Source organism: Metopolophium dirhodum, chromosome 1 (assembly GCF_019925205.1).
Source record: "Metopolophium dirhodum isolate CAU chromosome 1, ASM1992520v1, whole genome shotgun sequence".
In the NCBI taxonomy this organism is placed as follows: Eukaryota; Metazoa; Arthropoda; class Insecta; order Hemiptera; family Aphididae; genus Metopolophium; species Metopolophium dirhodum.
The window spans coordinates 37092301-37164389 of NC_083560.1; the positions used below are offsets into that span (position 1 = coordinate 37092301).

Here is a 72089-nt window from a genome sequence, read left to right on the forward strand (position 1 = left end):
TTGACAAAAATTGATTTTGTTTTATAAGTGTAACTAAAATAAATACCTAGGTATAGATACATGATTTGTTCCCCGAATGTTCCTCTATTAGCATTTTCTACACACCATAACATTTTTAAAACAATTTTACTCTTTTTCAGCTAGTTATGGGGATAATACATTTTAATTTTTTCAATTAGTATTGTTTTTAAAATTTATGTCAATAAAAAGTTCTTTGCTATGTCAAAGATTTGAAAATGTAATACGGGGATCCTATTATAGTTTCTATAATATCTGTTCACAAATATAAGAGATACATTGCCACCATTTTTCATAAGCATTTAAAGTTCACGTTTCGACACAATTCATTAACAATTTCCAAATTATCTTGTTGTTCAAAATGTATTATATGTTCAATTATATATTTAGCTTATGCTTATAGTAACGATTGATAAAAATTGATCATAGTAATATTAATTATCAAATTGAATTTAATATGTAAATTATTAGTTTACAGTTCGTCAAACACGTTCCCATTTACAATGAGGAAAGACAAACTTCTTTGAAAAATGAATAGGTATGCAATCACCAAATAGGTTCAGTGGCTGTTACACTCTAGAGTTATGTTTGTGAAAAAAATTATTTTGTCAATGACTTATTTTTTAATTTTTTAATAAAAAAGAAAAGTAGATACTTAAAATCATTATAAATTATACTACCATACTTTTCATATTTGTCGTATTGATAGTTTATATATGTTTTTAAATTTTAGAAATATGACTAATGTAGTAATTATTGTTATACTTGCAGCAGTTATTTGTACACACTAAATAAGAAATTATTACTATGTAAGAGTGCTAAAAAATAAAATTGGAAATAATGTGACTGTGTACGGTGTACTTAAATGTATTGGTGCTAAAATGTGGTATTATTTTAAAAATATGATATACCAAACGTTGATTTATTTTAGGTGTCTGCAAAAATGTGTACCTAAACGTGTTATTGTGTTCACAATCATTCTCCCAATTTCAATGTAAAAATATATTTTTGAACGTGTTTCAGCGTTTGTTTATACAAATAATCAATAGGAAAAAATTCCTCATAGGTGCTCTTTTTAATTGGTTTCACATAGACAATATTAATGATATAATGTTTATTCTTATTTTATTGCGTTTATAAAGTAATAGAACAGTTGCCTCTCCCCCACATTCCAAAATCTTATTTCATAGTTTTAAAGTTTTAATACAAAAACATTGTTGACACATTTACTAATTTTGTTAATAAAGTCTAATATGACCAAGCCACCTGGAAAATTCCCATTTCCTGGCCGGCCACTCCGTCCCTGCCAGAATGTCCTTACCATTTTTATGAAAATAAAAATAATGAGGATACAAGTGAATTTACATTGAGTATTTTTAATTTTGAATTACAAATCTAAAGTAGAATATTATGTTTATGCTATTAGGTATCTAAATTAATATTCATGTAATATGTAATAATAATATAATATTCTAATAAAATGTTTAATATTCAAAAAATTGTATATAGGTATTCGTATGTTAATTAAGTGATATTCATTATGATTCACATAGTAATATAGTATATTATTTATTCAATACTTTGGTTAGAATTTTTGGTTAGTTGAATATTAATTGATAATTAATACTAAAAATATAAATAATATATAATATTAATTGGTAAAAGATCGAGATTTGCAAATAATGAAAGCAAAAATTGAAGCTAAAAACAAAACTATTAAAAGTTTTAAAAACAAAATGAGTCTACTGGAGGATCTTAAGTCCTAGTATAAGACACTCGTTCTTTGAAAAACTATTTATATAAAATTTAGGTTGTCAAAAAACGACATATTTAAAAAAAATATATACATATATTATTTACTTTTTTTCCACTATAATTTTTTGAATTGCTTACTTTTTTAGTGATAACATACATTTTTAGTTCCATATTCTAAAGTAAAATGTTTTTTGGAGTACTTAGATATATTACAATCAAATTTTGTACGAGTAGTTTATGATTTATAATTAGAGCGTGTTTTTGTATGCACTTGCATAGTTATTCTGGAAACATTTTTCCCAAGGAATTATTTTTTTTTCTCATAGAAAACAAAATTAAGTATTACATTTTAATTGATTTGAAAATAATATATTTTTAATGAAATTCAAAATTATAAAGAATGGAAAAAGAATAGATTTGAATTTGTAAAATCGGTATCATATTTTTAAAAAAAATAATTGTATCTTATGTACTTTTTAGAAAAAAATATTTATAATAATTATTTTTTGACTAAATTTATTGACCTATTATATTATATATTATATTAAATTTGTGAAATCTGCGTATGGCATTATTAAAAAAATATTATTGTAATTTATGCATTATAAAAAATAATTATTAGTTAATAAACGTTATATTATATTCGTATATTTTTATGCTGTACATTTACGGCCCATCTCCGGGTACACTTTGAAAATATAGATTAATTTGTAGCCCAATCTCCGAGTAGTAAAATGTAAACAAATATTTTATAAGAAGCAGGTAGATAAAGTATGGTCCAATTACCGACCGCCATAGGTACCTACATGATACCTTTTTAACTTCAGATGGCTATTAAATCTTTAAACTATACACATGTCAATTAAAAATTCAACAAATATTAAATTTTTTTAAAATAAATTAGCCATTAAAGGTCTTAATATAATATTAAGCCTATCTTGGCTTCCAAATAAAATAGATAAATCTACAAAATTATGTTATCAAAAAGTAACAGAAATGTTAGTATAATTATAGTATATTTCTATAAATGTAAGAAATTGGATATTCAACCGTACATTATTAAAAAAAATTCATACAACGATTTTCTTATTTTGTTGTTATTTGAAAACTATCAATTGTAAATACTTGACATTTTCATCAAATGTTTATTTAACATTTTCTATACATGATAAAATTGTTAGTTAAAATCATCCATATTTCTTAAGTTTAAATTTATATTTTCAACAGGAACTAATAGTATGAAGTTTGAGTAGTTACTTCATAGAAAAAAATTGATAATTGATACAGAACAACAAATATGAGCTAGTTAACGGACTAGGTACGTGGCACATAAATATCACTGTGAAACAGACAATTAAAAAAGAAAACTATGCGTTACATAACTATGTTTAATACGACTTTAATACCTATATTTCTTAATGTGATATCAAAGTAACCCCATTTTATGAAAAAAATTATATCGTCATGGTACTCTTGTGAATTAAAATATAAGTGTATCAAAGTAGCCCCATGAAATCAAAGTAACCCAGGTTATGCCCATTCTACGGTAGTTAAAAGTTTATATAATTTTCAACTTTTATTACTAGTGCTACGTACGGTACCCCTCTACTCCGCTCCTCCACATGTTAGAATATACGAATATCTAATGCACTAGGGTAACACATAGATGGCTGAGATGATGTTAGCGTAGTGCACAAAACCCTGGGAGAGCATCATTATAATTTATTGTTAGCAACAGATTCAGCATCCGCCAACGGCCAGATGATAGAACCCGAACTGGTAAGAAAGCTGTGGGAACTCCGCGACGCGCAATAGATTCTATGAATTAGATCTTGGCACTGTGAATTTGCATCGAATTACAATTTGTTGATCATTTGACGCTTCTACCACCAACCTATCAACCTTCTCCTATAAGACGGGTGCACGCAACACTAGTTAATTTTTACAGACCTTATATAAGTTCAAATTAGAACAAAATTAGGTATATATTAAAACCAAGAATACCTAACTGTTATAGTAAAGTTATTTTGTTTTCAGTGAAAAATATTATTCGTGGGTATATGAAAATGTTAGAGTATATAATTATATTTTATACATACAATTACAATTTCAAATGTAATTGTTATACTACCTACTTTTGTACTAATGCTTAAAAGTAAAATAAATTACATTAACCAAAAAAATTTCATCAAATACGGACTCGTATACAATTATTTTAGATAATTTTATTTAAATTTAACGCCATCCATTACAATGACACACTGTACAGCAGAATGACTTTCACTTTACACAGTACTCGATTTTGAAATTATAAGATTTTTTTTTTCTATTATAAGTCAGTTTTACATTCTTTAAATCACTTTTTTCGATAATTTTTAAAAACTTAAAATTTTTTAGGATATATGTAGGTCGCATTATAAAGTAAAATTGTTTAGGTTCAAAATGCATTAAACAAGATTTTTTACTGCATTATATTCACAGCCATAATTATAATAATTTAAAAATCAAATTAATTTTTTTTTCATAGTTATATAATATGTACAGTGAAACATCCATATTATAAAGTCTCGTGGACTCATATTATGAGCAACAAAAAAAATTTTATCATGAAGAATTTCGTTAAATAGAAGTAAATACCTACATTTGGATCTCTAAAATATTAAGTTAAACAGGACATTTTGTTAGTTGGAGTTTCATTGTAGGGAAGTTTCCCTGTAGTTATACCATAAATATATAATTACAGTGGACACTTTTTTTTAACATATTTGTTTTAAATAGTTTCACTTTGAGGACTCCCTAGTGTCTACGAATATATCTTTGTATGTGGACAATAATTGAAATGTCCGATAGTCTATATTTTTACCTATAATAGTAGGTACGTGTCCAATATTTTTAATTATTATTTAAGATAATCACGAGCTTCGGGGTATTGGCATTTAAATTCAGAGCACTAAGCACCCTTAGAATGCCTGTGATTTACGTCGATGCGCGTAGTATAACATTTTGAAATTACAACTGGAGTCCTGGTGCTGTTATAGGGAATTTAACGATATATTTTGGTATAAGCGCATATTTGTGTAAAAATAAAAGAACGGTCATAACAGGTATCGGTGATAAATTTAAATTTTTTTGATGGCTGAAAATTAAACAACATTCAAACATGTAACATGTAAAATGAAAAAACATAAAATTTCTTATAATATTCAGATTACGTTTTTTGAAATTCCAAAAACTTTGTTGAACTATACGTCTATACCTTCGTCAATTTATTATTAAATACAATTATAGTAAACTTTGAAATACTACTTTTCCTACTGAAATTATGGGTTGTAAGCGTAAATTCAAAATCAATGATGATGGTGACTAATTATAATGACCACGTAAGAATATCGAAAAAAAATGCCGTAATTCATTGACCGCGATCAATTGGCTGACTGGATAAGCTTATCGCGTTATCTGTTGTCCTAGAAATATAAAAATAAATATCAAAAACATTTATTTTTTTATTTTTTGATGAATGTAGCCAAATTTATGAGAGTTATTAAATTACAATTTAGATTCTGAGCGGAGCGAGGAGCATAGTGGTTTTACTATGGTGTTTATTTTTTTTTTTTATATTCTGTATACATAATTTAAACCAGAAGGAGTGCTTTGATTTCAACATTATAGTACCTTATCTTTTAGCAAATTGGATTTGAAGATGGTACTCAGGGACGTCACGAGAAAAATCTGATAGGGGGGGGGGGGGGGATACAAAAATTGTTGACTCCAATTACCGTCTTTGCTGTCTCAAAAAAAAAATTGAAAACTGGAGCAATAATAACAAATGCAAATCTAAAATAATTTTTCCCTGTAAATCAAATACCTACATATTATGCATGTTTAGTCTAAAAACAAATGCAATATATATTTAGATATATGTATATTATTATTTATCAAAAAGGTTAGTATCTTAAGAATATGATTTTTATTAAGATGTTAGTAAAGGTAAAAAGTAAAAAAATAAAATTAAAAACTCGACCAGGGTACCAAGTTTTTATATTCTATAAAATATTATAAAAATAATAACAATGTTCTTTCAATAATTGTGGATTATACATTTATACGGCATACTTTAAGGGTTGCCTAATTTTCTATCATTGTTGTTGTCATGTCAATCTCATTCAGAATATCCTTGGATGAGTTCGAGTACCATAAGATTGTCTAATCGTTCATCAGTCATTGTTGTTCGTAAATGGTTTTTTACAAACTTAAGAATACTGAATACTCTTTCGTTGGGTCGCTGTAGAGACGGGTAATATATATGCTAAGCGACATAAAGCATTACGTCTATACCTTCGTAAATTTATTATTAAATACAATTATAGTAAACTTTGAAATACTACTTTTCCTACTGAAATTATGGATTGTAAGCGTAAATTCAAAATCAATGATGATGGTGACAAATTATAATGACCACGTAAGAATATCGAAAAAAAAATGCCGTATTTCATTGACCGCGATAAACTGGCTGACTAGATAAACTTATCGCGTTATCTGTTGTCCCTAGAGATATAAAAATATGTATCAAAAACATTTAATTTTCTTTTTGGTAAATGTAGCCAAACTTATGAGAATTATTGAATTACAATTTAGTTTCTGAGCGGAGCGAGGAGTATAGTGGTTTTACTATGGTGTTTATTTTTTTTTTTTATATTTGTATACATAATTTAAACCAGAAGGAGGTGCTTATTGATTTCAACATATAGTACCCTTATCTTTTAGAAAATTGGATTTGAAGATGGGTACTCAGGGACGGCACGAGAAAAATCTGATAGGGGGTGGGGGGGGGGGGGGGGGGGGGGGTGTCATACAAAAATTGCTGAATCCAATTACCGTCTTTGCCGACTCGAAAAAAAAATTTAAAACTGGGAGCAATAATAGGCAAGTTTATATAACAGTACATGAACAAAGCTGTTGTACCCAATAAATAAAATTTAAACCTTTATTTAAACTTAATAAGTTAATTTTTAGATTCTGAACGAAGCGATGAATTTATTGATTTTACAATGATGTGTGTTTTTTTTTTATTTTTATTTTTGTCTGTCATCACCTTTTAGGATAGTAAAAATGCTTGGATTTTCTTCAACAGTAACTTTTCTGATAGGAAAGTGAATCATCTTGGTACTTTGGGGGGGGGGGGGGATCAAAAGTAAAAATTTCCCAGTAGTTTAATTATCACCTAAGTAAAACTTCTGCCAACACCACATAAATTAAAGGAAACGCAACCTTTAATGAACCACTTGATGATTCATTTAAAGTAAGTACAGTATTGTTATTATGTTATTAAATTGTATATTTTCTCTTGAAGTAAGTTTAGTTATTATAATTATTAAATCATCTATGAAGTCATATAGATTTATTGTTGAACAAATTGCAAATATGAGATATCAGATACCTACCTGGTTCATACAAAGTACCTACATACTGTCGTATATTGCAGACAGTCGTCAAAATAATATTATTTAATATATATGTAATAAAGGTGGGAATATTTCAAATTGTAAATTATTGACATAGGTCAGGCCAGCGAAGCAATAATATGTGCTGAGGCGACAATAATATTTTCTATATAACACCACCGTACGCGCAGGCACGGCCCCCCGTTGTCGCTGAGTGATTCGGCGTGTAGCTACGACGTGTGTGTGAAACGCCGATCGTAGTACGGGCTAGGCGATCTGAATTTGCTAAGTGTTTTATTTATGTTTGTTTTAAATACAATAAAAGTGTTTCCGACCTGAAAACCCGAGTTAAACATTATTTTAGTCATTCTTACGTTCTTACCTTTTATAGGAACAGCGCCGGGATATACGTACTATGTGTCAATGAAGTTTTATTAAACTGAATAGTGCCAAGGTATATGTAATCTTTGAGTCATTTCAACTAGATAGGAACGAACTAAGAATTGACAAGCGCCTACCATCGTACCTCAACGAGTTAACAGTGCCATTCTAATTAACTTTAGAGAGTGTCATTAACTAGAGAATACGAGGGTAAGGCGATAGTTGGTTTACCGCGTATTGTCTAATACGGGTGATACCACAATACCATATACATTAATTTCTTAAGTAGTTGTTAAATTTTATCGTATTATGATGGTCGATCCGATTTTAGCAAAAATATTAAAATTGATTTGAAAACCAATTATTTTGACATTTTATTTACCTAGTTCTCAAAAATAAGTACTTACCCACCAAAAACATTGACTTCTTAAAAATTGTTGAATTTTATTGTATTATGTCGATATGAATTCTAGATCGATCTGCTTTTGGCAAAATATTAAAATTGATTTCTTTATAGATACAGATCAATTTGGCAGTAAAAAATTTTCTGTCGGTGGTTGGTAGGGTAATGCTCATATGTTGAAGACACTTAAAGCTTGCTCGTCACTGAAAATATATGGGCGGGAAAATTATGGAAAACATTGACGGGAAAAATAGGAATGCACAATATTAATTGTCCTATTCCCACGGTATTATATAAATAAGAATAATATCAATATCAATATAATTTTAGATTCTGAGCGAAGCGATAATTGTATGAATTTTACAATGATGTGTGTTTTTTTCATTTTCTTTTTTGTCCGTTCGTCACCTTTTAGGACAGTAAAATAGCTTGGATTTTCTTCAACATTAACTTTCTGATAGGAAAGTGAATCTAGTTGGTATTTTGGGGGGTTCAAAGTAAAAATGTCCTAGTAGTTTTCAAAAGCGACGTGAAAAACAAAAGAAAAATTAAGGAAAAACGGAAATTTTTACGCAAAATCTGTTTTTGAGAAAATCGATTTTGGTTTTTGGTGCAACTCTAAACTAAATGACCGTAAGTATATGACATTTTGACTGAATGTTTATATTATCATTTTCTATACACCATAACATTTTCCAAATATTTTGACTTATTTTGAACTGTTTACAGACATTTTCAGTTTCCATTTTTTTTAGTTTTTTTTCTATAAATATCAATAAAATTGGTTGGTTAAAAAAGCTTGAAATTTAATAGAATTTAATAGGTTATTGTTTCAAAGGCAGATTAAAAAAATTAAAAATCCTTAGTCACAGTTTTTATTTATATTTATAAGCATTTAAAGTTCAAATCTTGACAAAATACGAAAAAAATCACGAAAATTATCAAATTATTTTGAGTTGAGAATTTATAAAAATGTTTCTTTTTAAATCTAAGAAAAAATTTATCAAAAAAAATGTCTACAAGAAAGTCAAATTAAATTTCTATGAGCGTTTGAAATTCGTATTTTTACAACATTTGATATTCACTCGATTTCTCATATTGTAACAATATTCTTATTTTGTTGTAATTAAAAAACATATTATGACTCTAAATACTTGAAAATTTCACTGAATGTTTGTATTAGCATTTTCTATACACGATAAAATGTTGAAAATAATTTGACTCTTTTTGAGCTGTTGACGGACATTGTTAGTTTTTAATTATTTTAGTTTTTTTTCTATAAATATCAATAAAATTTTATTTGTTGGGTAAAAAAGCGTGAAAGGCTCCTGATATATCGTTGCAATAGCAGTTAAAAAATATTGAAAATACATACGCACAATTTTTTTTTATAAGCATTTAAAGTTCAAATTTTGACAAAATTTATCAAATTTAAAATGTAATTATTATTTTGTAGTTAAAAATGTATAAATTGTTCAACTTTTGTAGCTAAGGATTGAAAATTTAAGACAAGATTCCACGTAAATAAGGAAATATATAAATTACTTTATTCACAATTATATCATCAAATATACTCGGTAATATCATACCCACTGTGCAAAAAACCGTTACAGTTATGTAAAAGAACCATTCCCAAGGAACTATGGAATATTCCTTTGGAACTTCCATACGAGTTCCAAATACATTCCAGAAACGCCTTATGCCATGTTGTTTGAAACATTATATAAAACATTATGTAACTGTATTCAGATTTATGTTACCTGAATGGTTTTTTTGAAACACTACAGTAATATTTTTCTAAAAACTATTCCCGGGATGTTTGTATGTACTATCGATTAATAGTTTGAAATATTATGTTCCCGATATGTTTTTGTTGTAACTTTATAGGAACATTTGCTGCAGACCCCCCCCCCCCCCCTCATATGTATCCAATGAAACATATTAATATACATTTATAATTTTATACTTAAGTATAATTATAAATTATAATAATTGTAAATAAATAACACATTATGCCAATAAATTATCATCAATTTAGTAACCAATGGAAACACTTAAGTTTAGATAATTAACAATTACATAAAATATACACAGTTATTAGATTAGTTGAAATATAATTAAAAATAAAATAAAAAAATCCAATTTGTACCATAAATAAGTTTATTTTAAAATAAATTTCCATATAAAACCTAGATATAAAATATATATACAATTTATATAAGTACCTATGTGTATTACATATTATGGTACCATAAAATTCAACTACTTCATTATTGTTTTTATTAGTTGGGTAAATAATATTATTATATTGTATGTCCCTTAATACAAAATTAAAAATAATTGATTTTGAAATAAAATATAGGTATAGATTTTAAATTTAAACTTTAGTTTTACATTTTTACACTTATTTAATTTAAATAATACACAATATATTTTCATGTTGACATACAATTAAATATTTAAACATTATATATTATATATATTGTACAACTACTAACTATATCAAACATTGTGACATAATGAAATCACAACAGCTTGATTATTAACAAGCTGAGAAAAAAAACATTTATACTTTACAGTATTTAAAACAATATCATAAGGACTTGATATATGATTGGTATTAATTAAATAAATTCCAACATGTCTACTGGGCACGGGTTTTATAAATAAATCGCTAATGGTTAATATTTTTACTACAGTTAGTTTTATAGTATTATCAATTTTTGAATTTTGTTTATAAATATTTTTAATTATTGAAATATTACCATCATCTAAGATAATACACTGATCTTTTGGATTACTACAGCTAAGAACATAATTATTTGAACTTAAAGTAATTTGATTATAATAAATGGTTCCAAAATTTGAAATATTTTCATTTATCTTAAAAGATTTAATTAAATTATTCTCATCATAAGTCAAAACTGCCATCAGTTCTTCTCCTTCAGATGCAAATATTTTATTTTGAATTTCTGAAAGAGGGTATCTACAACACTTCATAGATTTTTTTAGTATCTGAAGATAGTTTTCATATTTAAATGAACTATAATTATCTAAAGATCCGTGCAAGTGTGCATAAAATGGTAAGTGGATTAAACTATGGACATTATAGTTAATAAATTGAGGACCATATTGCGAAGAATAGTTTTCAACGAATTGTCGTAAAAGCTTCAATGCTAAATTATTATTTTCATCACTTATTTGATCTGAGCATAATATTCGAATTGATACAACTAAAAGAAGAAAGTGTTCATAAAATTCTTTTTTTATATTTGATTTTAATACAATAACTCCTGTATAAAGAAGAATTTGTCGAAATTCTGTAGCTTTCCAATACTCCAGGTCATCAAGAGATCTTGGCAGGCGAGCAAATTCAGATGGTACTGACTTTCTTAAATTGAATAAAGATAGAGAAATATTAGATTTTTTTTCTTCTATAATTCTAACAGGTTTTTTCCCCCGTATCCAAAACTCAAGAAGACGTTTCATTACCCCTTGGCAAACACAATGCATATAATCGAGGACAACTGTACTCGTCACATCTATAGGAAGTTCGATTAAAGGACTTAACCCATCTTTGTGATACTCAGGATTAGATTTAGATCTAAATGAATCATTAGTACGTGGCGGAGCAGACATATCTAAAAAACATACTCTTCTTTCTATATAATCTCCTTCTACTTCACAAGAGTTGCACGAAAAATACCCATTATGGTTCTTAACATTTAATAAGAATGATTTTTTTGCTGGTGCATCAGCTACAAAATGATTAATTTCAAAGTTAATTTGTTTATTTTCAATTTTAATACCGCAAGTTAATAAGTTTTGTAACTCAATTATAAATGGTCTAAAATATTCATTTATGTTGCCAGGTTTGCTTTTATAACTATGGTAAATACCTACGGGAAAAATCTTTTTCACAAAAATAGGTAAATTAGTAAAGGATAATAAGATAGGCCAAAACTGAGTTTTTGAGCTCTTTGCTAAAGGTAGGCCATCAATATTAAAACTTAACTTAATTGTCATGTTATTAGGAATATATTGTATCTGTTTAACTAAATGAGGTTTAATTATATTTAATATACCTATATCTAAATATGAACCATTTTGAATTTCAATGATAGGATGATTAACTTTATATTCATGTAGAATAGTTCTTATATCTTTTGGAACCTTGAAACCAATACTACGCAGAATAGATAATATTTCATTTGCACTTCCATGAGATACATTAAAGTTTACAGCCCATTTACAAAGTCGTTTTATTAAGTCTTGATTTAAATCTTCTTTAGAAATAACTTTGTTTTCAAAAATTGGCTTAACTTTTTTTGAAATATCCTAAAAAACAATATATAAAAATGTATTAATAATATGTAAAAAAAAAATTAACTACATTAATACTAACATTATAAGATGCACGTGCTGCCATTACAGGTAACAGAGTTTCTTCTTGTAAGTGTTCAATAAATAATGGTTCCAAACTAATTTCTGCATTGGATGGTTTTACTTTTTTATGCTCATTGAAATGTTTTGTTACTTTAATTGGATCTACTGTTTGATTGAAAATCTAAAAGAAAATTGTACTTGTGAGATAAAATTGTTAACTTACCAACCAAAAAAAAATTTAAAAGGGTTACAATGGATTTAAGAATTTTACTATTATTATTACTAACTTCAAGTTCATTCTTAAGTCGCCTTTTAAATTGCCGATTAGATATGCATCCAATATTTTTCACTCTTCTACGAGGTGTTATCGACCCTAAAAAAAATTAACATCAGTATTTGTTTAAAACAAAAATAAAATGAATCATAAAAAATATTTAGTTAGGTAATGCAACAAATTATAATAAAACAACTCATTTTATTATGTATAAAAATAAAATATTAAATTCTGAACTACTTTGTTGGAAAAACTACAAAATGACAATTTAAAAGTTGGTAAAATTTAAAGTTAGTTTAAAACAATTATTATTGTAAATTTTCAGATTGTTTTTCTCTGTCAAATCTCGTTTTAGCAGTTCTAAACCAACACTGGACATCTAATTCAAAGTTTGAATCTGAATATTGGAGATACTGATTTTTGATTAAACCTATCAAAAAAAAATGTTTCAGTACACAATACTATAGCACCAAAATAACACAACACACTTTTCATTATAGCAATAATTTTTAAATCCTGAATTCTGAACTTAGTTGCATCCTTCTCAAAAGCTCTACCTGTCCATGAACATTCAATCGCAAATTTGTTAGTAAATAATTTGGAGAGAATTCTTCTTATATTACTTTTTGCATCAACACCACCAACAGAGCAAATCATCAATTGCTATCAAATATAAGTTGTGAATGCAATAAAAACAAATAAAAAAATATTGTAATGCAATTTTTTCTAATATCTACTTACAAATTTTTCATTGATATCACTATCTGAACTTAATTTGCTTTCACATTCCAAAACACTTATTTTGGAAGAAAACGGAAATTGATCTAAAAAATTTTTGTCTGGAATGTTTGACAAAACTGGTGTTATTTGAGAAGTGAGAGTTGCTACTTCAGTTCTTAAGCTACTAATTTGGTTCAGCATACGTTCATTCATTAAGCGATTAGTTATCATCTCATCCAGGATCTTTTTTAAAATACCTTGCTGGGTTTCTGATATATAATAAGAATTAAAATTATTTATTTATGACTGGATATCCTCCTATTTTATTTGATGAAAGTAATATTTAGCAGAGCAATTTTTCTTAAATTTTTTTGTATGGTGACCCACAAATTACAATATATATAAGTTAAAAACCACCCCGCCCCAAGTTGTAGTGTTTGATGATATTTAGTTAAAAATTAATAATAATTATTATTATTAGTTACTATTTTATTACTTATAGCTATAAAATATTATTGACTATTAGTTTACCTTCATGTGTTCTTGTACTTGTGCTGGGTTCATTTGAAGATGCTACAATTTGCGAGGTGCTAAAATCATTTGGATATGCTTCAAAATTAGGAACCTGTTTTACAAAAATAAACAATAACATTTTACAACAATAAGTAATAAGTAATAACTAATAAAGTAATAACATATTGTGTTAAATATATTGTCATAATTTATTAAAGTATACAAATTAATTACCTGTTCTAAGCTGGATGTTTCTCTAGAATAATGATCAGTTGTTAATGACATGTCTGAATATTTTGATTTAGCAACTGATATTTGTGGCTCTGTTATTGACATATCTGTATATATTGGAGAAGTAGATAATTGTGGTATATCATCCATAAAATTCATGTCTTGAGAACCAATCAATAAACTATTAGATATAACTGGAGCAATAACAAAACCAATATCTAGATACAAACATTTAAATTAAATATTAATCATTATCAAAGTGCTGTTACTGTATGGTTTTTTGAGAATTATTGTAAATAATAATATGTAACATTAAAAAAAAAAAAAATTCTATAATCCACTTTAGGTACCTTCGTCGTCTGTAGTATCAGTATCTGGAGTCCTGCATCTTTTTTTTGCCACTTGTTCTTCATTGTCAGATGTCACTACTTGTATATGCCACGCTTTACCAAAGTTTTCTAGTAGTTAAACATAGCACTAATTAGTTCATATTTTTAGTATGTTTACTCATCAAGATACTGTCAATTAAATATGGTTTTTTTTCTTACCGTAAGTTTTGTTACCTCCAAGAATTTTAATTTGATACTGTGACCATGTATCGTTTGGTTTTATAGCTTTTTTTAAATCATCGCTAGTCACAGTTCTTATTGGTGGCCATTTACAAAATTTGATTGTGCTAGTGGCTAACTTTTCATTTTCATTTACCACCAGCCAATTTATGGGAAGAACACTATAATCTTTAGTGCCTGTGAATTTTGCAACAACCCACTTCATTGACCAATTCTAGAATTCCATGATAATAAGATTAACTACATTAACTACACTAATAACCAATAAGTTACAAAGGTACGCGTATGGTTCACAGTGTTTCAGTTTACGCAATCACTTTAACTACTATTGCGCGTTTCTCTCGTCAGTATGGTATGTATGAACTTTACAATGTAAACCAAAAACACGAGCTAAGAGCGGCACCAAAGGCGCGTTTTTCGATTTACATTATTTAGGTTAGCACGTCCCGACGGATTAAAACTATACGCACCATCATGCCGTCGTCGCGTACGAACTTAAATATTGTAAATCAAAAAACTCGCATTATATGCACGCCTAACTTAGACGTTAGTCCTAGGTGTATAAGTATTATTCACCAGTGGCGTGCCTGCCAACCATGCAAAGACATTGTTATAACTTATAAATAATAATGTAATATGAAATAGACCTTACCTTTTTATTCACATTCGCCATAGCCGGAGTATTCGGAACGTATATTGTTTATTTAATTAACTAATCACGATTCAAAACACTTAAAACAAAACAAATCGACGCCGTCGTTTACAGTATCCTCACCGGTCAAGTCTCGCCACAATTTAACGTAAATAATAAATATAACACAAATATTAAGTACTTATGTACTTATGAGAACACTAAAAGAGTAAAGACAGACAGAGCAGATAAATGACAATGAGAAGTAGAGAAATGACGCATTGACGCTGCCGCCCGCAACTCGAAAGTCACCGATGACCGATAACCAGTATTTTACGTATAACCGATTACAATATTGTGTATCCCAATACTTATTTTTAGATATAACGATACAAAATTACCCATTATTATCATCGTATCGACAAGAGCTAGTGTATTTCTGTAAAGTTCCCGTAACGTATTTGGAACATTACACATTTACAAAGCAATGTTTTTATAAAACCATAAATGTAGGTCTGTAGGGAACGTTTCAATGTAATGTTTACATTGGAACTTAAAATGTACATAACTCATATTTTTGTGGAACATTACAGTAACATTCAGGGAATGTACCATTTTTATGTTAATATTGGAACTTAAAATGTATATTCCTGGAATGTTTGTAACAGTTTCTTGCACGGTGGGTAGGCTGACTGACCGTTTTCGTTCAGAATCGTTTTTCTTATACAATTATATTATATCATTGAATTTAAATTTAACACCATCCATTATAGTAAACCACTTGTAACCTACGGTACAGCAGAGCGATATCCACTTACTCATCTTTTTTTGTTTCAAATATAAATTTAAAAAACTATTTTGTCAAATGTTTTATGTCAAACTTACTTGAATTATTGGTGATGAATGAAAAATTAAATTAATAAACTGATAATTTGATTGAATTTCTCAAATAGGTAGACAATAACCTTAATTTCTTGGAATATCAATTATTAGAATACAACAAAATAATAAATTGAAACATTTTTTTAAATTAAAAAATAAACTACAAAAATGACTAGTTACTTATTATTTTTAACGTGTCAGATTAGATTATTTTACACATTTAACTTAACTAGTTAAGTTACAAAATTAATATGAATTAAAACTTACTAGTTAGTGCCCAGATTTGTCCAATTTATTACAAAGACATTTATTTATTTATAATTTACATAGCTACCTACTTTAGGTTTTATAATATGATGGTAATGATTATTATTTATTATATAATTTCATAATCATAAGCGTGTTTCAGGAAAAAATTATGGGTACATAAATTATTATATTTCACAGATTTTTTTCTATATTATTTAATAATAGCAATACAAATATTATTATTATTTTTATTAAGTAACAAGAAATTATTTTGTGGTAGATATATACTTTAATATTATTATTATGTTCTTTATTGGGTACATTTTAGCTGACATAAATATCGATTACATGATGGAAAGTATTATGCAAACGTATAGTAAAAGGGGAAAATCATTGTTGTTATTAGGAATTGGTTCTGGGGAAGGATATACATTTTTATAATCGTAAGCTATGCCCCCATCACCTATATAGCTTGTTCGTTACATTACATAGATTATAATATTATATTAATTTATTATTATAAATTAAATGAGGTAAATGGTTTATAAATATTTTTTTTAAAAAGGGCTCTGGGGAGATATACCACCATTCCCTCATCGCCACCATAATTTAGGGTTGATGGTATTTTAAAATTATTTTGGTAAATGATATACCGTAAAAAACCAAATAAATGGTATACCATAAAAAACCTAATGAACGGTTTTAGTGCTGTTTTCTAGTATCAATGGCAATATAATCATATTATATACACAAAAATCCCGTGTCATGTCTTTTTCCGGAATAAACTCCTACAACAAAGTTTGAGTCATATAGAGTTGATACATTTAACGGGCAACGAAGTGCACGGGATCAGCTAGTATATTATAGATTATGATATTATATATTATAGTATATAATTAAGTATATAATGTGAAACAATAAAAGTAAAAAATATCGATACTAGTTAGATTTTATTTCTTATTTCGGTATACCGTACCATATCGGTATTTAGGTATACCGAAACATTTCGGTTTTTCAGTATACCGTTTCAAACCGGTATTGAAATCAATACCGTAATACCGAAGATTATTTTCAATACCGTCAGCCCTACCGTAATTATAATTATATGCCACTGGACAAAATGTTATTAGTTTTAAATAATTACAAAAGTGGGTGTTAATTGGAGATGTCCATTTAGTACCTACAATAGCTACAACCTACTTCAAAACAGTTTATAGGTATCGGTAAAGATGTAAAAGTTCTTTTAAAATCGGTTATCAAATCGGTGATCAATATTCGATATTGACAACACAATTGACCGATAATTGGTTGTATTCAAGTCAGTGGCGGCTTGTGTATATGTATATCGGGATTGGGTTATTTCGAAGGCGAAAGAAAGGGGCGGAACGGCATCAGTGTGTATTATTATGGTAGTGCAGTAGTGCCATAGATAATACAATATCCATTCCTATATTAATGTGCGAGGGGTGTGCGTGCCGGAATGTGGATGAGAGACAGACTGCTTTTATGGTGCTTCTCACTCTAGCAAGGGGATTTATCATTATTTTATTATGAGATCCCATGTAACGTTCATGCACGTGTTGTAAAGGAATATCAATACTGCAAATAATAACATTGAAGAACCTTTCACAACTCTCGAAATAACTAAAATAACAGAAATTATTACTAAAACCATGTACGATTTGTCATCAGATTCAGTGACGTCAATAGATACTTTATGTAAACGACTAAGAAATTATATGAAACTTTTATACGATCCAAGGGATTTACTAGATTATGATAGATGGTTTAAAAAAAAAATATAAGATAATAATAAATAAGGTAGTTAGTTTAATATAAATATAATTTTATACTTTTAGATTGGTGATGATAATTGGTAGTCTAGTCAAATCTGATGAAATAAATACATCAGAACACTAATTTAGATATATGCCTTATGGACATGGCAAGGGATTATATTACGAAAATGTAGGACCTACTAGGATTATAGGGGCTGAATATAAACTCGTCACATATTTTTCGTTAAAGGAGTATAACACAAAATATGATTTACTGGGGGAAAAAATGAAAAATATTACAAAGACAAGTACAAAAAATTACTAAAATGAGTAACTATTACGAAAACGACAAATTAGTATTTATTACAAAAATACCGTTAGTTATAGACATTGAACTTACATTATTTCATTTAATACTTATACCAATAATCCATGTTCAAAATAATACTGAAAGGTGGTATCTTCCAACAATCACTTATACCAATATTGCAATAACTAAAGACAGGAAACGATTTACCACATATACAGAAAAACAGTTAAACGGCTGTACAGAAACTATGATATATGGAATATGTAGAACACCACAACCTATTCAAGAAAACAGCGAACGCCAACCATGTGAATTAAAATTATTCAAAGGACCTGATATCACTTCTAATCATCAGAACTGTGTACAAGTTTAATTTACAAAGTAATATATACTATAAATTACGAAACAAAAACACCTGGATTCATGTGGGAAGTAAAGCACTAACCATACTGTACCATTACTAACACAAATTATAAGGACTTCATACCTACAACTAACATAAAAAACATAAAAAACCTGAACACATATATAGATTCGAGGTAAATAAAGAATGGGGAGACAATCCAAATATGCAGTTGACGGATCTACACGGCGTATCCAAGTCTTTGGATGAAGTACAACAAATGGTTGATCTAGAATTTTTAAGAGAACAGAGCCAAAAACACCAGTTTATACACAGTAACCTACTATATGTAACAATAATATTAGTAGCTATCTCTCATACTCATAATAGCAATATATATATATTAATTAAATGCAAACATATTAGTGATGAGCAAGTAATAGATATACCCAGAAGGATAGTTAAATATAGACCATCAAACAGAAGTGACTACATAAGAGGGTTTGCAGAGACACCATTCACTCCACCACCGTCACCAGGATAAATAGTAGTAAAAAAAAAATAATAATAATAAAAATAGAATAAATAAGGAATAATTACTAGTTAAATTAGAGTAAAAAAAATAATAATAATAATAAATAAATAATAACTTAGGTAATTAATATTAATAATAAATATATATAAATAATAATTATGCAAACAAAATAATATAAATTATATTTCAGAAAATAAACAAGAAAACGTCAAAATAAAATATACGTTAACCAATAAAATATAAATTATAAACATGGGTGGAAATGCACCAATATCCTTAGAATATTCATTAACTTTACATGCGGTCGATTTTATTAAAGAATTAAAAGAAGTGTTATTAACTAATGCACGTATTCAATTAGTACGAAGAAACATAATATACTTAAGCTGTTTTGAACATCACGTACTATAAGCAAACAATAGAATGCCCATACCACTATCAGAAGAAGAATTAAACTTAGTGATGATTCCTTTGACCACATATCTCCATCCATTTTGTAACATTACACGTCCGAATAGATCAATTTGTTTAAGTAGGTATAGGTGCAATATTAAATCAATTAATTAATAGCCGTATTTTTACCACCCATTTCTTTTTATAAATAAATCTTTGTTAAAAATATACAAAATAAAATAAATCAAAATAAATCAAAAAAATAATAAAAATAAATAAATAATAAAATAAATTATAAATACGTAAAAACAAAAAAATAATACGTAAAAATAATATTTCATAAGTAATATTAACACTAATAATAACGTCAGTCCGGCTATTACGCTCAACGTGCACGCACGTAGTTGCCTATGAGCTCCGTTATCGCACTCGCAGTTCGATAATAAGGTAGACAAAGTCCACGACACCGGTGGCGACTCGCTCCAGACATCAATGTCTAACAAACTTTGCCAAAAGTTGCTGATAAAAAGTCAAAAAAATTCGTTACACCTAATCGGTATGCCGCCTTGTACTCTGATGATTCTAGTGACAACATATTTAATACATCCACCAACAGTGCGACAGTTTGCAACAGTTTGTACAAAATAAAATAAATAAAAATAAATCAAAAAAATAATAAAAATAAATAAATAATATAATAAAATAAATTATAAATACGTAAAAACAAAAAAATAATACGTAAAAATAATATTTCATAAGTAATATTAACACCAATTAGGATATGTAGTAATATTAACGTAACAATCGTAATAAGTAATAAATAAAATTTTAACTATTTCATAGTATAAGAAGGAAGAAATGAAATATAAAATACACGTAAAAATATAAAATATATAAAAGATTTAAACAAAAAACAAAACATGAACGAAAACATACCATTGTCGGCAGAGCTTCCATTAACACTAAGCATTCGATTTTTTCCGAGAGCTGAAAAACGAATTATTAACAGGGCAGCACAACCAGTACGTTCGTGGGGATATAATTTGTATAGGATGTTTTAAACGACATGTAATAGAGGCTAATAGAAAAATGACCATGCCGCTTACACCACGTGTATTAAACCAAGCTATGGTACCAATGACCGCGTTTGTACACGCAGTAATCGATAAACCTAGCGCGGATAGGTCGATTTGTGTAGAGGTGGGCGTGCTTTTAGAGCAACTATATACTATCGATATTATCGACGGATCATTTCTTCGAAGAATAAAACAAAATAACAACAACACAGGAAAATGATATATAGTAGTAATATGTAATTATAGTAATAATAATATGTATAAATATTATATTTTATATTCTAGCTCTCAAATACGTTTTTTTCATAGTGGATTTCGAATTCACTATGATCAATAAGACCGAAATATTATTGGTATCCGGCGCCATCTCTAACAGTTTAGAAAAATATAAACCGATGAAACTGGAGGACAATCGAAGGGGTCCGTGCAAGAACGAGATAACTCCATTTTTTAAAACTTTTCAGGAAACGATAATGTTATTTTAAAAATATTTAAATATTTAATTTCCAAATTATATAATATAATTTGGAAATTAATTTATATACATTATGACCACGATAAAAAATATGCCGTAGTAATTGATTTGATTTTCTTAATTTCTTTGAGATGATAGTTAATATGAACCTACATTTTTGGAGTTATCTTGTTTTTTGACCAGAACCATGTATTTATTATTTATTCATAATTTGTTTTAATACAAAAAAAATATTATTATTCATTCTATGTTTTATAAATTTGTAAAAAATATAAAAAAAATAATAAATAAAAAAAAATAATAAAAAAAAAAAATATAAATATAATTATGTACCACTCCGGAGTTATCTGGTTTTTCAACGGAAAAAAAAAACCAGACAACTCCATTTACTTTATATCTCCTATACGAATGATCGGAATTGTCTCGTTCTTGCACAGATATACTCGTAATTTTTTTCTTGATAATACACAGCCAAAACCCCATTTTTCGAAAGAAAATGGAGTTATTTCGTTCTTGCACGGACCCCTTTTATTATCTTCTTGTACTTATGCAAGACGATAAGTTAAGGAGGTCCCGGCGCTGTGACTTGGGAAAAGTTGTGCAAACAATCAAAAGGGTATTTCGGAATAAACCAAACTTGACAACATCATTGTTGGAACAATTATACACAAGTGTAAGCCATCAGGGGGAGTCGACTTTGTCAACGGTATACCTACAGAAATATTTGCGCATCGATAACAGGGAGCCAATAATAGTTTTTTGGAATGGGACGACAGATTTAACAATTATAAAAATATTAAGGTTAAGGGGTGTCGCCGCCACGACAGAATAACCGCCATAATAACCGCCATAATACATCCCGCCACCGACCGGCTCAAACACACACACAGGCACAAATCAGTTGTATAATTATTTAATTATTGTTAAAGATATTATTGCATAATATGTAGATTAGGCCGTGACACAGCATCGTTCAGCATAGGCCGCCGGGGCGAGCAGTCCGTTCCGTAGTGCCTACGCGGAACGATGAATTATTAAGTGCGCGAATCGGCGTAAAGTATATTATTGTTTTTTGTAGGGCGCGAATCACCAGTAATTTATATATTGTTTTTTGTAAGGCGCTAATCGCCAGAACTTTATATATTATTTTATGTAAGGCGCTAATCGCCAGTATTTTATATATTGTTTATTTACTTATTGTAGCGACGCATAGTGTGTGCCGTTTATTATTATTATTATTGTTATAAACATTATAGGAAGGGTAGCAGCTGGCCAGCCGAGCACTGTCATATTTGTGAGTTTTTATTTAAATATTATTTTTATATTCGTTCGGCCAGAAGGCCCGTGTATTATTATTAACTGAAATTATACGCTGATATTGTGTCTAAACCCTTACTGTTATACATTTATTTACATAGTTTTTAAGCACACACCCACACAAGTACACACCTACACACCCCACCACTATAACTAGTCCTCGCAGGTTTGCTCGGCGAACCTGTCCACTTCCTGTTGAGTACTAAACCATATACACACATACCACACTGGTCGGTCGGGGAGTAGTGGTGTAACGACGCATGGAGTATTTTGGTGACCGGGCGGCACGGCCTATTATTTTTCGTACCCGGCCCGTAAAAGGGGTATTTTAGTATTTTTAAATATAACAGTATATAGCGATAGGAATAATGATGAATTCAATTTAAAACTAACTAATATAGAAACAAAGGAAACCTTATATTCAGGGTACATAGGAAAAATTAATAAAAACGGCAAAATGTTAAACTTATTGGAAGCACATGGATTGGTGTGCAATACGAATCATCATATCACGCATTGTCACGATCCAATTGCAGACGTAATTTTAACAAAATGCGTTTTTGACTATGTAGTCGCGAAAATAAGGCAGATGGGAGAAATCTCATGCAAAAGAAGTACTAACAAATCTATATTTTTATAAATTTGAAAGTGTTAGTTTCAACCATAATTATTCTACTCGTAAAAATATATACGATGTTTTTAGATTAAATAAATATAATACTGAACTTGGGAAAAAAGATCCCTTTAATATATGTATACATTTATGCATGAAATACGAAATACCTATTAAACAATTATTATTTTATAATAATTATGAACATTATAAAAATTATATTAAGTAGGTATAAGAATAAATCTTGTTTATAAAACCCAGATATCCATAAATTTGTACCGTACTTAAAAATTGTCCCTGTCTTATAATTTATAATTTAATTATTACTTATTTATTTATTTAAACTTAATTTGAATAGTTTGATAAGAGTTATTAATGTACCTAGTTGTCTTAAAATTGTAAACACACCTTTAAAATAAGATGTGTTGTCTCCTCCACAAACATATTAAGGTTTTTGGAGACAATAATTTAAATAATTTTTATTTGTATAATCTATGTACATTTTTTTTTTTAAATGCAATAGTTATTATTATTATTATTATTATTATAAAACTTGATGGTAAGAACATATTATCTGTGTTTGTATGAGGATTTTTATGATAGTTTAATTTTTAAGTGTATTAGGTTAATTTAGGTTAATTGAATGAAAATGCATAACTTGCTAAGCAATTGATCAATCATATAAGAACTACCATACAAACACGGATAATGTTATTAGTTCTTACCGTTAAGTTTCATAATAGTTCGGTAATTTTAATTTTTAAACTAACTGTGCTAAACGTAATCTACTGAGATTAAATTTGTTCTGTTACGCACTTGTAAGACAGAGACAACAAATGGCCATGTTGTGTCATGGTGTCCCTTAAGAAATACATGAATTTATTAAAACCAAAAGCAGTTAAAAACGTTTAAACCATTTTTGTCGGATATCTGTGGAAATACCCAATACCGTAATTTGGCCGCCATATCGTTATCGACAACAATAAATTGTCATCGGTAATTACGGTCGACTCCACATCGAGAAGATTCGATACCCCGCCCCGCCTGTTCCATCTGTATCGCCGTCTGCCGTCTCACCGCGAACCCGTCACCGCCGCGTCAGTGCGTTGTCGTCCGTTCGTCGCAACTTTTGCTGCGGCAACCCCGGCTCTTGTGTCACGTCCGGGTTTCGCGCGACAGACTACCTTCACGTGATCGGTGGTTCTGAGTGTGCCGAGTCACGTATCGGCCGTGGCGGTTTTGCGTGTTTTTCCCCTTTTGGTCTATCCGTCCGGGTACAGTTTTACGCCGATCACCTGTGGTACATTGTACTAATTGTACGCACCAAATGCACGCTAAAACGACTTGTTGTCTCGTGATCGCGTTTGTTTTGTAGCCGTCGATTTTGTGTCGCGTTGTGTGCCGGCAACGTGCGGGTCGTGTCGTCTTCCGCGGCTCCAACAGTGCATTTCACGGTGCCTCCCGTGGACCACGGCATGATTTATTGGTTTAACCTGTTCTTCGTGGGCCATCGTGGGATTCCCAGTAGCCAGCGTTAGATCGTCGTGTGGACCAGTGGACCGTTGAGAAGGACCGAGTGGCAACACTGTCGATGGTAATCAGCGGATACCGAGGAGACCGGTGATTACAATATTATTCATTATCATTGTAAAACATCATTGTTTATTATTTTGATGATATGACATTATATATTATTTGTAACAATATTATAAATTGTCCCCGTAGAGTTAGTTAGTGGGCGCCCATTGCATATAAATATAAAATATTGTAATTTTCTTATGAATAGTAAGGCGGTGCTTCTGGCCCGTCACAAGAACGTATTACTTGTTGTTATTCATTGACATCTAGTCTCAAATTAATCACACAGTGTCCACTTCCCTCCGTGTCTTGCGTTGCGGTGCTTATTAAATAGGAGCGTGGGGCAATAACAAAAAAAACTGGCTAAAATAAATATTAAGTGTAGCTGAGTCGGCCGACGACCTCTGGGTCGGCAGTAAGGACTTTTATACTACATTTTTGGTAGCATAGCGTGGTTATATCCACATATTGTTTAGTGTTCCGTTTAGGATTTATGGGCCCGTCCTAAGCTACGTGTAATTGTTATTGCATAATTATTTTGCTTTTACACGTTTTTACCCGTGATCAACGTATTGATTGTTTAATTGTGTGATCGACAATTTATTATTATTATTTTGCGTAAAGCGCGTCACGTGCCGCGTTATTTATTTCATTTGTCGAATAATTCCTTTTGTATTATTATTTCGCGAAAGGCGCATTAGTTGTTGTATCTTAATTTATTTTTGGCTTTGCAAATTAATTTTTTATTATTATTTAGCGTTAAGCGCGCGTTTGTTGGCGTAATAATATATTTTGATTTTGCGTCTAATAATTTATTATTATTATTTTTGCGTAAAGCGCGTCACTTGCCGCGTTATTTATTTAATTTGTCGAATAATTCCTTTTGTATTATTATTTCGCGAAAGGCGCATTAATTGTGGTGTTCTGATTTATGTTTGGCTCTGCAAATTAATAATTTTTATTATTATTTAGCGTTAAGCGCGCGTTTGTTGACGTAATAATATATTTTGATTTTGCGTCTAATAATTTATTATTATTATTTTTGCGTGAAGCGCGCAACTTGTCGTTTCTATTTATTTTTATTTGCGTTATTGATTTTAATTATTATTATTTCACGTAAAAGCGCTTTTATTGCTTTGTGATTTATTATATTTTGATTTTGCGTCTAATAATTTATTATTATTATTTTTGCGTGAAGCGCGCTACTTGTCGCGCTCCTTTTATTTAATTTGTTGAATAATTTTGATCATTTTGTCGCGTTAAGCGCGCCCTTGGTCGCGTGAGAATCTACTTTGGGCTAAATTATTTCATTTTGCGCTTAGTATTTAATTGTATTTGCATATTAAAAAAAAAAAAAAAAAAAAAAAAATCCGTCGTCATGGCTGGTGATGAAGAAGTCGCGCGGGTCAAGCGGTTGAAACGTAGTTGTGAAGTCAAACGCAAGAGTTACGTCAATAAAATACGTGCAGTCCATAGTGTGGCCGTTCGGAGTGCGGAGGACACGTCTGTGGTACCCCAGCTATTGGTAATGGTTGAATCCCTCGATCACTTGTTGTCGTCCTTTACCATCGAAGATGAAGCATTGTTGAATTATTTGTTGGATTTAGAGCTTGACAATGAATATCCCGACACGGAGGGCGTCGAGATGTTCAAATTGGTCTCGTTTTCAAAAGCAACCGCCCATCGTTTTATGCAATACTGCCCCGACCAAATAACAACGTCTACACACGGCGGTTCACAGGTGTCATTAAACGATGTCGGCCAGAATGTCCAAAAGTCAGACGAACAAGTGATTACCGACAATGTTGCCATAGATGTGAGCCCAGGTGCCGTCCAATCAACTAAAGCAGGTTCTGTGAGGTCTAGTGGTGGTCAAGTCATCAAACCTACCCGCTTACCTGAGATACCACTGCCCACGTTCGAGGGCGACATTTATGAGTGGGTTACATTTCGTGATCGATTCACAACATCGGTGGACAATCGAACATATTTATCCGATATCGATAAGTTCTACTACTTGGTTGGGTGTTGCAAGGGGGCTGCTCGAGATGCTATTCGAGGCATTCCGGTATCAGACCACAATTACAGGCTGGCGTGGTCCACTCTCGAGGAAAGATTTGACAAACCCCGTCTGGTGGCACGCTCACTAATCGAGAAACTGTTAAACGCACCACGAGCTCCTTCAGAAAATTTAGTTGAGTTAAACAAATTGTTAGTGGTATTCGATGAAGGCGTATCGTTGCTCGAGTCCCTGCATCTACCAGATTTAGGCGATTTTATATTATTCTCCATAGCCGCTCGATGCTTGCCTACCTATAGCATCAAGTTATTCGAAGCCCAACTAGCCAACGGGTTTCCTACGGTACAAGAGTTGTTGAAGTTTGTAAAATCTCGTGTGGCCATATTAGAATGCATTCCACCAGAGCCTACATCAAAACAATCAAACTCTCACAAATCTACTAAGACTGCATCTCATAATGCGAGGAAGCCGCCACTGCATACCTCTATGGTTACAAGCAGCAACCCGTCAAAGGTATCACCGTCTTGCAAATGTTGTACAGGTACTCATGGTCTAACGTCATGCCCAAAGTTCAAGGGTTGGACGCAAGAAAATCGTAACAATTGGGCGCGAGTCAATAAGATTTGTTTTCGATGCCTACGTACAGGACACTGGGTGACCAAGTGCAAGTCTTCAAATGTATGCGGTCAATGCTCCCGAAGGCATCACTCGCTTCTGCATTCAGCTGGATTTGCTGCTCCGTCCAAAGAAGAGAATTCATCGGATGAGGGGCAACCAGACGTTGCCACCACATCGTCATGTCTTGGCCAAAATACTTCACCGTCGGTCATTCTCGGTACAGCTCTCATACACATGTCTGACAACGTTGGCGTGTTGCATACGGTCCGGGCGCTCATTGATTCAGCCTCACAAATTAGTGCTATTACTTCGGAGTGCACGAATCGTTTGGGACTCCGGATGCAAAAGTGGACATTACCTGTATCCGGTATCGGTGGTGTTCAGGTACAAAACGTTTTGGGGTTAGTGCGCTGTCAAGTACAACCAAGATTTTCACCAGATCCCGTCTTCAATTTTGATGCGTGGGTGTTTCCGACGATTACGGCTGATATGCCACGACAACCGCTATCCCGTTCGATAGCAGATAAATATCAGCATCTTGCCCTAGCGGATCCCTCATTTATTAACCCTGGTACCATCGATGTTTTATTAGGCGCAGACCTGTTTGCCCAAATTCTAAATGGAAAACGTGTGTCTGTAGGCGATGCTTTTCCGACAGCATTCGGAACGGTATTTGGATGGACGATCATCGGGCCGGTTTCAAATTCAACGTCCAATATTTCTGTGTCTTGCCATACATCACTTACTACTTCTGTCGAAACGCTGCTAGAGAAGTTCTGGGCGCTCGAAGAACCCGACGCGGCACCAGAACAGTTTACGCAGGAGGGGCAGTGTGAAGCAATATTTCGTGATGGCTGTACCCGCGATAATTCTGGTCGCTTTTGTGTACCGCTCTTGTTCCGCCAAGCAATTTCTGTTGACACTTTCCGTGGCTCACGCGCCGTAGCTGAGAAGCGCTTCGAGCACTTGGAGAAGAAATTAGCCACTAACCCTCGTCTCCGAAGTTTATATTGTGATTTCATGTCTGAGTATTTGACGTTGGGACACATGTCTCCAGCCAAGTCCAATGGGGATTACTACATCCCACACCATGCCGTCTATCGCCCTACCGATAAAGACCCGAAAATACGAGTAGTGTTCGATGCTTCCGCGACATCGTATTCCGGCGTTTCTTTGAATGATTGCTTGCTTCCGGGATCGAAGTTACAGCGCGATGTTGTGGACGTCCTATTATTGTATCGGGTTCACCGATTTGCCTTCACAACTGATATAAGCAAGATGTACCGTCAGGTATCTGTATCTCCGTCGCATCGACGGTACCAACATATTTTGTGGAGATCATCGCCCGATCGAATGTTGCAAGCTTATGAACTCAACACTGTGACTTACGGCGTCAACTGTGCCCCCTACCTCGCGATCAAGGTGTTGCGGTCTATTGCTGAGCAGGATTGTAGTGACCTTCCATTCGTAAAGGAAGCTTTATTATATCAGACATACGTGGATGACATCTGCGCAGGCGGCGACACGTTGGACGAGGCCCTCTCCCTTCAAGATGGTCTTATTCGAGTTTTACATTGTGCTGGCATGGAGTTGAAAAAATGGGCCAGTAATACGCCCGTCCTACTTGATAAGATCCCCTCCGAGGACAGAACGTGCGAACCACTATCGCTCGATGATTCTACTGGCACAGGGACGAAGGTATTGGGTTTACAATGGTCCCATCAAGATGACGCCTTTATGTATATTTTTCAACCCGAACGACACGTCTGCACGAAACGCGGTATGTTGTCCTTGATAGCGCGAATGTTCGATCCACTCGGACTCTTATCACCTGTCACATTCTTTGCAAAAACATTAATGCAACGTGTATGGAAAGCTGGGCTGTCATGGGATGAACAGCTGCCTTCAGATATCGCGGAGATCTGGTGCAGTTTCGTTACCGATTTATCCAATCTGCAATGTGTCCGCATCCCTCGATTTATAGGCACACGCCGAGACATGCAGTGTTCAATATGTGGGTTTTGTGATGCGTCGTCAACCGGATACGCTGCTGTGGTGTACCTTAGGGCAATTGATTCGTCGGGTAACCCTATCGTCTCGTTGCTTGGAGCACGATCGAAAATTGCACCTGTGAAATCAACAACCATTCCGCGATTGGAATTATGTGCAGCACTTTTGCTCGCTCGCTGGTTGGCCCGTCTTTCAGCCACGCTGAGCCTAAAATTACACCTCACAGATGTCCATGCCTGGTCAGACTCTACAACGGTGTTAAGTTGGCTAAAATGTCCGCATGAGTCATTTAAAATATTCGTCTCAAATAGAATTTACAAAATTCACTCGTTGGTACCCACGTGTCAGTGGCATTATATAGAATCAGCCACTAACCCTGCTGATTGTGGTTCACGAGGACTTACTCCGTCGGATTTCATTAAACATGATCTCTATTTCAACGGTCCTCCATGCCTGTCTCTGCCACCTCAACAATGGGACCAGTATATCCCAATTAATACAGCTGATCAACTGCCTGAATTTAAGATTGAATCTACGAAGGTTATGGTCATACAAGAAGAGGAATCTGAGTGGTTTGAGCGTTTTTCTTCTTATGTACAAGCGATCCGAACCACTGCTCGTATACTTAGGTTCGTCGCGCGTTGTAGGAAACAACCGGTTGAACATGGGTATTTATCCCGCAAGGAGCTCGACCAAGCAGCGCTTCTGATTGCACGGTCTTCGCAACGTTTTCACTTCAGTACGTTGATTCAGGAGTTGTCGCAGGGGGGTGCTGCCTCTATGCGATTATTAGCACGTCTGCGTCCGTTCCTCGATAATGAGAATATAGTACGCGTTGGCGGTCGGTTATCTAGGTCAGATTTGTCTGATGACCAGAAACATCCTATACTGCTGGCAAAGACATCACACTTCTCTATTCTATTAATTCGGCATTGGCATGACCTCACAGGTCACAGTGGTCCACAAATCGTTTCATCGTTGGTTTGTCGTCAATATTGGATACTATCAGTCCGCACATTGATCCGTACGATCATTAGCCGTTGCATCACGTGCGTACGCATCACGGCCAAAAACCCTCAGCCAGTGATGGCGGATCTACCATCTTCACGTGTGACGGAATGCCATCCGTTTGCGAGGGTTGGAGTAGATTATGCAGGTCCATTTTCAGTCAAAGAGAACCGACTTCGAAAGCCGCGTCAGTACAAAATGTATCTTGCCGTTTTTGTGTGTTTCACAGTACGCGCTGTCCATTTAGAATATGTATCCGACTTGAGCACCGGGGCTTTTATAGCTGCGTTACACAGGTTTGTGGCACGCCGAGGTCTGCCCACCGATGTTTACAGTGATTGCGGCACAAATTTTGTTGGAGCAAACAATTTACTTCGTGCTCTTGTTAATGATCCATCGTGTCGTGACCAACTAACAGCTAGTGTCCATTGTACGTGGCATTTCAACCCTCCAGGTGCCCCTCATTTCGGTGGGCTCTGGGAGGCAGCAGTTCGCTCATCCAAAACATTGTTATTGCGCATTCTGGGGGAGCACACTTTCACCATCGAAGAGTTTGGCACGGTATTGTCTAGGTGTGAAGCCATTTTGAATTCTCGGCCAATCACTCCTGCTTCGTCCGATCCTGCTGAACTTGACTGTCTAACTCCGGGGCACTTCCTAATAGGCAGACCGTTACTTGCCGTTCCTGAAGCAGACATTCCAAACACAACTCGGACCTTGGAACAGCGGTGGAAGTTGGTCAGCCAATGTGTTCAAGCGTTTTGGCGTCGGTGGCGCAATGAATACCTCCAAACTCTCCAGATTCGCAGTCGGTGGACCAGTGACGCTCCAAATATATCGGTTGATGATATGGTCGTAATAAAAGACGCCAACACTCCGCCGTTGAAATGGCGTATGGGTCGCGTGATAGAGGTATTACCAGGCTCCGACAAGGTTGTCCGAGTCGTCCGGCTCCGAACTGCTACGGGTATCGTGACCCGTCCGGTAGTAAAAGTGGTTAAGCTTATTAGCCATCCCTAGAGATTTTAAATCTCCATTCTATCTCTATGTCTGTTTATTTCTTATTTTTTATTTTATTGTTCCCTTCTCTGACTTATACACTCTTTTGCACCTGCACCTAGGCACCGCGGTCGTGAGTCACGGGGGGAGGGGGCATTTTGGTTAGCTGCCAGAAAAAATTGGGGGCACTTGTAATTTATGTATTTATACGCCCTGGCATTTGAATTATATCCTAATCTGTATTTAAAATTGTTACTATTATAATGTGTCTTTACAAAAAAAAAGAATGTATTTTCAGGTTAATCGGTTAGTACAAATCCAACCCTCATCAGTTCAATCTTCAGGTTTCAACAGTTTGCAGCTTAAGATCCGGCAGTGTTCGGTAGTAAGACGTGCTCGTCTTACTAGGGGGAGGATGTCGGATATCTGTGGAAATACCCAATACCGTAATTTGGCCGCCATATCGTTATCGACAACAATAAATTGTCATCGGTAATTACGGTCGACTCCACATCGAGAAGATTCGATACCCCGCCCCGCCTGTTCCATCTGTATCGCCGTCTGCCGTCTCACCGCGAACCCGTCACCGCCGCGTCAGTGCGTTGTCGTCCGTTCGTCGCAACTTTTGCTGCGGCAACCCCGGCTCTTGTGTCACGTCCGGGTTTCGCGCGACAGACTACCTTCACGTGATCGGTGGTTCTGAGTGTGCCGAGTCACGTATCGGCCGTGGCGGTTTTGCGTGTTTTTCCCCTTTTGGTCTATCCGTCCGGGTACAGTTTTACGCCGATCACCTGTGGTACATTGTACTAATTGTACGCACCAAATGCACGCTAAAACGACTTGTTGTCTCGTGATCGCGTTTGTTTTGTAGCCGTCGATTTTGTGTCGCGTTGTGTGCCGGCAACGTGCGGGTCGTGTCGTCTTCCGCGGCTCCAACAGTGCATTTCACGGTGCCTCCCGTGGACCACGGCATGATTTATTGGTTTAACCTGTTCTTCGTGGGCCATCGTGGGATTCCCAGTAGCCAGCGTTAGATCGTCGTGTGGACCAGTGGACCGTTGAGAAGGACCGAGTGGCAACACTGTCGATGGTAATCAGCGGATACCGAGGAGACCGGTGATTACAATATTATTCATTATCATTGTAAAACATCATTGTTTATTATTTTGATGATATGACATTATATATTATTTGTAACAATATTATAAATTGTCCCCGTAGAGTTAGTTAGTGGGCGCCCATTGCATATAAATATAAAATATTGTAATTTTCTTATGAATAGTAAGGCGGTGCTTCTGGCCCGTCACAAGAACGTATTACTTGTTGTTATTCATTGACATCTAGTCTCAAATTAATCACACAGTGTCCACTTCCCTCCGTGTCTTGCGTTGCGGTGCTTATTAAATAGGAGCGTGGGGCAATAACAAAAAAAACTGGCTAAAATAAATATTAAGTGTAGCTGAGTCGGCCGACGACCTCTGGGTCGGCAGTAAGGACTTTTATACTACAATTTTGGTTTTAAAATGGTGAAAATTTTTTTAAAAAAGTGAGGAATATTTAGGTGCTGCTGACGCTGGACATAAAGGAATCTATTAAAATTTACAATATAATTAATAATATTATTGTAATGTATATTTATTATTTGAAAATATTAAAATGTATGATAAAACAAAAAAAAACAATTAATAAACAAAATATACTAATATATTCGTAAACTGGTAAGGCACATAGGTATGTTACGGTAACATGAGAAATTCAATTATAATTTGATTTTACAGTTGTTATTATTCATAATATAATAGATAGTACATTACAATTTCATGTTACATATTATTATCAACAATGAATTATTATTTTATATTAATTTATATTAATAGGTATTACAGTTTTTACTATACATAATTATAACAGATAGTGTACATTCAATTTGCATGTTACATATTATTATCAATAATAAATTATTAATTTTATATTATCATCGATACCCCATTTTACAACATCTTACATGTTACATACATTTGTTAAATATTTATAGTTTTCAAATGGTTATCTAACAGGTAAAACAATTTATTTTATTTAATAATAGTTTGTAAAAAAAAATCAGTTTTCTGACCACATACAATTATTTTTGTTATTTTTTCTGTGGAGACTTGAGTTGTTCGCACGTACCTGTCCGCCGGTCATTGTGTTTGCGTGGCGTCCTTTCGCGAACTCCTAACGTGACGGAGTCTGAAGCCTTTACGCGTTCATACCTCGTCGTCTAGGTCGACAAGTGCGTTTACCTACCTTGTTGGGTGACATCGCGGTTGTCGCCGCCGATTATCGTGTGCGTGTCCGCGATCGCTGGCTAAAGTCCGATCGACCGTCATTGATTGCAAAAAAGGTCGACAAATGGGTAAACTCTGTATTTCACTTTTTTTTGTACAATTTTGTACTGGAAAAATACAATAATGTACTTACACCCCCCCCCCCCCATAAAAAAATAAAAAAAAATAAAAATAATCTACTATAAAAATTCAGTGGGAAGGTAAATAATATATCCTAGTATATTTTAAACAGATCGAGAATTATATGCTAGGATATTTTTACCCCCCTGCTGAATAATTTTACCTATGATGGGGGGGGGGAGATTAAAAATAATTCAGGATAATTTTACCCCCTTAAAATTTTACCGGAGGTATAAATATCTTAGGTTTTTTTACCCCCAGTAAATATATGCTAGGTTGTTTTTACAGAGGGGGGGGGGGGAATATCCGGGGGTAAAAATCGCATGTTACCCGGGCTTAAGGATCAATAGAAAAAAAAAGTAATTTTTATTGCCTATGGATTTAATTATTGCATTGACAGACTGAAAAGAATATCTGAATATGGCTGTAGCGCATAAGCGCAAAATATGACCCAAACGCAACCCAAAAGCGCAAAAACAAATAATCGAAAAAAAAAGGTCGATTTGCGCTTTCGGGCTTCACCGCTGAATATCAGTTTATATCATTTTTATCATGTTGTACAGTACACGATGTAGTCATTTGTTATCGGGTATCGTTATTCGTTGTTCATCATAAATCATCGAATAAGAATGATCGTGATTTTATCGGACATCACGTACACTACATTACATACCTACCTAATATTCTTGTCTGTATTTTGTTTAGTTTAATTTTTTTAATTAGTATAATTAAAAAATGGAGTTAATAACAAGCACGAGGGAAACAAATTGTAGACAATGGCCACGATAGAACATTGATATTATTTTGGCTTATATTCTTCTTCTCAGAATGTTGAACGGTGGCGATGTTCAAATAAACCAAACTATTTATTTGGAATGGAAAAATAAATTATTAAGAGACATAGTATGTTGCAAACATATATTTTATTTTTATAAAACAATATGTAAAATATAAATATTAAACAATATGAATATATCTATAAAACAAATTAACTGTTTTCGTAATATTCAATTTATATTTTATAGGCTCATATAATTACAAACAATGTACAACTTATAAATATTTATATTTATATATTTATGTGCATGAACATAGGTTGTATTGAATAATTAATTATAGGGCAGAGGGCAGAGGACTTGTAGCTTTAAAAAAGCACTAAATATGCAAGAATTTATGCACTCATGGAATATTTTTTTAGCAATTTCATTTAAAAATATTTATAAAATAAATAGCATTTAAAATAAGTCAAAACAATTACATAATTTAAATATATCTTATACCATTGCCAAATAAACAAAATGCATTTTTCTTAATTTTCTATTTTTTATTTATTTATTTCTTTCTATTAATAAAATTAATCACAGGAAATTAATATTATTGGCTTATCATTGATCCTCAAGCGCTTCTAGAAAAAACTTGTGCATGCGGACAGTAAAAAACCATATTATGCGTCAAAAATTAAAAATAAATACATTTTTATCCATACATTTAGGCAGTATTCCTTTAAATAAAAATGTTGGTGTGGAAAAAATTAATTGAAGTTAAATATGTCTCAAAAAGGTTTTTTTTTATTTATTACAATTAAAATGTTTCAGCATATTGTGCATGCAATTACAAGTTTCCGATTACAATTTAATTACGGTTAGTTATTGATTTTCGGTTATTATACAAATAGAATATAGTATAAGGCTTGTAGATAATTTTAATGAGGTTTGTCGATAAGAGATTTATTGTTAGGAATAATGACTGTTATGGGAATTGTTGTAAAATAGTAAAAAAAAAAAAGAATAAAATTTCGTATAAAAGTGTACATAAAATATACCCTATAACAAAAAGGACTCAAAATATGCAAAATAAAATTTCAAAACTAGTTTTGCAAAAGCATGAAACGTATTTGTGTCATACTCTGCTATTATTGTGAATGTGTAAAATAAATATGCAAATACTACAAATTCTCTGCCCCAATTATAATAGTTTATTGTATAATTAGTTGCCTATAGCAACTTTACAAATGTAAACTGAAGACAAATATAAATGTATAATTCTGTATTTGAACATAATACTATATAGTTAATGCTATTATTAATTTATTTATTAAGATAAACGCCAAATAAGCTCAAATATAGTGTTGAATATTGTAATGAATATTGAACGTGGTAATTTTATTCGACGTTTATTCTCATTATAATACAAGAAATGAATGATATTGTTTTACAATATTTCTTTTAAAATAATGGTTTATACTCTAACGAGTGTACAATAAATATAGTGTATATTGGGATCACAAAAAAGGAGTGAAAATTTGAGAACTTTTAACTCCCGGTTGTTTTTCCGAAGGATATACTGGCTGTATAGTCCTGGATGTCAGCGTGTTCAATGAATGGCGGAACTGAATCGGTAGCGGACGGCGGAACGCTTCGTTGTCTTCCCGGTAGTTGGCTCTCAATAACAGTGAACTCTTTCGCAACGCACTATGTTAGTGGAGAAAATGAAATTTGCCGGGTCAGACTGTAGAGCATCCGTGTCATCCGGCTTGCTCAGTCTGGGGCGGAAAAGCTGTTGGTTGATTGGAGATTCGTGTCCGTGTATAACGATAGTAAATATCGTCCGGTTCACCAGTCATCCGCCCTTAGAACAGCGGCTGGCGGCTTGTATTTATGTGGTTCGCAGCCGTTGGATCACGATTGAATTGATAGTTGTTATTTCTTCGTGTTTGGTTTTCTAATTATTGATTTGAAATGTTTGATGATTGTAATCATATAGTTTGAAGGGTGCTGATTCAGAATAACTTAACTTCGAGGTTTTATTTCCACAAATTCGTTGAGAAAACTCGATTTCCTGACGGGCGGCGCGCACTCGGAAACACGGGCGGCGCACGGGTGCTATCTAGACTGCGTTCCGGCAGTCGAAAGTGGTCGGACGGTCGGATGTTGACGGGTCTCTGGCGGCAGCGTGTTATTTTTTGACTGGTTGGTGCAATGCACTACGAGAGTGCGTCACATAAATGGGCACTCCGTTTTGTCTCGTTACAATATTATTTATATGTGGCGTAGGTAAGTAAATTTATTATGACGTTACTTAAGTTAAAATTTAGATTTTTAATATGTATATGCTTATGAATACTAAAAAAAAAATACCAAAATTACATTACATTTTTAAATAAAGAATAATTTGTTAGCTGATGAAAACCGTGAAAGTTTAATTTGTAATGGAAAAGTCCAAAACAGACTATTTTCCCTGTAATTTCAAGAATCTTTCAAAGAGGTTAATTTGACCATACTTAATTCGGTGAGTATTGATATGAAATGAAAGACATGTTCCGCAGTTTTATTGAGGTATTCGGAAAGGGATACGTTCTAAAAATAGAATAGAAGTTATTTTGTAATTTATTGTCATTGAAAGAAAGGGAATGCCTGCATTTTTCCTAGAAACACTTATATAAATGATTGAGATAATTTGTTAATTTTCGTGATTTTTCGGTATTTTGTCAAGATTTGAACTTTAAATGCTTATAAAAAGTTTTATTGACATTCATTGAAAAAAAAAGTAGGTAAGTGGATGTCACTCTGCAGAAAGTTACAAGTGAGTGGATGGTGTTAAATTTGAATTCAATGATAATATAATATCATTGTATAAGAAAAACGATTCTGAGCGAAAACGGTCAGTCAGCCTATGATATTACTAAGTCTAATTGATAATATTATTGTGAATAAAGTAATTTATATATTATAATCTATTTACGTAGAACCTTGTTTTAAATTTTCAATTCTTAGCTATAAAAGTCTAAGCGTTTTTACTGTACTAAAAAGTGATGACAGACACAAAAATAAAAATAAAATACACATTGTAAAATCAATAAATTCATCGTTCCACTCAGGATCTAAAAAAAATATTTTCTTGTGGGTATCGCTCTGCTGTAATGGTGTGTGGGTCACTTATATCACTTATATGGATTATTTAATATACAATTAAATATTAGGAACAAAGTAAGTTGAATTAATTTTTGCCAAATTCTTGGGTTTTTAAATATAAATTTGTATAAAAAATAAATAATAATTTTAGTAGGAACCTCGAGAGTTTGAAATACCAATAAAAAATATTATTAACTTACAACAAAATCGTTATTCTTCGTGTAAATGTGCAATTTCATTTAAACTTAAAATACATAAAAAAAATCCAGGAGTACGTTATTTTAGATTTTTTTGTTACAGCTTGAATACCTATAACTTATTATAGTAGATCGCGGATTTGCATGCATTTGCGTATTTATTCTGGTTGATCGTATAATAATATACTAAGCAAACAAAAAATTTGTGACATAACGTTTAAAAAATTAACTTTTTTTAGTGCATATTTTTGTATATTTCGATATTTATCTACTTTAAGGCCTTATTTTACAATTTTAACTGCATATTCCATCTTTGAGTGCATATTTTGATTATTTTGTTTTTTGGACATTTTTGAAATATATACTATTGCAATATAAGAAAAATAATATTATATTTGTAGAGTTTCGTTTAATATCAATATAAATTAATAAGTACTTGTAGGTATAAATGGTTTTCCTAAATATTTTTTATACTAATTGATACCTGTTTTAATTTTTTTCTTATAAATTAAAACTACCCAAAAAATGATGAAAGTAAAGAAAAAATTAAAAAAAGTATTTATAGTAGGGTTCCATAAATTTAAATATAATGTTAATTAATTAATTAAAACTTAATCTTAAAATTTTTTTCGCTGCTTTTTTTTATTTTTCATGCATATTTTAACTTTTTCTAGGGCTTATTATGTGATTGGTTTTTAATGCATATAAATCTACGCTCTAATTATTAGATACCTTGTTTATGATGTTCAATAATTACCATCATACCATAAAACCTATAGTAGTTATGTATATTAGAATTAAATAAATGTTTTTGTAATAAATTGGACAAAGCTGGACACTAACTAGTTAGTTTTAATTCATATTAATTTTATAACTTAACTAGTTGAATTGAATGCTTAAAATAATCTAATCAGACACGTTAAAAATAACAAGTAACTAGTTATTTTTGTAGTTTATTATTTAATTTATTGAATGTTTAAATTTTTTATTTTGTTGTATTCTAATGATTGATATTCCAAGAAATTAAGCTTATTGTATACCTATCTGATAAATTGATCAAATTATCAGTGTTCAGTTGATTAATTTAAGTTGTCATTCATCACCAATAATTCAAGTTAGTTACCTACCCACCTACTGAATAATTAATTTATATTATAATGTTTTACATTTAAAAAAATGGTTTTTTAAATTTATATTTTAAACTAAAAAAAAATATAATGAATACATTTTATATAAGGCCGATTTGTGAAGGCCAGTGGTGACTGTACGCCATTACCAGAGCGCGCTGTCTCCCGGGTGCAGACGTCTCCGCGGCTATAGACAGTATATAGGTGGCTGGCTCTAACTAGCTATTACCAGGATCGATGTGCGGTGTATATATACAACCGAACTCGTATCGAACAGTGTGAGGCGCTCGTAGTAGGCGGCGTCAGACCAGCCGTACGGCAGACCTCTGGCTACTAGTCAGATTAGTGTTCTTCTTACCTTGCATGCATCGTATATATAAATCATTCATAATAACTTAATTGCTCCACTGTGCACTACGTGGTCGGTCACCGACCGCGCACCGGAGCAGTCTTAACGTCCGCCTAACCACAAATCCGCCTCACCAAATTTTTTTTTGATTTTCAAAGCATTTTTTTTTTTTTATTTCGTTTGTCATTCTTTATGATCTACAACCAGTCTTGTAAAAGATACTTTCAAAAAAAATTCAAGTCAGGGCTTGAAACCGATTGAAATAATTTCGGTTTCGGTTTCAATTTTGTATACAGGTTTTGAATTTTTTCCATTTCGGTTTCAATTTTTCAATACCAATATTAAGAAATTTCGGTTCGGTTTCGATTTTGTACACCAGTTTTGAAATTTTACGATTTCGGTTCAACTTAGCAATACCGGTATTAAGAAATATTGGTTTTATATATACCGATTTCCAATTTTCTTTTGCGAATAATGAAATGGTGATCAATATTTTAATCATGATCTCAATTTCATTATGAGTTTAATTATGCGATTTAATGGAATTTACATATTTAAAAACACGTCAATTAAAAAAAAAATAATGGTTTCCAATTTTTACAGATTTCAGTTTTGAATTTAATACCAGTTTCCAATATTTTACTAAAATACTTCGTGCGCCGTTACACCACTACTCTCCGACCGACCTGTGTGGTATGTGTTATATGGTTTAGTACTCAACAGGAAGTGGACAGGTTCGCCGAGCAAAACCTGCGAGTACTAGTTATAGGGGTGGGGTGTGTAGCTGTGTAGGTGTGTACTTGTGTGCTTAAAAACTATGTGAATAAATGTATGTAACAGTAAGGATTTGGGCCAGGGCCTTGCACCCGATTTAACCCGAACCCTTAACACCCCTAAACATCTTTAAAAAATCAAACACCCGAAACCCGTATAACCCGAATGATTCTGTTTTCAAAACACCCGTGTTAACCAAAACCCGAATAAATATTTGGGTTAACCCGAAATCCCGAATAATTTTTTTTGGGCGTATATCGATTGCGCCGAAATTACCTTTTTACCTGTGAAAAATCTATTGATTCCGCCGGCTATTGACTCCGCCGAACTTTTTTATATATTAATTCCGCCGGCTATCGACTCCGCCGAAGTTTTTTATTAATTGATTCCACCGGTTAATATTTGTAAATTATTTATTTTAATAAAAACAAAATATAAAAGACTTAAATTAATATACAATTAATTGTATGCATTACAATTGGAGCATTACATGAACATAAAACGTGAACTTTGAAACGTCTTAATCTCCTAACATATTCTATAATATACTTATATAGCTATCGCATATTATCGTGTCAGTTTTCATACACCTTAATCAATATAATCTATAAAATTGTATCGAAAAGAGACATATTTTATTACACGTAGGTACATCGGTATTATTAGAAATAAAGAAAATATTGTACAATATGTTTTGTGTCCAAATAATCAACATTTAGTGACAGTTGTAGTCTTGTTCGCGTCTTGCATTGTGCATATACCAGATACCTCGTGTTAAAAATGAATTTTGAAATCGTTATTAGTGAAAGAAAAAATCAATTAATATTATATAAAAGTTTTAAATTTTATAATAAAGCTTACGTAAAATATTTAGACGCCTATAAATGGCAATGTGTCAATAAAAAGTGCACTGCAAAAATTTATGTTGATCGTGATATGAAGATGATCGTACAAGATGAGAGCTTACATAATCACGAAAATGAACCCGAATCTGTTAGAAATAAAAAAAATTTTTCAAATCAATTAAAAAGAAAATGTGAAGATGAATTGGAAAGACCGTCAAAAATGATTAACAACGAAATCCAAAAATATCCTCAACAGTCTAAATTATTTACTGGTACTGATGTAAATAATATATATCAATGTTTGTACCGGTCTCGTCGATCTTCTTATCCAAAATTACCAAAAACCATTTATGAAGTCATCGAAGTAATGAAAAATCGGAAGATTACAACAATAGAAAATGAAGATTTTTTACTCGATGTAGACTCTACAAATAATATTTTATTTTACTCTACAATTTCAAATTTGAAATTACTTTGTTCGTGTGATAAAATATTTGTAGATGGTACATTTTATAGTTGCCCTAAATATTTTTACCAACTATTTACTATCCATATTTTTAAAAATGGACATTATGTTCCATTATCGTTCTTTTTACTGCCGGACAAAAGTGCAAATACCTATGCTAGCGCATTTAGATGTGTTGTAGAAAAATGCTCATCAAAAAATTTACATTTCAATCCAACAACACTTATTGCTGACTTTGAAGAAGCTATACATGTAGGAGCAAAATTTGTATGGCCTCAAATTAAAATAATTGGATGCAGATTTCATCTGACTCAAAGTTGGTGGCAACATATACAAAACTTTGGTAATTACTTATATTATTTTTTTATTTTTTTTTTGCATATATATTATATATTATATACATTAACTATATTATAGGTTTATCAATTGAATACAAGAATTCCAACAGCGAAATTGGACAGTGGTTGAAATGGATATTCGGTTTGCCATTATTAAATGCAGAAGAAGTAAGTGAAAGCTTTATTGAAGATTTTATGTCAGTCGTTCCTGATGACCCAAGGTTAAAAAAATTCTGCGATTATATATGTGATAATTATATTGACGAAACATCAAAATTTAATCCGAAAATGTGGGCTTCTTCTTCAATTTCTTCCGAATGAACAACAAACAGTTGCGACTCGTTTCATTCGAAACTTAATACCCAATTCAATAAAGCACATCCTAATATATTTTTGTTTTCGCATGTATTAAATTTAAAAATTCAAACTGATACATATATAATAATAAGAGGGCTCGATAATACTAAAATAAGTAAAAATAAAATGTATGAAAAAAAAAAAATATATATAGAAACAATTTTTGAAGACTATTTAAATAAAAAAATTGATAGATTTAAATATATAAAACTGGCATCTAAGCACTATTCTGAAAAATAAATCAATTAATATTATTATTACATTTTAACTATTATTACTATTATTTATTTTATTTTTTCTAAATAATTTTTGCTGTATTATTCATATATTATTATTACTATTATTTATTTTATTTTTTCTAAATAATTTTTGCTGTATTATTCATATATTATTATTTACTATTATTTATTTTATTTGTACTACAATATTTTTGCTTTTTTGACGTTAACTAAATAAATTGTATAACATTATTTTAGTATTTTAATACATTTTACTTACAAAAATGTTTGAATTATTTTTTGAAATGTTTTTTTGAAAAGTATTTAAACTTAAAATAAATTATAGTTAGGTTTTAATTAATTAACTATTGATTAAACTTAAAAAAATTGATAAACTATTGATTAAAAAATATACAGTCAGCGGAATCAACATAAACAAATTTCCGGCAAAATTGATAGCCGGCAGAATCAATAAATAAAAAAGTTCGGCGGAATCGATAGCCGGCGGAATCAATAATTAAAAAAGCTCGGCGGAATCGATAGCCGCCGGAATCAATAAATAAAAAAGCTCGGCGGAATCGATAGCCGGCGGAATCAATAAATAAAAAAGCTCGGCGGAATCGATAGCCGGCGGAATTGATATTAAAACGGCGGAATTGATAAAACCCCTTTTTTTTCTCATTCTTCATGCGACATATCATTTCCTATGTATTTCTTGTGGTGAGTTCGATTTTGTAGAGTTAAATAATCAATAATAATAATAACAGGAACAATCTAACAAATAATCATAGGTAATTTCTTGAAAATAAAATCCATTAAAATGTTTAATAATTTAATTGATTCTGATTAAAATATTAAGTATTTAATTATTTCTCATACCTATTATATGATATAATTTATTACTTTATTACTTTATTATTAAAATAAATCCAAATATAGCCAATAGCAATATAAAATAGACGTGGTCTCAACAAAACTGAAAGTATTGACAGCCGTGACCAAAATAGTAAATACCAAACACTAATAACTATAATAATAACTTGTGTTATTTCATTATTTGCGACGAACTTCCAAAGCGGAATTACCTATGTCCTATAATATCTAATTTAGTAACTCGAATATCGTAATACGCGGCTATATTTATTATTTACCAGTTTTTCGGTAATCACGAAATCATAATTTATATTTTATTTTATTTGTCTATGGCTCAACAGTCAGCGCCCCTATGGCCATCTATTTTAAACATTTTAATATTTGATTATTTATTTTATCCATCGACTTGGCATGTGGGAAATTGTACATTTGTAATTTGTATCACATTCGGTTTACGAGTCTACGACGCGCCTCTCACTATACGTACCTACTCAATTTTCAATTTTATTATTATTTCATCGTACAATTTGTGAATACCTATATATTTTAGATTCTGAGCGAAGCGATGAATGTAATGATTTTACAATGATGTGTGTTTTTTATTTTTTTTTTTTATTTTTTTTTTTATTTTTGTGTCTGTCATCACCTTTTAGGACAGTAAAAGTGCTTGGATTTTCTTCAATAGTAACTTTTCTGATAGGAAAGTGAATCTAGTTGGTACTTTGGGGGGTCAAAAGTAAAAATTTCCCAGTAGTTTTCACAAGCAACATGAAAAACAAAAGAAAAATTAAGGAAAAACGGGAATTTTTACGCAAAATCTGTTTTCGAGAAAATCGATTTTGGTTTTTGGTGTAACTCTAAAACAAATGACCGTAGGGACATGAAAATTTGACTGAATATTTATATTAGCATTTTCTATACACCATAAAATTTACAAAATATTTTGACTCTTTTTGAGCTGTTTACGGCCATTGTCAGTTTTCAATTTTTTTAGTTTTTTTTTCTATAAATATCAATAAAATTTTATCTGTTGAGTAAAAAAGCTTGAAAATTTAATAGAAGGCTCCTAGGTTATTGTTTCAAAGGCAGATGAAAAAAATTAAAAATTTAATTATAAGCATTTAAAGTTCAAATTTTGACAAAATACGGAAAAATCACGAAAAATAGCAAATTATTTTGATGAGAATTCATAAAAATTTTTCTTTTTAAATCTAAGATTTGAAAATATAATATAAGATTACTCATAAGTTTGTCTACCTTTATCAAAAAAAAAAATGTCTAGAAGAAACTTAAATTAAATTTTTATGAGCGTCTGAAATTTATATTTTTACAACATTTGATATTTACTCGATTTCTCATGTAACAATTTTCTTATTTTATTGTAATTAAAAAACGAATGACTGTAGATACTTGAAAATTTCACTGAATGTTTATATTAGCATTTTCTATACACCATGAAATGTTGAAAATATTTTGACTCTTTTTGAGCTGTTTACGGACATTGTCAGTTTTCAATTTTTTTAGTTTTTTTTTCTATAAATGTTTATTTGTTGGGTAAAAAAGCGTGAAAATTTAATATAAGGCTCCTGATATATCGTTCTAATAGCAGTTGAAAAATATTAAAAATACATAGGCACAATTTTTTTTTATAAGCATTTAAAGTTAGAATTTTGACATAATTTATTAATTATTTTGTAGTTAAAAATGTATAAAATGTTTAACTCTTATGGCTAAGGATTGAAAATTTAAAACAAGGCTCCACGTAAATAGGTTATATATATGAATTACTTTATTCACAATAATATCATCAAATATACTTGGTAAAATCATAGGCTGACCGACCGTTTTCGGTTATATATTTATTATTAATATTAATTACCTAGGTTATTATTTATTTATTATTATTATTATTTTTTTTACTCTAATTTAACTAGTAATTATTCCTTATTTATTCTATTTTTATTATTATTATTTTTTTTTTACTACTATTTATCCTGGTGACGGTGGTGGAGTGAATGGTGTCTCTGCAAACCCTCTTATGTAGTCACTTCTGTTTGATGGTCTATATTTAACTATCCTTCTGGGTATATCTATTACTTGCTCATCACTAATATGTTTGCATTTAATTAATATATATATATTGCTATTATGAGTATGAGAGATAGCTACTAATATTATTGTTACATATAGTAGGTTACTGTGTATAAACTGGTGTTTTTGGCTCTGTTCTCTTAAAAATTCTGGATCAACCATTTGTTGTACTTCATCCAAAGACTTGGATACGCCGTGTAGATCCGTCAACTGCATATTTGGATTGTCTCCCCATTCTTTATTTACCTCGAATCTATATATGTGTTCAGGTTTTTTATGTTTTTTATGTTAGTTGTAGGTATGAAGTCCTTATAATTTGTGTTAGTAATGGTACAGTATGGTTAGTGCTTTACTTCCCACATGAATCCAGGTGTTTTTGTTTCGTAATTTATAGTATATATTACTTTGTAAATTAAACTTGTACACAGTTCTGATGATTAGAAGTGATATCAGGTCCTTTGAATAATTTTAATTCACATGGTTGGCGTTCGCTGTTTTCTTGAATAGGTTGTGGTGTTCTACATATTCCATATATCATAGTTTCTGTACAGCCGTTTAACTGTTTTTCTGTATATGTGGTAAATCGTTTCCTGTCTTTAGTTATTGCAATATTGGTATAAGTGATTGTTGGAAGATACCACCTTTCAGTATTATTTTGAACATGGATTATTGGTATAAGTATTAAATGAAATAATGTAAGTTCAATGTCTATAACTAACGGTATTTTTGTAATAAATACTAATTTGTCGTTTTCGTAATAGTTACTCATTTTAGTAATTTTTTGTACTTGTCTTTGTAATATTTTTCATTTTTTCCCCCAGTAAATCATATTTTGTGTTATACTCCTTTAACGAAAAATATGTGACGAGTTTATATTCAGCCCCTATAATCCTAGTAGGTCCTACATTTTCGTAATATAATCCCTTGCCATGTCCATAAGGCATATATCTAAATTAGTGTTCTGATGTATTTATTTCATCAGATTTGACTAGACTACCAATTATCATCACCAATCTAAAAGTATAAAATTATATTTATATTAAACTAACTACCTTATTTATTATTATCTTATATTTTTTTTTTAAACCATCTATCATAATCTAGTAAATCCCTTGGATCGTATAAAAGTTTCATATAATTTCTTAGTCGTTTACATAAAGTATCTATTGACGTCACTGAATCTGATGACAAATCGTACATGGTTTTAGTAATAATTTCTGTTATTTTAGTTATTTCGAGAGTTGTGAAAGGTTCTTCAATGTTATTATTTGCAGTATTGATATTCCTTTACAACACGTGCATAAACGTTACATGGGATCTCATAATAAAATAATGATAAATCCCCTTGCTAGAGTGAGAAGCACCATAAAAGCAGTCTGTCTCTCATCCACATTCCGACACGCAAACCCCTCGCACATTAATATAGGAATGGATATTGTATTATCTATGGCACTACTGCACTACTATAATAATACACACTGATGCCGTTCCGCCCCTTTCTTTCGCCTTCGAAATAACCCAATCCCGATATACATATACACAAGCCGCCACTGGCTTGAATACAACCAATTATCGGTCAATTGTGTTGTCAATATCGAATATTGATCGTGTATGAGCCGCTTAAAAGGGTTAGGTTAAAGTGGAAACGGTGAAATCTCCCTTGCCCGAATATTATTTCCTTGATGACGAGCAGCTGCATGACGTTCGGGTGGCGTCGTTGGACTTGTGCATGTATTTATAATATATATGACGAAACAACAAGACCACAAGGCTGGATGGTCTGTATTTGGAATGTGGTTGAAGAGATTGTACGCATTGAGTACCTATAGTCGATTCTTAAGAAACAAATCCAAAAAATTAAGAAATAGGGACTATTATTTAACTTCTTATCTTATAACTTATTAATTTTATTTACACAATTCGTACATATTGACCTGTCGACATTTTTTTCTTGTCGATATTATATTGACTGTCGACGTTTAGAAAGTAATGTATTTTACTGTTAGGCATTAGTTCAAAGGTAGGTTAAATTTATTTTTGACAAAAAATTACATTTCATATAATTTTATTGTTATTATTAATACGATAGCTTATGTTTATTATGTTGAATTATTATTATTTGTTTTTTTTTTCATATTTGTATATTACAATATACTCTAAAAGTTTCATGTAACCACAAATAATATTTTTAAATTAGGTATAAGTACTACAAAATAACTAAAACCATTATTCTTGGTTACCGTCAACCAGGCCAACTTGGGGCATTTTTGAAATTCTATTATAAATAACTTTAAGTCTAATTATTCTATAGGTATTTTCAATATAACATAATTTTTTGAGTTAAGGTTTAATTTATTAATTTCTGTTGCATTTGAATCATACAAATTATTCCTTCTATGTGTATTTTTTATTTTTCTGCTTGCCCCATGTTGTACCGAATATCGACAACATGGGGCATTCATGTTTTTTCTATGAAAAATCTATTTCATAATTTACTCAAACCAACTTGGGGCACTTTTTTAAATTTTTAAAAAATACTAGATAATTTTCTGAATTAAAAAAATATTTTTTGTACCTGCAGGTCAGTGTATATTAACATATACAAAAAAATAAAAACATTCTTGTTAACCAATTAAAAAATTATTAAAATATGTAAATAACATTAAAAAATTAAAAATAATAACATTCTTGTAGAGTATTAAATATTAAGTAGGTAGGTAACTTCCTTGTTAACCAATTTATAGATATAAAGAAATATATTATTAAGACTTAACACAGATAATGATTCTAATAATACGTTAACGTCAATCATGGAATCAAGTAAGAAGTTGAAAACTGTTATACCATTAGCTAATGCTTTATGTCGCTTAGCATATATATTACCCGTCTCTACAGCGACCAACGAAAGAGTATTCAGTATTCTTAAGTTTGTAAAAAACCATTTACGAACAACAATGACTGATGAACGATTAGACAATCTTATGGTTGAACTCATCCAAGGATATTCTGAATGAGATTGACATGACAACAACAATGATAGAAAATTAGGCAACCCTTAAAGTATGCCGTATAAATGTATAATCCACAATTATTGAAAGAACATTGTTATTATTTTTATAATATTTTATAGAATATAAAAACTTGGTACCTGGTCGAGTTTTTAATTTTATTTTTTACTTTTTACCTTTACTAACATCTTAATAAAAATCATATTCTTAAGATACCTAACCTTTTTGATAAATAATAATATACATATATCTAAATATATATTGCATTTGTTTTTAGACTAAACATGCATAATATGTAGGTATTTGATTTACAGGGAAAAATTATTTTAGATTTGCATTTGTTATTATTGCTCCAGTTTTCAATTTTTTTTTGAGACAGCAAAGACGGTAATTGGAGTCAACAATTTTTGTATCCCCCCCCCCCCCCCCCCCCCTATCAGATTTTTCTCGTGACGTCCCTGAGTACCATCTTCAAATCCAATTTGCTAAAAGATAAGGTACTATAATGTTGAAATCAAAGCACTCCTTCTGGTTTAAATTATGTATACAGAATATAAAAAAAAAAAATAAACACCATAGTAAAACCACTATGCTCCTCGCTCCGCTCAGAATCTAAATTGTAATTTAATAACTCTCATAAATTTGGCTACATTCATCAAAAAATAAAAAAATAAATGTTTTTGATATTTATTTTTATATTTCTAGGACAACAGATAACGCGATAAGCTTATCCAGTCAGCCAATTGATCGCGGTCAATGAATTACGGCATTTTTTTTCGATATTCTTACGTGGTCATTATAATTAGTCACCATCATCATTGATTTTGAATTTACGCTTACAACCCATAATTTCAGTAGGAAAAGTAGTATTTCAAAGTTTACTATAATTGTATTTAATAATAAATTGACGAAGGTATAGACGTATAGTTCAACAAAGTTTTTGGAATTTCAAAAAACGTAATCTGAATATTATAAGAAATTTTATGTTTTTTCATTTTACATGTTACATGTTTGAATGTTGTTTAATTTTCAGCCATCAAAAAAATTTAAATTTATCACCGATACCTGTTATGACCGTTCTTTTATTTTTACACAAATATGCGCTTATACCAAAATATATCGTTAAATTCCCTATAACAGCACCAGGACTCCAGTTGTAATTTCAAAATGTTATACTACGCGCATCGACGTAAATCACAGGCATTCTAAGGGTGCTTAGTGCTCTGAATTTAAATGCCAATACCCCGAAGCTCGTGATTATCTTAAATAATAATTAAAAATATTGGACACGTACCTACTATTATAGGTAAAAATATAGACTATCGGACATTTCAATTATTGTCCACATACAAAGATATATTCGTAGACACTAGGGAGTCCTCAAAGTGAAACTATTTAAAACAAATATGTTAAAAAAAAGTGTCCACTGTAATTATATATTTATGGTATAACTACAGGGAAACTTCCCTACAATGAAACTCCAACTAACAAAATGTCCTGTTTAACTTAATATTTTAGAGATCCAAATGTAGGTATTTACTTCTATTTAACGAAATTCTTCATGATAAAATTTTTTTTGTTGCTCATAATATGAGTCCACGAGACTTTATAATATGGATGTTTCACTGTACATATTATATAACTATGAAAAAAAAATTAATTTGATTTTTAAATTATTATAATTATGGCTGTGAATATAATGCAGTAAAAAATCTTGTTTAATGCATTTTGAACCTAAACAATTTTACTTTATAATGCGACCTACATATATCCTAAAAAATTTTAAGTTTTTAAAAATTATCGAAAAAAGTGATTTAAAGAATGTAAAACTGACTTATAATAGAAAAAAAAATCTTATAATTTCAAAATCGAGTACTGTGTAAAGTGAAAGTCATTCTGCTGTACAGTGTGTCATTGTAATGGATGGCGTTAAATTTAAATAAAATTATCTAAAATAATTGTATACGAGTCCGTATTTGATGAAATTTTTTTGGTTAATGTAATTTATTTTACTTTTAAGCATTAGTACAAAAGTAGGTAGTATAACAATTACATTTGAAATTGTAATTGTATGTATAAAATATAATTATATACTCTAACATTTTCATATACCCACGAATAATATTTTTCACTGAAAACAAAATAACTTTACTATAACAGTTAGGTATTCTTGGTTTTAATATATACCTAATTTTGTTCTAATTTGAACTTATATAAGGTCTGTAAAAATTAACTAGTGTTGCGTGCACCCGTCTTATAGGAGAAGGTTGATAGGTTGGTGGTAGAAGCGTCAAATGATCAACAAATTGTAATTCGATGCAAATTCACAGTGCCAAGATCTAATTCATAGAATCTATTGCGCGTCGCGGAGTTCCCACAGCTTTCTTACCAGTTCGGGTTCTATCATCTGGCCGTTGGCGGATGCTGAATCTGTTGCTAACAATAAATTATAATGATGCTCTCCCAGGGTTTTGTGCACTACGCTAACATCATCTCAGCCATCTATGTGTTACCCTAGTGCATTAGATATTCGTATATTCTAACATGTGGAGGAGCGGAGTAGAGGGGTACCGTACGTAGCACTAGTAATAAAAGTTGAAAATTATATAAACTTTTAACTACCGTAGAATGGGCATAACCTGGGTTACTTTGATTTCATGGGGCTACTTTGATACACTTATATTTTAATTCACAAGAGTACCATGACGATATAATTTTTTTCATAAAATGGGGTTACTTTGATATCACATTAAGAAATATAGGTATTAAAGTCGTATTAAACATAGTTATGTAACGCATAGTTTTCTTTTTTAATTGTCTGTTTCACAGTGATATTTATGTGCCACGTACCTAGTCCGTTAACTAGCTCATATTTGTTGTTCTGTATCAATTATCAATTTTTTTCTATGAAGTAACTACTCAAACTTCATACTATTAGTTCCTGTTGAAAATATAAATTTAAACTTAAGAAATATGGATGATTTTAACTAACAATTTTATCATGTATAGAAAATGTTAAATAAACATTTGATGAAAATGTCAAGTATTTACAATTGATAGTTTTCAAATAACAACAAAATAAGAAAATCGTTGTATGAATTTTTTTTAATAATGTACGGTTGAATATCCAATTTCTTACATTTATAGAAATATACTATAATTATACTAACATTTCTGTTACTTTTTGATAACATAATTTTGTAGATTTATCTATTTTATTTGGAAGCCAAGATAGGCTTAATATTATATTAAGACCTTTAATGGCTAATTTATTTTAAAAAAATTTAATATTTGTTGAATTTTTAATTGACATGTGTATAGTTTAAAGATTTAATAGCCATCTGAAGTTAAAAAGGTATCATGTAGGTACCTATGGCGGTCGGTAATTGGACCATACTTTATCTACCTGCTTCTTATAAAATATTTGTTTACATTTTACTACTCGGAGATTGGGCTACAAATTAATCTATATTTTCAAAGTGTACCCGGAGATGGGCCGTAAATGTACAGCATAAAAATATACGAATATAATATAACGTTTATTAACTAATAATTATTTTTTATAATGCATAAATTACAATAATATTTTTTTAATAATGCCATACGCAGATTTCACAAATTTAATATAATATATAATATAATAGGTCAATAAATTTAGTCAAAAAATAATTATTATAAATATTTTTTTCTAAAAAGTACATAAGATACAATTATTTTTTTTAAAAATATGATACCGATTTTACAAATTCAAATCTATTCTTTTTCCATTCTTTATAATTTTGAATTTCATTAAAAATATATTATTTTCAAATCAATTAAAATGTAATACTTAATTTTGTTTTCTATGAGAAAAAAAAATAATTCCTTGGGAAAAATGTTTCCAGAATAACTATGCAAGTGCATACAAAAACACGCTCTAATTATAAATCATAAACTACTCGTACAAAATTTGATTGTAATATATCTAAGTACTCCAAAAAACATTTTACTTTAGAATATGGAACTAAAAATGTATGTTATCACTAAAAAAGTAAGCAATTCAAAAAATTATAGTGGAAAAAAAGTAAATAATATATGTATATATTTTTTTTAAATATGTCGTTTTTTGACAACCTAAATTTTATATAAATAGTTTTTCAAAGAACGAGTGTCTTATACTAGGACTTAAGATCCTCCAGTAGACTCATTTTGTTTTTAAAACTTTTAATAGTTTTGTTTTTAGCTTCAATTTTTGCTTTCATTATTTGCAAATCTCGATCTTTTACCAATTAATATTATATATTATTTATATTTTTAGTATTAATTATCAATTAATATTCAACTAACCAAAAATTCTAACCAAAGTATTGAATAAATAATATACTATATTACTATGTGAATCATAATGAATATCACTTAATTAACATACGAATACCTATATACAATTTTTTGAATATTAAACATTTTATTAGAATATTATATTATTATTACATATTACATGAATATTAATTTAGATACCTAATAGCATAAACATAATATTCTACTTTAGATTTGTAATTCAAAATTAAAAATACTCAATGTAAATTCACTTGTATCCTCATTATTTTTATTTTCATAAAAATGGTAAGGACATTCTGGCAGGGACGGAGTGGCCGGCCAGGAAATAGGAATTTTCCAGGTGGCTTGGTCATATTAGATTTTATTAACAAAATTAGTAAATGTGTCAACAATGTTTTTGTATTAAAACTTTAAAACTATGAAATAAGATTTTGGAATGTGGGGGAGAGGCAACTGTTCTATTACTTTATAAACGCAATAAAATAAGAATAAACATTATATCATTAATATTGTCTATGTGAAACCAATTAAAAAGAGCACCTATGAGGAATTTTTTCCTATTGATTATTTGTAAAAACAAACGCTGAAACACGTTCAAAAATATATTTTTACATTGAAATTGGGAGAATGATTGTGAACACAATAACACGTTTAGGTACACATTTTTGCAGACACCTAAAATAAATCAACGTTTGGTATATCATATTTTTAAAATAATACCACATTTGAGCACCAATACATTTAAGTACACCGTACACAGTCACATTATTTCCAATTTTATTTTTTAGCACTCTTACATAGTAATAATTTCTTATTTAGTGTGTACAAATAACTGCTGCAAGTATAACAATAATTACTACATTAGTCATATTTCTAAAATTTAAAAACATATATAAACTATCAATACGACAAATATGAAAAGTATGGTAGTATAATTTATAATGATTTTAAGTATCTACTTTTCTTTTTTATTAAAAAATTAAAAAATAAGTCATTGACAAAATAATTTTTTTCACAAACATAACTCTAGAGTGTAACAGCCACTGAACCTATTTGGTGATTGCATACCTATTCATTTTTCAAAGAAGTTTGTCTTTCCTCATTGTAAATGGGAACGTGTTTGACGAACTGTAAACTAATAATTTACATATTAAATTCAATTTGATAATTAATATTACTATGATCAATTTTTATCAATCGTTACTATAAGCATAAGCTAAATATATAATTGAACATATAATACATTTTGAACAACAAGATAATTTGGAAATTGTTAATGAATTGTGTCGAAACGTGAACTTTAAATGCTTATGAAAAATGGTGGCAATGTATCTCTTATATTTGTGAACAGATATTATAGAAACTATAATAGGATCCCCGTATTACATTTTCAAATCTTTGACATAGCAAAGAACTTTTTATTGACATAAATTTTAAAAACAATACTAATTGAAAAAATTAAAATGTATTATCCCCATAACTAGCTGAAAAAGAGTAAAATTGTTTTAAAAATGTTATGGTGTGTAGAAAATGCTAATAGAGGAACATTCGGGGAACAAATCATGTATCTATACCTAGGTATTTATTTTAGTTACACTTATAAAACAAAATCAATTTTTGTCAAAAATATAATCATTTTTCCTTAATTATCTTTTTAATTCAAAATAGATGAATAAGAATAGTACCTTAACGAGATTTTTGTTTGTGTGACTTACTACTACTTCACCAATGAAATTATTTATAAAGACCTATAGGCCTTCATATCTTCTATTACCATAATATATGTTGAATGTGGTGCTTGACGGACTAATGACTTTAGTATTAGTATAAATGAATGATAACACGACAATATGATTGTGTATAAGTATAATATATAATAAGGTACAACTGGACTATTTAACTGTGACAGTACACGCACATCGTATACGCACTGTACAACGGCACCTGTGAAAGTGAGTATTACATACATCAAAGGTATATATATATATGTATATATAATATATATAATATATAGGTTCTATATATATCCACAAGTCTGTGGTCATGTTATATCCGTAAAGAGAGTGAGTCGTATACTTTCGTATACTTTAGTCGTATTAGTTAATTTATATAAGTACTAAGTTGTACACACGTGACAAGGTTGACTTCTAATATTAATTGTATATTTCAATAATATATACTATATTTTAATCAATATAATTTTTACAAGATGAGGGATGTCATATAATCATAGTATTGTATCACTTTCTAGTTATAATAATTTTTTACTAGAATATTAGTGTACTCATTATTGATTATATGTAACCGATTTTATATATTTGTATATTGTTATACTAATGGTAATCATAATCATGTTAAATAAAATAATTTTGAAAAAAGTGCTGTAAATGTATGGTCACATATTCTGGAGCCAGAAATTGTAATGTATAAGAAAACTATACTAGTTTCAATACATTATAATATGCTTTAAGAAGAAATAATAACCTTTTTAAAATCGTATTTATGAATATATATATTTTTTTTTATTATGTATAGTTACACATTCAATTGTATTTCAAACGGTTTTTTTGATATAACAATAAGCTGATTATATTTTATTTAAACAATCAAAAAACCTTATATACATAAATGTAAGCAAACAATAAATGCATAAGATGAATACATTACATTTTAATTGCATTGTAACTGATTTACAAGTATCGCAAGGTGGATAACAGGCATTTCAAAATTATACCCAGTATTAAATAAATGATCCAAAAGTGTGCTGATTTCACTCATTCTTGTTCTTCTTTCAAGTTTTGAGGTCAGTTTTAATATTAGAGTGAATTGACCTTTTATCATATTTTTAAGTAACAACATTATCTATGTGTTCTTTTGTTGATGTTTTACGATATTTTAATTTATCAGTTTAGTTTGTTATGAATAGGTAAAACATTCATATTTTAAAATGCTCATAATTCACTTAAAAATTTAAATATTGTAAAAAACCAATGAGAGAACACAGATAATGTTTTTACCTAAAAGTTAGATAATAGATCGATTCACCCTAATATCAAAACTATTGAAACTGGCGAACGATATTTGCTATGTCGTCTGTGTGTAAGACGAAGACAACACATACAGGGCAACGTCCTCTAGAGTTAAAAAGTTTAAAAAAATTAACCTTTGGTAATATGTCACACAAATTATTAGGCATAAGATTTTTGTGGTCTTTGTTCACGAACGCGCACAGGATTAATATAAGACAGTTAAAAAAAAAATAAAAAAAAATAAATGTGAGTGATATTATAATACTGACATTACTATAGTATACGATTTTATTTATACTTACTGCGTACGTGTTACCTGACTGACGTGATAAATATATGACACGACGTATGTTAGGTATAAAAAAGACTGTTATATTATATCTAATTTAGCGTCAGAATCATAGATAATAAAGAATGGATAGGCCACGCCTATGCTTATAATATTAGGTGTCCTGTTCCTTGAGAGCAGATATCTTCTATCCACGGTTTAAGATATACTGGTTACACAACTCCTATATTAAATTGCTTATAACACATGGACCGTTCAATATGTTTTGCGATAAGACACAGAACAATGTAATAAGGCTCACCGTAGAGCTACATTGTAGTGAACTCTAGCGACCAACTGTCATTGTAAATCTTCATGACGAAGAAAAACTAGAAAATTACTATTTCCTTAAAAAGTAACATTACAATAAATTATTCAATATACAATCTTAAACCTTTGATTGTTTTATGTACCTATAGTTCAATAAGTGATTCAACTAAAGGAATTTTGCCTAGTTGTAGCGCAATTACATATGAGTTACCTACTTGAAGCCCAATTCGAAGTCCATTAGGTAGAAGGTAAACAAATTTATAATAAAAATTATGTTATTTTATATGTATAATTTGGGTTAGAGTAAAATAGTTTTACTATATTTATGCCTTATTTTAATTTCAGTCTGTCAGATTGTTCAATAATTGAAACACAAAAAAAAAACAAAAATTTGGAATAACACTCGATTTGGTGATATATCTGTCTGTAGTTTTTTAAAACCAAGAAGGGCAGCCAGAAATTTCAAAATACTAAAATCCACTGTTTTGAACATTCGATATAAAAACAAATTGTTAGCTCAGAAGAATCAAAGATTAAATAAAAAAGTTCATTCGCTAAATGGTATTCTTGGTGAATTAAAAAAAATAGATTTAATCTCAGATACTGCTGCTGATAACTTGAAGTTACCAAATGTGTATTGTTTATTGTGTCTATATGTGTATTATACAATGAAACCTTCCCTAACGGAGGTTTTCTTGGGAACATAACGGATAACATTTTGACGGCCAAGAGTGCCAGTATTTAGAGGTTTCACTGTATATTAATATTATTGTAATTCTCTATTATTTTTAGATTCTGAGCGAATTGATGAGTGTATTACTTTTACAATGATGTGTAGATTTGTTTTATTTTTTATTTTATCTGTCATCACCTTTTAGGACAGTAAAACGTAAAAGTACTTGGATTTTCCTCAACAGTAACTTTTCTGATAGAAAAGTGAATCTAGTTGGTACTTTTAGGGGTCAAAAGTAAAAATTTCCCAGTAGTTTTCAAAAGTTCCGTAAAAAAACAAAAGAAAAATTAAGAAAAACGGGAATTTTTACGCAAATTTTTTTTTTGAGAAAATCTATTTTGGTTTTTTGGTGAAGCTCTAAAAGGTACATGAAATGTTGACTGAATGTTTATATAAGCATTTTCTATACACCATAACATTTTCCAAATATGTATTTATTATTTTGAGCCGTTTACGGACATTTTCAATTTTCAATTTTTTATAGTTTTTTTTTATATAAATATCAATAAAATTTTATTTGTTGAGTAAAAAAGCGTGAAAATTTAATAGAAGGCTTCCTAGGTTATTGTTTCAAAGGCAGATGAAAAAAATTAAAAATCCTAAATCACAGTTTTTATTTATAAGCGTTTAAAGTTCAAATCTTGACAAAATACGGAAAAATCACGATCATTAGCAAATTATTTTGAGTTGAAAATTCATAAAATTCATAAAATTCTTTAAATCTAAGATTTGAAAATGTAATACAAGATTACCCAAAGTTTGTCTACCTCTATCAAAAAAAAAATGTCTACAAGAATTCAAATTAAATTTCTAATGAGCGTTTGAATTATTTGATAATAATTTGACTCTTTTTGAGCTGTTTACGGACAATGTCAGTTTCAAATTTATTTTCTTTAAATATCAATAAAATATTATTTGTTAAAAAAGTGTGAACATTTAATATAAGGATCCTGATATATCGTTCTAATAGCAGTTGAAAAATATTAAAAATACATAGGCACAATTTTTTTTAATAAGTATTTAAAGTTCAAATTTTGACAAAAATTATCAAATTTATAATTTAATAACTATTTTGTTGTTAAAAATGTATAAAATGTTCAACTTTTATAGGTAAGGATTGGAAATTGAAAACAAGGTGCCAGGTAAATAGGTTTTATTTTGAGTTGAGAATTCATAAAAATTTTTCTTTTTAAATCTAAGATTTGAAAATGTAATATAAGATTACTCATAAGTTTGTCTACCTTTATCAAAAAAAAAAATGTGTACAAGAAACTTAAATTCAATTTTTATGAGCGTCTGAAATTTATATTTTTACAACATTTGATATTCACTCGATTTCTCATGTAACAATTTTCTTATTTTATTGTAATGAAAAAACGAATGATTGTAGGTACTTGAAAATTTCATTGAATGTTTATATTAGCATTTTCTATACAACATAAAATTTTGAAAATATTTAGACTCTTTTTGAGCTGTTTACGGACATTATCATTTTTCAATTTTTTTAGTTTTTTTTTTCTATAAATATCAATAAAATTTTACTTGTTGGGTAAAAAAGCGTGAATATTTAATATAAGGCCACTGATATATCGTTCTAATAGCAATTGAAAAATATTAAAAATACATAGGCACAATTTTTTTTGTAAGCATTTAAAGTTAGAATTTTGACATAATTTATTAATTATTTTGTAGTTAAAAATGTATAAAATGTTTAACTCTTATGGCTAAGGATTGAAAATTTAAAACAAGGCTTTACGTAAATAGGTTATTTACAAATTACTTTATTCACAATAATATCATCAAATATACTTGGTAATATCATAGGCTGACTGACCGTTTTCGCTCAGAATCGTTTTCCTTATACAATGATATTATATCATTGAATTCAAATTTAACATCATCCATTACAGTGACCTACTTGGAACCTACTGTACAGCAGAGCGATATCCACTTACTTGCTTTTTTTAAATCTAAAATATAAAATATGCAATTTCATCAATTTCCAACTCAAAATAATTTACAAAATGTTGTGGTTTTGAAATTTGTCAAATTTTGAACTTCCGACTTTTATTAAAAACTATTGTGAATTTTTAGGCTTAACTTTCTTCTTAAATAACACTAACATAACCTAACCTAACCTATAAGGAGCCTTTTGTTAAAAAAAATAAAAGTAAAAATTGAGACATCATCGCAAAATCAATACTTAAGCGCTCCGCTCAGAATTTAAAATATAATACAAGCCTCCTACTATATTGTTACAATGACAATGACAATTGAAAAATATTTAAAATCCTTAGTCACAGTTTTTTTTTATAAGCATTTAAAGTTCAAATCTTGATAAAATACTAATGGGATACAATTTAAATGTAATATGTTTAAATTATTGCACACACTTAGTCTATTCAACTAGTTTTCTCTTGTTACTTCGGAATTATTTTTTTCAAATTCAACAATTTAATTAATTGATGTATTTGCTACCTATATTTGTATACAATTTTAAATTTAGTATATTATATTATATAGTGTATACATTAAATAATAACAAAAACTAGACTTTATCAATATAAAATAATTGGTTTAATATAACAACAATAATTATACACTTGCATTAATTGTCTATTGGAGTGCTATTGGTTAAAGTTTACTTTGATTTCGAGGTGTGGGCAGACATTTTGCTAACGAAATAGTTAAAGTTAATTTTGTTGTTTTACTTCATAGAAACACAATGCATAGCTCCAAGGAAATTTAATCGATATTCTCCCTGAAAAAAAAATATAAAATCGTGTTGACCAGTATTATATATTATTGTACACATATTTGTTACAATACGCAATGGTTACTATATTGACACATATAACTAAGTAGGTATTTACAAACGGTAATTGTGGAAAAAACATACGTCAATAATTATAAAAACAAAAGGATTCACTACAAGACTTCATCTTTGGTCTACTCTAATATTATAACAATATATAAACAACAACGAAGTTCGTCGTCCTACTGTTATTCAGAGCAATCGTATGGTTTTGGTCCAACAATATGGTAGATATTTTTATTTTAATAATGTATATCATTACTATTCATTGACCTCGATTTCACTATTGTTGCTCTAGATAACTTTAGCATATAATAACATATTATTTAAAATAGATAAGTAATAGATATTATATTGTTATAGGTACTATGTTATTGAAGATTCGGTATAATACACTTTCAATTATTAACAAAAAAATTAGCAAATTATTAGGTATCATTTAATTTTTTAGGAAAAAAACACGCATCATTGAAAAGCAATACATTTGCTTAGAATCTAAAATTCATCTGATATCTCTCTCTATATATAAAAATAAGTGTAAATTTTGAATACATTTTATAACTCAAGATCCAGCAAACCGATTTCGATAAAAGCGTGAGGCTTTTGTATTAATTGATTATATTAATCCTCCGTAGGTGGAATTAAGTAAAAATGACAAACTTGGTAAAAATTTGTACACTTACGTACAAACAGCACGGGGTCCGCGATCTACTGCAGGTAGATTACCTAACTGATAATATACTGCTGCGAATCAGAATGTTTATTCCGAGCAACAGAAAAGTTAAGATACATTTTGAACACCATACACCATACAACATACACAATACACCAAATATTAAATAACGAATTGAACAAAGTTTGAAGAATTGGTACATTTAACAGGCAACAAAGTGCCAGCGGGATCAGCTAGTTTTATATATTTAAATGTTTAATATATACAAATAACTTAATAATAATATAATGTAACAAAATTATATGAATCGCATTTAGTGTTGTATCACGAAAAAAAATAGGTACATGAGAAATATAAAAAAAATATATCAAGTCTAAAAATATTAAATATTTTTTATTTAAGTGAACATAGGTAGTCTAAAAAATGTATTATTACCATTTTGTTGTATAATTATAGCTTCTCGTAGCAAAAGAACTAGGGTAAAATGACGAAAAATAGTTGTATAATTATGTACTTGAACTTGAATAGGTAGTAGGTAGTAGGTACTATAGGTAATACTATAGTATTATAATAATATATTATTTATTTACTAAGATACAGCCTCAAAAGTACAGAGTGTAAGATAATATTTAAATGAAATATGTATATTTATATTAACGGCACTTAAGAGGACACCCACCTGGGCATTTGTTGTATCCGTCTTATAAACTGAACAAAGTTCGAGTCATAATATAGAGTTGGTACATTTAACGGGCAACGAAGTGCACGGAATCAGCTAGTATATACATATATTTAACATTTAAATATAACGCCCCCTTCATACAAAATGTAAGTTTTCATTACACACTTGAAGTTTTTAACAAATTAAATTAATTATAAGAAACAGGAAAAACACACGTTTTAGATATTCAACTTGAGTTGGAATATAAAATATAAAGTTATACAAATTATATAGATATTATAATATATAAGACAATTAAATTAGAAATTATATTTTACATCTAATGTATTATGACAAGGAAGTCCAAGAGAAATGCAATGAAAAAAAACAATTTAGTGCAGTGAAAATAATTTTAATATAAAACTTCAAAAATATTATCTTCATTACATTTGTGAAAAATAAAATATTGCACATATGTATTATCCAATATAATGAAAAATACAGTTAGGTATCTCGAAATGTTCCTCTCCTGTTATTGTAATGACTTTATTCCTTGTTTCGTAATATTATGTTCAAAATATTATTTTAAATTGTTTTGGTTTGATTATTTGTCTTTTATTGTACCTACTTAAGGTTTGATTTTTTACATTTTTTTATGGGAGATGTAAATTAACAATCGATGAATCAATATCCATATTTGCCATTTTATTAAGTTGGTCAACGACCATTGGTAGAAATATTATACTTCTATCGGTCTATGGCGGCGATGCATCTGTGCCACCGGGATGGATAGGGACATATCCCAGAGACCGCAGAACGGCCAGTAACTGATGTTGTATCGAGCTGTAACTACAGTTGCGAAATTCGTTTGACGACGCGATGACCCTCCCCAGGAGATCGGCTAACTTTACGGCGTCAGATTTCCCTTCCGGTGTCAGGACTCAGGAACGAGTGGTTCCTCGGCCTGGTTGAGATGGGCTCAGTAGTACTTACCTGATGTTGACGTACATTACATAATAATAACCTATATCATTAAACAAAACAAAACGCATAAACTCATTGCTTCAATATACAGAGTTATTTCAAATTGCCTATATTGTCATCAAACAAAATAAAATGGCAGCGTAAGGGTACATTCCATATAGTTATTACTTATAAGTATAGGTCGTCCCCTTTCGCTGTCATTTAAATTTCTCAACGTCGAGGTATTCAACATTTTTCATACTGCGGCTCCTTTATGTGTTCACAATATTTTCACGGCTCACGAATTATCATGAAAAATTTGAAACAATACGGATAAAATATTGCCAATATCGGTGGTGATAACAGTGATTTTTGTACTAGAAATAAAACTTTTAATAGTCGCGTAATGTATTTCACTCCTTCCCCCCGCCGAAAATGATTTTCTTTAGATTTAACGTTAAAAGTTGTTTGAGCACATATTACTTTTGTAAATAACTACAGTTGAATCTGAATTAAAAAATTTTAATATATCAGTTTCCTTTAAAATATGTTTATATTGAATAATTGTTAAGACTGCGTAAATTTAAGTATCATTCCTTCAAAGTTCAAAAACGATTAAGACACTTAAAATTTCAACTTAATATAGCAAATACTAAAAAAAAAATTATTAAAATAAAATAATATGTCATTATTTCATGTAGAATAATATAATAGCTAAATAAAAAAAATTATATATTTTATCGTTTTAATAGAGAAAATTAAATAATGTAAAAATGTATATAAGTTTGAAAATATCAATCAAATAATATATATTTTTTATACAAACGGCTCTATAAGTCGGTCGTATGTTAATACATTTTTTTGAAATTCTATTTTTAGTGTCGGAATATTGTAAAGATAAATTACCTACTGATAAAAAAAACGATAATTTTTTTTGTTTTAAAATAGTACGTTTCGCCGGCTAAAATTACCATTCATCCCACACGACTGGTCTCGATTAAACAGTTGTAATAACTTAGTAATTATTATAATTATTTTCCAAAATGATCGAATATAAATAAAATTATTATTATTGTGTGTGTCAATATTCGCATCGTAACGAGGCGTTTTATCAGGATGACAAGTGCGTATGGTCGGCTACGCTTGTCCCAGCTATAATATTTATTATGATCATTACATTGACCGTCGCAAAGAGGAGTATTAATCATCGGAACGACAAGAGCGTATAGTCGGCTACGTGTTTCAGTTATAAAATCATAAATATTTTGAAGCTAGACATGGGATATTCACCCGTAAATTAAAAAAAATCTCATGCAATAATTTTCTTATTTGGTCGTTATTCACAAGCTATAATAACCATGAGCTAAATTTTCGTCAAATGTTTATTTTATCATTTTCTATACACGATATAATTTTAAAAATATTCTCATTTGTTTTAAGTTATTTATACATAGACAATATCAATTTTCAATTTTTATAGTTTTCTATTCTATTAATGTTAATACAATTTCGTTCCGTCTGAAACTTTTGTTTGTTTAAATTAATATATTCTTTTTTTTATGATTACTTTTTAGAACGTCCTTGGTTTTGAATTTATCGTTTGGTTTACAATAATTGTAGGTGGGACTGACAACTGACAACTCGTTTGCGTACATCGAAAAACGTGAAAACCCGGTTAATACTAATTTTGACCTGAAAAATGACAACTCGTTTGCGTACAGCTATTAAATTAGATTTAAACGATAATGTGATTTTAGATAAATGTGTGCGTTATTGACGACCGCTGGATGTTACTATATGCTTATTATTTAGTCGAACGTGTGATGCTATCGAGATACGAGTCATTTTATTTCGTGTAGTACCATGGACATTCAAATGTTTTTGAAACGCGCAGAGGAAAACGTTGTTTTAATATCAGAAAGATTATATCAAAAACCTATTTTGATGTACGATACAGTGCAATAAAGTACATTGATAAACAATTTTCAATTGAAACCATTAAATAAGTGATTGGAATTGATGGTTGCCTTTGATGAAAAGCTCAGAAAATGCATTTTGGCCAATATTAGTACATACCAACTATGATGTTTTATATTATAAACATGCACCATGAGTAAAATACATAAACTAATGAAAAACAATGAATGTAAAAATGTACCATCATAATATTTCATTATATTCTTCTGTACAATGGAGGTGGTTATAATATTTTAGTAATTTTTTTCGTACAACAAGTCCGGAGTGGACGTAATATGCACTTATGCCGGTGGAGACGAATCGGTTTATAATTATTGATGGTAAGAACATTATCTGTGTTTGTATGAGGATTTTTATGATAGTTTAATTTTTAAGTGTGTTAGGTTAATTTAGGTTAATTGAATGAAAATGCATAACTTGCTAAACAATTGATCAATGATATAAAAAACAAACATACAAACCAGATAATGTTATTAGTTCTTACCGTTAAGTTTCATAATAGTTCGGTGAATTTTAATTTTTAAACTAACTGTGCTAAACGTAATCTACTAAGAGTAAATTTGTTCTGTTACGTACTTGTAAGACAGAGACAACAAATGGCCGTGTTGTGTCGTGGTGTCCCTTAAGAAATACATGAATTTATTAAAACCAAAAGCAGTTAAATATTCATTATAAAAACGTTTAAACTATTTTGGTTTTAAAATGGTGAAAATTTTTTTAAAAAAGTGAGGAATATTTAGGTGCTGCTGACGCTGGACATAAATGAATCTATTAAAATTTACAATATAATTAATAATATTATTGTAATGTATATTTATTATTTAAAAATATTAAAATGTATGATAAAACAAAAAAAACAATTAATAAACAAAATATAGTATATTTGTTAAATATTTACAGTTTACAAATGGTTATATAACAGGTAAAACAATTTATTTTATTTAATAATAGTTTGTAAAAAAATCAGTTTTCTGAACACATACAATCATTTTTGTTATTTTTTCTGTAGAGACTTGAGTTGTTCGCACGTAACTGTCCGCCGGTCGTTGTGTTTGCGTGGCGTCCTTTTGCGAACTCCTGACGTGACGGAGTCTGAAGCCTCTGCGCTTTTTTACGTTCAGCCGTCGAAACCTCGTGGTCGAGCTGTTACGCATTCATACCTCGTCGTCTAGGTCGACAAGTGCGTTTACCTACCTTGTTGGGCGACATCGCGGTTGTCGCCGCCGATTATCGTGTGCGTGTCCGCGATCGCTGGCTAAAGTCCGATCGACCGTCATTGATTGCAAAAAAGGTCGACAAATGGGTAAACTGTGTATTTCATTTTTTTTGTACAATTTCGTACTGGCAAAATACAATAATGTACCCCCCCTCCCCCAAAAAAAAAAAATTAAAATAATCTACTATAAAAATTCAGTGGGAAGGTGAATAATATATCCTATAGTATATTTTAAACAGATCGAGATTTATATGCTAGGATATTTTACCCCCTTAAAATTTTACCGGAGGTATAAATATCTTAAGTTTTTTTTTACAGAGGGGGGGGGAGGTAAATATCCGGGGGTAAAAATCACATGTTACCCCGGGCTTAAGGATCAATAGAAAAAAAAAGTAATTTTTATTGCCTATGGATTTAATTATTGCATTGACAGACTGAAAAGAATATCTGAATATCAGTTTATATCATTTTTATCATGTTGTACAGTACACGATGTAGTCATTTGTTATCGGGTATCGTTATTCGTCATTCATCAAATCATCGAATAAGAATGATCGTGATTTTATCGGACATCACGTACACTACATTACATACCTACCTAATATTCTTGTCTGTATTTTGTTTAGTTTAATTTTTTTAATTAGTATAATTAAAAAAATGGAGTTAATAACAAGCACGAGGGAAACAAATTGTTGTAGACAATGGCCATGATAGAACTTTGATATTATTTTGGCTTAATATATTCTTCTTCTCAGAATGTTAAACGGTGGCGATGTTCAAATAAACCAAAATATTTATTTGGGATGGAAAAATAAATATTAAACAATATGAATATATCTATAAAACAAATTAACTTTTTTCGTAATATTCAATTTTTATTTTATGGACTCATATAATCACAAACAATGTAAAACTTCTGTTAAAGCACACGTTGCAATGTTGCACTGTTGAAAAAAAGTATGATGACTAAAAATATTTATATTTATATGTTTATGTGCATGAACATAGGTTGTATTGAATAATTAATTATTTTAGGGCAGAGGACTTGTAGCTCTAAAAAAGCACTAAATATGCAAGAATTTATGCACTCATGGAATATTTTTTTAGCAATTTCATTTAAAAATATTTATAAAATAAATAGCATTTAAAATAAGTAAAAACAATTACATAATTTAAATATATCTTATACCATTGCCAAATAAACAAAATGCATTTTTCTTAATTTTCTATTTTTTATTTATTTATTTCTTTTTATTGTTAGGAATAATGACTGTTATGGGAATTGTTGTAAAATAGTAAAAAAAAAAAGAATAAAATTTCGTATAAAAGTGTACATAAAATATACCCTATAACAAAAAGGACTCAAAATATGCAAAATAAAATTTCAAAACTAGTTTTGCAAAAGCATGAAACGTATTTGTGTCATACTCTGCTATTATTGTGAATGTGCAAAATAAATATGCAAATACTACAAGTCCTCTGCCCCAATCATAATAGTTTATTGTATAATTAGTTGCCTATAGCAACTTTACAAATGTAAACTGAAGACAAATATAAATGTATAATTCTGTACTTGAACATAATACTATATAGTTAATGCTATTATTAATTTATTTATTAAGATAAACGCCAAATAAGCTCAAATATAGTGTTGAATATTGTAATGAATATTGAACGTGGTAATTTTATTCGACGTTTATTCTCATTATAATACAAGAAATCAATGATATTGTTTTACAATATTTCTTTTAAAATAATGGTTTATACTCTAACGAGTGTACAATAAAAAAAGTGTATATTGGGATCACATAAAAGGAGTGAGAATTTGTGAACTTTTAATTCACGGTTGTTTTTCTGAAGGATATACTGGCTGTATAGTCCTGGATGTCAGCGTGTTCAATGAATGGCGGAACTGAATCGGTAGCGGACGGCGGAACGCTCGTTGTCTTCCCGGTAGTTGACTCTCAATAACAGTGAACTCTTTCGCAACGCACTATGTTAGTGGAGAAAATGAAATTTGCCGGGTCAGACTGTAGAGCATCCGTGTATAACGATATCAAGTGTCATCCGGCTTGCTTACTCTGGGGCGGAAAAGCTGTTGGTTGATTGGAGATTGGAATCCGTGTATAACGATAATATATATCGTCCGGTTCACCAGTCATCCGCCCTCAGAACATTGGCTGGCGGCGGCTTGTATTTATGTGGTTCGCAGCCGTTGGATCACGATTGAATTGATAGTTGTTATTTCTTCGTGTTTGGTTTTCTAATTATTGATTTGAAATGTTTGATGATTGTAATCATATAGTTTGAAGGGTGCTGATTCAGAATAAGTTAACTTCAAGGTTTTATTTCCACAAATTCGTTGAGAAAACTCGATATCCCGACGGGCGGCGCACGGGTGCTATCTAGACTGGGTTCCTGACGGTCGGTCGTTGACGGGTCTCTGATGCGTGAGCGCGCGGCGGCAGCGTGTTATTTTTTGACTGGTTGGTGCAATGCACTACGAGAGTGCGCCACATAAATGGGCACTCCGTTTTGTCTCGTTACAATATTATTTATATGTGGCGTAGGTAAGTAAATTTATTATGACGTTACTTAAGTTAAAATTTAGATTTTTAATATGTATATGCTTATGAATACTAAAAAAAAAATACCAAAATTACATTACATTTTTAAATAAAGAATAATTTGTTAACTGATGAAAACCGTGAATGTTTAATATGTAATGGAAAAAGTCCAAAACAGACTATTTTCCCTGTAACTTCAAGAATCTTTCAAAGAGGTTAATTTGACCATACTTAATTCGGTGGGATTGATATGAAATGAAAGACATGTTCCGCAGTTTAATTGAGGTATGCGGAAAGGGATACGTTCTGAAAATAGAATTGAAGTTATTTAGTAATTTATTGTCATTGAAAGAAAGGGAATGCCTGCATTTTTCCTAGAAAAACTTATATAAATGATTGAGATAATTTGTTAATTTTCGTGATTTTTCGGTATTTTGTCAAGATTTGAACTTTAAATGCTTATAAAAAGTTTTATTGACATTCATTGAAAAAAAAGTAGGTAAGTGTATGTCACTCTGCTGTACAGAAGGTTACAAGTGGGTCTTTGATTGTGTTAAATTTGAATTCAATGATAATATAATATCATTGTATAAGAAAAACGATTCTGAGCGAAAACGGTCAGTCAGCCTATGATATTACTAAGTATAATTGATAATATTATTGTGAATAAAGTAATTTATATATTATTATAACCTATTTACGTAGAACCTTGTTTTAAATTTTCAATTCTTAGCTATAAAAGTCTAAGCGTTTTTACTGTACTAAAAAGTGATGACAGACACAAAAATAATAATAAAATACACATTGTAAAATCAATAAATTCATCGTTCCACTCAGGATCTAAAAAAAATATTTTCTTGTGGGTACCGCTCTGCTGTAATGGTGTGTGGGTCACTTATATGGATTATTTAATATACAATTTAATATTAGGAAGAAAGTAAGTTGAATTAATTTTTGACAAAATGTTGGGTTTTTAAATATAAATTTGTATAAAAAATAAATAATAATTTTAGTAGGAACCTCGAGAGTTTCAAATACAAATAAAAAATATTATTCACTTACAACAAAATCGTTATTCTTCGTGTAAATGTGCAATTTCGTCTAAACTTAAAATACATAAAAAAATCCAGGAGTACGTTATTTTAGATTTTTTTGTTACAGCTCGAATACCTAATGTAATGTACGCCTTGGCTGGTCATGATAGTGGTGATGTCGCCCCGGTCACGAGTTCACGACCGTGTGCACACTATCGCTACAGAGATGGCCCGTCACCGTCACTGCCACCGCAGCCGACGTCGTGTTGGTGATGGTGCGTCGGACGCTCCGTCAACACTGAAATCGGCACGGCGGGGAACTTTCGCCCGCGAGCTCCGCCGCGACGTGCGCTCCGCGCTCGGTAACCGACGACGCCGCCGCCGCCACCACCACCCCTCCGAACAACAACCACACTCACCGGCGGAGAACCCACCCGGATCGCGCGCGCTATACGGTCCCGCGGATTACCGCGCTCTTCCGCCGCCGCAATGGTCGGCCTGGACCGATCAATAATGTACGACGAATATCAGCCGCGAATATCAGCCGCGCGCGAACAAATGACTGTGCGACGACTGCTGCAGCAATAAACAGGGACGACAATATATATATATATATATATTATATGACCGGAGCTCAGGAAGAGGAAGTAAATAATGTACCTATATATGTATTGTATAATAATTCGCGGTTACAACTGCGAGAATTAATTGATTTGCGGAGTTGCGGCGTAATACTTCTGTATACTCCGCATGACGCGTAGACTTAAACTGCGGCACATCCGTAGTCGGACTTATTGTAGTGGTAGGCGAGGTAGATATACCTCATCCCATACCACCAATCATTATATGTATAACTATTGTGCGGTTAAATTACCTACATCCCAATTTTTGCCTGTCGGTAAAACGATTCTTTTTTATAATAATTAACCGTCAGTAAACTTTTAGCCGACACGTCCGTATATATTATTAAATAATATGTATAGTGTTTCCCCAAGACTAAAACCCGCACACTTTTTTAAGGTTGTTGTATCCAAAAAAAAAAATTGTATAGGAAGGTGCTTCCTTAAAAATGTATATACTTTTAAATGTAAAACCTAAGAATTCTATATTTTGTTCATGCATCATACAATATCAATTTCATCTCATTTGCGTAAACGTATAAACATAAGTCAATTTTTCATTTTCAGTGGTATGAATGTGGGTAGGTATTTAAAGCAAATTTTAGTGCTTCTATCAAACCTTTTGGTAAATTTGGTAAAAGTTTTGACGTTCGGAATGCATCTGGTCTGTAGATTAAAAATAGTGTGCAGTATTTTTCCATATATTGGGCCGATAAAGAATGTGGTTTTATGCATCGATCTTTTTGGAGTAGAAATGCGAAGTCTTTCCCCCTGAAAACGTCTCTGAGTAGAGTTAGTAACAATTATATTAGTATTATATTCGATATAACAAAGCCGCTCCAAAAGTTAAAATCCTAGATCTCGAATTGCCCTCACTAGTATGTACAAATGTAAACATACCGGAAGCCGGAAAGTTAGGATGCGTTATTGCATTTATAATGAACAACTTTTTTCTTATAGGTTATTGATACTTAACTTTGTCGTCACATGTATTTGCTTGGTCAAATTCGAGTTATTATACGTCTACAGCATGCAGTGGCGTACACTGATATTTTTAATGAGAGGGGTTATATTACAAAATTATACATATCAACATATTTTTTTAATTTTAATAATTTGTATATTATACCTATAATACGTATGTACACCACTGCCTACATGAGTTATATGTCTATACATAGTTGTAATAATGTAATAATATCAATAACATCACAAAGCACAACTAGTATTAACAAACAAAATCAAATCGTTCCACGCTATATCACTCCGTTTGGCTATTAGATTATCTTTAGTTCTAAATCGGCGGGAATAGGTATATGAACGGAAACTCCATCGTGAGTGTATATTGTTTTGTGAATGATATGAATACACATTACACATTGACAATAAAATAATACACACGCGTCTAAGCAAATTACGACGTGTTTGATTTCCTTAATTTTTTTATTTCAGTATAGGTAGAAACGACTAAATTATATATTTATATGCCAATAATATATTATAAACCAACATTCGTGTAAACCCATACAAAAGATATGATTTGAACTGTGCAACAAACTGCGCCCTGTATAATATGTTAGAGACTATAGAGTTCACGGTGGCTACATAAAGATAACTACATACGTTAACATAACCACAGCATTAATTTTAAATTATATAGTTGTAAATGAGTGAATAATGCATATTTATTACAAGTATATATGTATGAACTAGTAATTACTAATATATTCGTGTCTTTTTTGTTTCAACAGTCACTCTTCATCGCCGCACACATTTGAACAACCAAACGAATAGAATAGGTAAAACTAGGTTTTTATTGCATTGTAGATTTTATGCAGTAGTTTGGTGATGAATGAATAATGATGATGATGATGATGATGATGATATTTCTTCTGATTGCAGTTTTTAAATACCTACAGCCATTAACTGTAGGAAATACGGGGAATATGAAACTTTAAAATAATAGATACTGAATAAACCGTGAGATTTGCTGTAAACTGGTACAACAAGTAACTTATAAAAAAAGTTTAAAATTAAAACTTCTATTTGGGAAATAATATGAAATCTAAAATCAGAATGACGAATAAAATGTCAATCAATACCTATATAATATACACATGTATATTTTTAAAAAATGTATACAGCTGAAAATTCAATTATATAATATGTATAGAAATTTCAAATTTGTCTTGTATCAGTTATAGGTATCATAATAGTGATAAAATACTAAATTACTATAGGTTAAGTACCTACTGTAAAAAATGCATCAATTAAAATAATTACCTTATTATAAGTTATTATTTATTACGTATTATTAATTTCTGATTTACCTAAGATCCTGGGAAGCGATTAAGCAATT

At 30.4% G+C, this 72089-nt stretch overlaps 4 protein-coding genes across 5 annotated transcripts; 2 read left to right on the top strand and 2 right to left on the bottom strand.

Moving 5' to 3' along the window:
* Positions 1-12294: 12294 nt before the first annotated feature.
* On the bottom strand, positions 12295-13670 carry LOC132935648 (uncharacterized). Of its 2 annotated transcripts, XR_009663312.1 has the most exons (4): positions 13400-13670; positions 12672-12757; positions 12404-12565; positions 12295-12336 (listed from the first exon to the last, which is right to left on the bottom strand). XR_009663312.1 is itself a non-coding variant. In XM_061002244.1 (2 exons), exons 1-2 carry the CDS (start codon positions 13607-13609, stop codon positions 13043-13045), a joined length of 489 nt encoding a protein of 162 aa, XP_060858227.1. In that variant the 5' UTR covers positions 13610-13670; the 3' UTR covers positions 12913-13042. The 2 variants fall into 2 exon arrangements, 1 of the variants encoding a protein (XP_060858227.1); XM_061002244.1 differs by lacking the exons at positions 12295-12336; positions 12404-12565; positions 12672-12757 and adding an exon at positions 12913-13321.
* Positions 13671-13880: 210 nt separating this feature from the next.
* On the bottom strand, positions 13881-15492 carry LOC132937620 (uncharacterized). Its single transcript, XM_061004393.1, has 5 exons — positions 15344-15492; positions 14671-14905; positions 14473-14580; positions 14126-14340; positions 13881-14003 (listed from the first exon to the last, which is right to left on the bottom strand). Exons 1-5 carry the CDS (start codon positions 15362-15364, stop codon positions 13881-13883), a joined length of 702 nt encoding a protein of 233 aa, XP_060860376.1. The 5' UTR covers positions 15365-15492.
* Positions 15493-21214: 5722 nt separating this feature from the next.
* Positions 21215-23320, top strand: LOC132937636 (uncharacterized). Its single transcript, XM_061004394.1, has 3 exons — positions 21215-21296; positions 21894-22175; positions 23007-23320. The coding sequence occupies exons 1-3, from the start codon at positions 21215-21217 to the stop codon at positions 23318-23320; spliced, it is 678 nt and encodes a 225-aa protein (XP_060860377.1).
* Positions 23321-26249: 2929 nt separating this feature from the next.
* Positions 26250-31547, top strand: LOC132937652 (uncharacterized). Its single transcript, XM_061004396.1, has one exon. The coding sequence runs from the start codon at positions 26250-26252 to the stop codon at positions 31545-31547; it is 5298 nt and encodes a 1765-aa protein (XP_060860379.1).
* The last annotated feature ends 40542 nt before the right edge of the window (positions 31548-72089 follow it).

Coding starts and splice junctions, on each gene's coding strand:
- LOC132935648 (XM_061002244.1), bottom strand. CDS start 13,609: ATGATAACTAATCGCTTAATGAATGAACGTATGCTGAACCAAATTAGT. Junction 13,322..13,399: donor GTGATATCAATGAAAAATTT/GTAAGTAGATAT, acceptor TATATTTGATAG/CAATTGATGATTTGCTCTGT.
- LOC132937620 (XM_061004393.1), bottom strand. CDS start 15,364: ATGGCGAATGTGAATAAAAAG. Junction 14,341..14,472: donor TGATACTACAGACGACGAAG/GTACCTAAAGTG, acceptor GTTTGTATCTAG/ATATTGGTTTTGTTATTGCT. Junction 14,004..14,125: donor AAACATCCAGCTTAGAACAG/GTAATTAATTTG, acceptor TTTGTAAAACAG/GTTCCTAATTTTGAAGCATA.
- LOC132937636 (XM_061004394.1), top strand. CDS start 21,215: ATGATCAATAAGACCGAAATATTATTGGTATCCGGCGCCATCTCTAAC. Junction 21,297..21,893: donor TAAACCGATGAAACTGGAGG/ACAATCGAAGGG, acceptor CGGACCCCTTTT/ATTATCTTCTTGTACTTATG. Junction 22,176..23,006: donor AATATTAAGGTTAAGGGGTG/TCGCCGCCACGA, acceptor GTAAAAGGGGTA/TTTTAGTATTTTTAAATATA.
- LOC132937652 (XM_061004396.1), top strand. CDS start 26,250: ATGGCTGGTGATGAAGAAGTCGCGCGGGTCAAGCGGTTGAAACGTAGT.